This window comes from Choloepus didactylus, chromosome 13, assembly GCF_015220235.1.
Source record: "Choloepus didactylus isolate mChoDid1 chromosome 13, mChoDid1.pri, whole genome shotgun sequence".
Lineage (NCBI taxonomy): Eukaryota > Metazoa > Chordata > Mammalia > Pilosa > Megalonychidae > Choloepus > Choloepus didactylus.
The window spans coordinates 97,905,185-97,977,273 of record NC_051319.1 but is presented as its reverse complement, the minus strand read 5'-3'; the positions used below and the strand labels follow the sequence as shown (position 1 = coordinate 97,977,273).

The following is a 72,089-nucleotide window of genomic DNA, read 5'->3' as shown; positions in this document are numbered from 1 at the left end:
CACAAAACTTCTCAGATCAGTCCCTTTGAGCAACAACCTTGTCATTAGCATTCGCAAAGTTAGGCAGACTGTAACAAGGATGAGCTGCACACACGTTTGGTGAATTTTCACCCATCTGGGGAGTTGGTTCCTCTTTGGTGCTCTAAGAGCGTAAATAGAGACCTGACTCTGAAGATTAGTGGTTTGGAATAAGCCAGGGAAGGCTTTCATCCCACTTGGCTTACATAGGAATTTGCCCTTGAACAGCTGAGGGGTCACCGGTTTCTCTCTCTCTCTCAACCCATTTGGTTTCCTGCATCTAACCTGAATTTGACTTGGACTCATAGTTGGGGAGACGTTTTCTACCTACACAAAGCAAAGGTGCCTATTAGGTAAGAATTATGTGCTTAACTGAGACCCCTTTCTCTGGATCAAACAAAGCCATGCTCTCCCAACCCCTTCTCCAGAATTCTTCCATTTTCCATAGTATTTCTTCTACCTTGTTTGTTTTACCCTAAAACCTTAGATTTGGTGGGAAAAATGATATAAAATGATAAGATCGGACCCACCCTATGCCTGGAATTTAATTCTTTGACCTGCCAAAGATTATAAACTTGCCTTCAAGTAGCAAAGCTCTGTTTGGCTCCAAATCTATCACTTGGCAGACCCTATTATATGCCCTTTTTACCTAGATTGCCCCTTTTATTCCTTAAATTGACTCCATGAGGAAGACATGATAATGCCTATTTAACAGAGCAAGAAACAGAAGCTCAGGAAGGGAAAGTGATTTGTCCATGGCCAACTGCCAGTACCATTCATCACACCTTGATAAGTATGACCTTGTAATCTTTTTCTAGTTGCAGCTACAGGTATGCTTTGTCTCTCCTAATCAGTACTATTAGCTCCCCCAGGGATACAAAAATGCATTTAAATTTTGTGCCCCTCCCCAAACCTAGGGCAAAGTTGAATTCACTGTCGAGTTCATAAAGCTCAATCTGGAATTTGTCACCCACTTACTCAGAAGCTGTGTTTCCCATTTCTTACCAAAGAAAATCCCCAGTTCCTTGGCTTGATACCAAAGGACCTCTGCAACTGGGCTTAATATGTCTTCCAACATTTTCTCTCAGCATTCTCTCAAACAAAACCTTCACTCAAGCCAAAGTGGTGTGTTCAGGCTTGCCTCGTGCCTTCCCACCCCAGTGCCTTTGCACATGCAGAACCCACAGTCTGGGCAATCCTCTTCTCTTTCGCTCCCTGCCTCCACTCCTCACCTGCTGACCTCCTCATTTGGGAAACAAAGGCATAATCTAATTATGACATCAGATTATGGGGCTGGAAAGCACATGTCTGTGCCATTCATTGGTGGAAAAAGAAACATAAAAATAATGCTCCAGCATCCCACCACCTTCTCTATGCATCCCATAGTCTGACCACAGTCACGTGCTATACACTTCTTCCACTAGCATCTTTTCCAACATAGGTCTTAATAATAGGTTTTTCAGTAAATATTGACTTTAAAAGTCATATAAAGAACCACTTTTGAGAACATGCTTGGGAAGAGTATGTGTTTCAGTCCCCTCCGCTCCCCTTCTTGCCAGTTTGGATGTATTATGTCCCCCAAAACACCATGTTCTTTGATGTAATCTTGTGGGGGCAGACATATTAGTGTTGATTAGGTTGGAACCTATTGACTAAGTATTTCCATGGAGATGTGACTCAATCAACTGTGAGGGAAATATTTGAATGGATAATTTCCATGGAGGTGTTACCCTGCCCATTCAGGTTGTGTCTTAATTAAATCACTGGAGCCGTATAAAAGAGCTGACAAACAGAAGGAACTTAGTGTGCGGCAGCTAAGACAGACATTTTGAAGATGGCCATTGAAAGCTGACACTGACGTTTTGGAGAACACCATTTTGAAACGCAACCTGGGAACAAGCAGATGCCAGCCACTTGCCTTCTGAGCTAACAGAGGTTTTCTGAGTGCCAATGGCCTTTCTCCAGTGAAGGTACCCTATTGTTGATGCCTTACCATGGACACTTTGTGGCCTTAAGACTGTAACTTTGTAACCAAATAAACCCCCTTCATAAAAGCCAATCCATTTCTGGTATTTTGCATCCCAGCAGCATTAGCAAACCAGAACACCTTCTAAGCTGTTAGAAGACAACTTCTGCTGAGCAGTTTTTTCTGTTTCCCCATCACCAAGCCAGGTGCACTTGTGTTCTCATGGCCCTGCACACCCCTCAATCCAGAAATTTACCACCCTGAATTGTAATTGTATATTGTGATATTTCATCTTTTCAACTAGATCATGAGTTCTGAAAGGGCAGGGGTTGTGAATATCCATCTCTGTATCTCCCATAACCTGCAGAGTGCCTGGCATAAGTGGGTATCAGGAAATATTTAATGAACTCCTAATTAGCCAGATTGATATTTAACACGAGATTCTCCCAATTGCTGAAGCTCTCACATCTCCTTTCCTGGATGGACAACAGCCTCTTGGGAGAGCTTCACAGTTTCAAACCCGTCAAAGACCACTACTTGGGATACTGTGAAGTCTGTGCTGCGTTTGCCAGAACAGATGACATACATGCAAATATCGTGTGTAATGTACACACAGGCTCTCTCCAGTGAAACACGATCGTGCTGTCTGGCTGCCACCGCTGACTCGTGTTTTGTATCACATCTTGAGAAGAGGTGTCTTGATTTGCCAGCTGCCTTGTTTGCTTGAGTCTTTGCCCCTCTCTGGGGTGGGCTTGAAGTGGGACAGCCAGAAAGGAGCTCTTTTCACCCAAATAGCTGTCGAGTTACTGATGACTTCAGATGCCAAGAGGCTTTGATCAAGATTTCTGCACCAGGCCTTGAATAACCACAAACACTTCAACCTGACTGCTTTCCATTATTATGTGAGCTCAACACAGGCTGCTCTGATTTTGTTTTTCTTAATCATCTAGCTGGTAATGGCTTGCAAAGAAAGCAATGGCTCGTTTAACTCTGCTTCTTTTCCAGTGTTCTAAGTGGGAAGCAAATCTGGGCTGGGGAAATGGATTTTGATATATTTCATGTTCTCTTGAAGCTTCTGCAGTGGACCGTGATGTCCCAGACTGTTTTGCATCTCTTAGGAAACCCATGTGGGGTTTTGATGGTCAAACTTTGATTGGGTGCTAGTGTTGGAGTTGATGAAGTAGGAGCAAAACATGGCCAACCCTTTCTCCTAACAGCCAGCCTCTAACAAGCTGGCATTTATTAGAAGACATTTCACACGACAACTGCTAGAAATTGTAATGGCCTTTAATAAAGTGTTATGGGCAATCCATCAAGCACAGAGCAGGTTCTTGCTCAATGTGGGCAACTTTGATTCTCTGCAAAGGATCTCTTCTCCCCCTACCAAAAAAAAAATAATAAATAATAATAATGGTGAAATTCTGTGAGCCTCTGGAATGAGTGAACGAGCTGGCTCCAGATCACCATCTCGAAGAAAGAGAGTTCAGGAGCTTCTGGAAGTTATGTTGAATTTTTCCAATGGCATGCCTAGATTTTAGATGATTCTGGCAAGTAATGGATCATGAGATTTAATGCAAATCACATGCTCTGTCTGGGCCTCAACTTTACAAACTGTCAATTAAAGGAGAAAGGTGATAAAAGGATGGATGTCTGTGTAATCCCCAATTCTGTGACTCTTAGCCCCTCTTCCTGGTGGAATCTGTGCTGATTAGTTGGAGAAGGCCCTGAGTGGGGATTGGGTAGCCTGGGTTTAGTGCCCACTCTGCTGGATCCTACTGATGTGAGGGTAGTGGCTTGAATGGTGACACCCCCAAAAAATGTACATCCATGCCCTAATCCTCTAATCCAGTGGATGTCACCTTACTTGGAAAAAGGGTCTTTGCAGATGTGATTAAGTTAAAGACCTTGAGATGAGGAAATCATCCTGTGTTGTTACAAGCGGGAGGAGGAGGGAGATTTGATATAGTCAGAAGGCTGGAGTGGGTGGTGGCAATGTGCCCACAGAGGCAGACCCTGGAGTGACATAGCTGCAAGCCAAGGAATGCTGCCAGCCACCGGAAGCTGGAAACAAAATCTCTTAGGAAACCCACATGGGGTTTTGATGGCAGGGAACAAAATCTCCCCTAGAGCCTCTGGAGTTAGCATGGCCAGCTGACACTTTATTTAGACTTCTGGCCTCCACGACTGCAACAGAAGACATTTCAGTTGCTTTATAGCCACCAAGTTGTGGAAATTTGTTACAGCAGCCACACGGTACTAATGCAACGAATGTGAGCAAAAATTTAACCATTCTGAGCTTCCATTTCCTCTCTGTGAATGGCATGTGAATAGCTCTGACCTCCCAAAGCTGTTGTTAAGGTCAAATTCCTTATAAGAAAATGTCCAGCTCATCGTAGGTGGGCAGCACCTGTAGTTGAAAGGAGAAAGAAGCATTTGCACTTACTGGGATGTATACTAGTCAGGCCTGCTGGGCTGCAAAGGACAGAGCCACACAGTGAGCTAGATTAGTTTGGTTTGAGAAATTGTTGGAAAGTTCCTGTAACTGCCGAAAGTTAAGTATATAACTGAGTCCCAGAGGAAATAAAACCAGAGACTCCAAAACCTCTGCAACTCTCCCCTGCCTCTCCCTGAGGGTGGAAGGTTTTATCTCCTGCTGCAGACTGGCATTCTCAACCCAGCAAGGGCACAGCTTCAGGCTCACATTTTTATCAGAGCAGTGCTGCCTTCTCCCCTTGGCATCAGCTCAGCATCGCCCAGGGCAAGATTCTGATTGGTCAGGTCCCTGCTCCACCCATGCTGGGAGGTGATGAAGCAGAAGTTGTCATGGGAAACCTTCACTAACTGTAGAAGGAGCAAGTCCCTGAATTGCCAGGCTGTGCTTACCCTAGAAGAGACAAGGCGGCAAGTCAAGCAATAGCTGCCTGCCTCCTTCCATCTGGCAATGTTTAAGGATGCAGAATATAAATAGTTCTTTCGTCAACCATCTTCCAATCCCAGTAGGATATAATGGAAATGCTCAAAGCTGAGGAAGTTCCAGCTTCTACAGTATTTGGCATCTTTAAAATACAGCAACCAATCGGGCAACCCAGTAAGGATTTTGACTCCCTTTCAACAGACCCTCCTCCAGGATGCATGTGTTTCCAGTACACAGAGAGGAGAGGGAAGGGGGCAGGAAGACTGTGAGTTAAAGGGCTGAGGTCACTGAGCTGGGCACCCAAGTTCTGGCTTTGCCACCAGCTCTCTGGGCTCCAGTTTCCTCCTCCATAAAATGAGGGCTGGGATTACCCTTGTCCTTTTCAGCTGAGACTCCCCCAGATCCCTAAGGATCCTCAAAGACGTTGACAGAAGGCTCACTTTCATATTTCAATGGAAGCTGCACATGTTTCCAGGGTCAAGAAATCATTAGGAGTCTCTATTATGGGCTGCATTTAACTCAGGGTGGTTGCTCTGGTTACTTTATCCTTAAAATCAACTGCAAAGATCTCTGCCTAAAAATATTGGGGGAAAATTAATTATTCCATACTAAATGCATGATGCTGTTTTATGTTTAAAAGCAGTTATTCATTTTTTTTGTTTTTTTAAATTCAGTTTTATTGAGATTAATACCAGACCATGTAATATGCCATATAATCACATACCGTATAATCTTCTACAGTGTTCAATCAGTTGTTCACAGTACCATCATATAGTTGTGCATTCATCACCACAATCAATTTCTAAACATTTTCACTGTTCCAAAAAAAGATAAAAATAAGAACAAAAATCAAAGTATAAAAGAACACCTACAACATTCCATCCCCCCCACCCCACCCTACTTTTCATTTATTTTTGTATCCGTTTTTCTACTTGTCTGTCCATACATTGGATTGGATAAAGGAAGTGTGAGCCACAAGGTTTTCACAATCACACAGTCACACCATGTAAGCTACATAGCTATATGATCGTCTTCAAGAATCAAGGTCACTGGGTTGCAGTTCGACAGTTTCAGATATTTCCTTCTACCTATTACAATACACTAAAGACAAAAAAGGACTATCTAAATAGCGCATAAGAATACTCCCCAGAGTGAACTTTCAACTCCATTTGAAATTTCTCAGCCATTCTCAGCCATTTCTCTTCCCCCTTTTGGTTGGCATGATGCTTTTTTAACAGAAGCATCTTTTAAGACATGGGGAAAGAGACAGGTGTGGGGAGAAGGGGATGGAGAGGGGGAAAATCTGAGCCTCAGGGAGGTGAAGAGATTTGCCCAGCATTACTCCGTTACTAAGGGGTGCCCCGCCACCCAGATGTGAGCCAAGCCCCCTTCCCTTAGGACATGGGCTCGAGTAGCATGAGGTCCAAGAGCCTCTGTCTTTCCTTCTCTGCCTGTCCCGTGCAGGGTCGGCACACTTGGACCCAAGTCACTCTCCAGGGACCTGATGGAGGAGAGCCCTGGGGTAGCATGACTAAGTCGGAAGGCACTGCCAGGTAATTAACATCAAGGACTTTTCTAATTAACAAAGATGGAGAGTGTAGAATGCAAAGACTCTTCACCAACACTGGAGGATGGAGGGCCAGGTGTGAGTTGGGTGGGTACCGAGAGACCCCACCTCCCCGCCTTGGCCCTGCCCTGTAAGGGACAGGATGGGTGGCAGAATCTTGGGGTACCTCCGAACCCAAACTTCTACTGGATCTTCAGGGTCCAGATCTAAAACATGACCTTTTTTTGGTCATCTTCCTTTTCTTTCCTGGTCATGGGCCTCTCTCTTGAAAGCATTCCCAGGGCTCCTTGTTTTTCTCCATTCCTATTATGTTATATCACAATCATTTTACTTTTCTGTCTCCATTAGACTGAACTTCCAGCTTCTATGGGGCCAGGTAGGCACTCAGGAAAGCTTTATTAATTGAACAAATGAGTGAATGTTTGTGCAAAGTAATGGAAAAATAGACCTATTTTCCCTTATCCTTTTTCTTCTTTGCCTGGGTGCTAAAGTGACAAGACATCAGACTTCTTTAATGACTGTAGTTTTCTGGTTGCTAAAACAAAGGCTACTTAATGGGTTAGAGTAACAACAGGAATTTATTAGCTCACAGTTTCAAAGGCTAGAAGGCTGGCCTCCTCTTGGGGTCTGTATCTACTGGCTGACTGGCAATCTTTGGGGGTCCTTGACTTTCCATCACATGGCAATGCACCTAGCGGTGTCTTCTCCTTTCTCTTCTGTGTTCTGTTGACTTCTAGTTTTTGCTGCTCCCTGTGGCTTCTCATGGCTTTCTTTGATTGTAAGGACTTCAGCCCTATTGGAGTAAGGCCCACCCTCGCTGAGTTAGGGCACACCTTAGCTATTAACATCTTCAAAAGTCCTATTTCAAATGGGTTCATACCCACAGGGCCAGGGGTTAGGATCTGAACATGTCTTTTGTGGAGGGCATGATTCAATCTTCAACAGACCCTAACCTACTAAACAAACCTACCCCCATCTGCTGGTGGCAAGCCCAAACTCTAATTGTTTTACTCATACCCTGGGAAAGACTTTATCATTAAGAGTCCTGTAACTGTCTTCATAAGATACCTCCTCTGGGTCTTTTGGTTGTCCATGATCTTACTCAAAGCTATTCTAGAGTCATTAAAAAAGCCTCCCAGATCTTGAAGGGAAGTGGGAAATGGTCTCTGTCCTTCAGCTGACTGCTCCATGAGAGGGAGGCCACATCTGCCTTTTTTGTTGCTGTAACCCTGGGCTTAGCTGAGAGCCTGGCACACAGGAGTGCCCTAAAAATATTTCCAGCTCTGCAGAGCTGGCTCAGGTCATGGCAGGAGGGAAGGAAAAAGATGGGGACTGAACATAGGGTCCCAGGCCCCTAACTCCTGCCTCAGCCAGAGAATTTCTATTTCTATCTGTTTGATGTACTGGACATCTGAAGATGAGTGTTTATGAGTTATTGTCAAAATTAGTTTGACAATCAATCATTGGACTAGGTAATGCCTCAGCTTCCTTCCAGCTCTAACAGTCCATAAATTAACACCTGGTCTCATTGCTAGAGGTGAAGGATCCACCAAGGATGAGTTCATGATGATTTCTTATTTGCATCCCCTTGAGATGTTCATCTCCAACTCTCAAGTAATCCTCACAAGTTAGAAAAAACTAAATGTATTTGGTTTTCAATCTTCTCTCGAGCTTCTAAACTTGGAACCTGTGTGATTGCAGTAGTAGAGAAGTCTTCAAACAGCATCCCGTGTGGGCTGGGCTGATGTGTTTCATTCCAACCAAGAGGCTGCAAGGGTAGAGGGCAGCCATAGCTGGTGACATCTAACTCTTGCTTTCTCTAACACAAGTGTTCAGGCAGTACAAAAACTCTCCATCCATCTCTCTGTGATGAGATAGAAAAATAATGTTCTATTCCTAGCATTTGACATCAGAATTCTTCTAAGGGAGGGAATTGCCACAGTTTAGAATTTTCGAGAAACTCCCCTGGTCCACCATTCTCATCCTGACTTTGTATTTGTATGAGATTTCTTTTTGAGGAACACAAAGTTTCAGATTGAAAGGATATTGAAAGGAGGTGAAAACCCAAGGAATGGAATGCCTAGGAGGTAAAGGTGAAGAGATGAGGACAGAAGCCCCTAGAGTCAAAGCTTAAGAGAGCTTTAGACTTCAGCTTCCAGAAGGAGAGAAACTGGAACAAAATCTACCTGGTTTTCAGGAAGCAAGGATATCTAGCTGAATTCTAAGCTGTCTATCCTCAAAACACCTCATTAGCTTCAGTGGTATAGGAATGAGCTATCAGGTAGGAGAAATATGAGGGACTTATCATAAAGCCACATCTGCATAGCAAACACATTCTTCTCCTTAGATCCTGTGCTTCTTTGGGATGGCTGGGAGGGGCTGACCAAGGTCAGGAGTAGAGTCACCCATCCAACCCCCCAGGCCAACCCTTGGTGATTCCAGCCAGTAACTCCTGCAGACCCAGGCAAGAGGGTGCCCTGCCCTAGGTCCTGCACTTTGGAAAACCCTGCCTGTCAAAACCACAGCCATACCCCTAAATACCCACTTTCATTACTAACACCAGTCCAGCCTCTGGAAAAGCCTTCTCCACATCTTTTGCTCTGTGTCCTTGGAAAACAAAACAAAACAAAACAAACAAACAAAACACAACCGGTACCAAATGCTGGGAAAGTATGTGTGTATCGTTACCCATGTTGGAGCTATGGCTGCTTTGGAGAGTGGAACATACGTAAGTTATAGGAGAGCTTGGGTGAGAGAAAGACAAATTCTCATTAACGCACCAAATCTTTCTTCTCAGATCGTCTGAATATATGGTTTCCCTGAAGTGTCAAGTTTCCCATTTTATTACCTCATTTGACATCCAAAGCATGAACTGGCACTGCACAAGGAACCTGACCACCGCTTTGCAACTTTGAGCAATTGCTTTTATCTTCATATTTGCACATATGTATGTCTCGATGTCACACAGGTGAAGCATAATTCTGATACTTTATGTTAGCAGCTAGATGGTCAGTGAAGCATTTTTGAAAATGCTTAATTCTTAAAATATTTAAAGTGTTTTCAAATGTTTAAAAATTCTACTTTTTACAATAATTTCTATTAAATGTTTGATCTTCGTTAGTTATTGGTATTTTATTTTTAGTAGATAATTTAGAATGTTTTAGAAGAAAATATTTTTTTCAGAAAACATATAAGAAATAATGTCATACGTGAATCGCCTTGTTTTTAGGAAAAATACATGGAAATACTGTTTGAGGAGCGTGATTTATATAGCCTACTCTAAAATGTTTAGAAAATGATAGATAAATGGATAGATAGAATGACATGACAAATGTGGGAAAATGTTAAAATTGGTGTAGATAGGTATCAGGGGAGGGGTGTATGTTGGAGTTCTCCGTATGAAATTTGTATTATTTTTGCAATTGCCTTGTAAGTTTGAAATTTTTTTCAAAATCAAAAGTTGAGTTACAAAAAGAAATAATGTCAACCGTTTATTTTAACTTTTTGATAAAATATGTTCACATTGTGTACACTTGGGATAGAAACATTTTATTTAATAGTCTGTTAGCTTGATTAATAACTTTTAAACATTTAGACATGCTATTAGCTGCCCTCTGTTTGTCTTGTGTTCCAGATCCTGCAAACATAAAGACCTTTCACTGGCCTGATGGTGGATCTTCTCTGAGTATCTTGCTGCTTCCCAACACCTTGGTGCTTTTATTTGCTCTCACTGCTCACCCCACCTGGAAGGCAACTTCTGTTCCTTCTCCACCTCTCGAACTCCTAACCATACCTCAAAGCCCAGCTCAAAGGATGCCTCCTCCAGGAAGCCCTCTCAGTCATCTCAGGCCAAATAATATTCCCCCGTCTATTTTACCATATCCACATGACCTCTGCTCTAGGACCACACACATCTCAATGCATTATGGTTCTCTATTTTTTCATCTGTTTTCCAGTCCAGGCTATAAGCTCCTTGAAGGCAGGAATTTTACTTACATCTTTACTTCTCAGTCATCTTTAATTCCCAGTGAAGATGTTCAACAAGTGACTGTTGGATGAATTCATATTTTCTTGGTAATGTCAAGTCATTATTTTAAATATGAGGAGCACTTATATTTTCCTCCACACTAAGAGTTCTCTCTCAACTCTGATTTGGGTACAATACACCCCTATAAAGTCATGTGTTGCTTTTAGCTGCCTGGGCTCAGCAACTCACGTCACCTGTCTGATTTGCTGCTTGAGAAAACTAAGAACAAATAGGTTTGAGGAACTCTGTGATGGTGTGTGGACTTTAGTGTGTGAACTTTGGAACACCAGCTCCCTACAGGCCTCTTTCTCTTTATTGCCGCTGTGAGAAGACGACAGATACGTATCGCAACCAATGTCCTTGTTTGCCACACCTAGTCCAGCTTTATACCCTATTGTTCCCAAAATGAATACTAATATTGCCCAAGTTCCCTCTCAAAAGTGCTCCGGTGTGGACAAAAAGTTATATGGTCACTGCTATGGGTCAAACTATGTCCCCCCAAAAGAAGTCATACACCCTCTGGAACCTCCCGAGGTGCCCTTATTTGATAAGGTTGTTGCAGATGGGACTAGTCAAGATGAGGTCACACTGGAGTATGGTGGACCCTAAACCCAACGATGGCTGTCCTTATAGGAAGAGACGGAGTACAGACACAGAAAGAAGACAGCCAGGTGACCACGAAGGCAGAGCCTGGGGTGATGCGGCCTCAAGCCGACAGCCACCTGGGGCCACCTGGAGCTGGACGAGGCCAGGGAGGATCCTCTCCTAAACCCTTCAGAGAGAGGGCAACCATGCTGACATGGGTGATTTCAGACTTCCAGCCTGCAGATGGTGAAAGGATACATTTCTGTTGTTTGTGGTTCTTTATCACAGCAGCCACGGGGAACTGGGACAGTCACCTACAGGTGAGTAACCTCTGAAATACTGTGAAGCCACATTAACAATTCTAGGGCATGTCACCACCAAAAAAAAAAAAATTTGGAAAAATGGAAATATGTTCTAACCTTCTGTCACAGCGGCACCGGAAAACTAAGGCAGTTTTAATGCCGCACAATGGGTTGGCTTAAACAGCAAGAGTTTATTGTTTTGCGTGTTTGGAGGCTAGAAGTTCAAGATCAAGGTACTGGCAGAGCTGGCTTTTTTCCAGTCTGCAGTGTTCCAGCCATCCTCCGTCACTTGGTGCTCTCTGTCTCCTTGTATCTGCTCCTCTGATTTCTGCTGGCTTCTGGCTTCTTCCATGTCCAATTTCCTTTGCTTCTAAGGGCTCCGGCGTCAGGGATTAAAGCCCACCCTCCCTGATTCTATTTGAGCTCTTCTAAAGATCCTATCACAAACAAGTTGACACCTTAACTAAGAATAACATCTACAAAGGTCCTAGTCCAAAAGGGCTCACACCCACAGGCACACAGATTAAGATTCAAATGGGTCTTTTGTGGGGTCAGGAGTCCATCCCCTTCACCTTCTACATTCTGAATGGGGAGTGGTTCTTTCCCACTGTTTCAGCTCAATCCAGCACATAATCGTGAAAAACCTGGATGGATTGAGCTTCCCAAATAACCCCTTCCCTTCCCCCACCCCCCACTCTCCATTTCCCCCTCCCCCCTTCCCCCCACCTCCACCTACATAACTGTTTGTGAAGCTCAGGAAATAAGATATGTGCAAGTTACTAGATTGCAGGCTCTTCAAGGGCAAGTGGCATCCTCATCACCTTGGCCAAGAAAAGATTGCGCAGAATAGACGTGGGTCCGGAAAACAGACTCAGTTTGTAACCTAAACAGACAGATTGCTGTTCATAATCTTTTGCTGCATTATATGCAAAATGCATTACCCACAAGTCGTACGGGGTTAAAAAATAAAACTCGTCCCCCGGGGTCTTCCCAGTGTTCCCCTTGGTGAATTCTTTCTGCGAACCTCTCTGGAAAAAGGAGTCCTGCCCTTCATCTTATTTCTTTCCTCACCTCTTTGCAATGGCCGATGGACTCTGGTCTGAATGACACTCAATTTTTTTTTTATTCTTCTGTCCCTTTAAGGCATAGGGAGGAGGGACCGTGGAGGAAAATACCAATTCCTACTGTACTTTTGCAAAACAACAACAAAAAAAAAGAAGATAGAAAGAGGGAGTGATAATTACTCTCTGCCCCCAGGTCCTGACAGAGTGGTGAGTCTCCCAGACACTTTAAGTAGGCGCCACCAATTGTGTAAGTGCTGACCGGTTGGCTGGCTGCCCGGTTCACATGACAGCGATATCTGATGGTTATGGTTTTGGCAAGTCGAGGTGGAGTGGAAAGGTGCCTGGGACCCAGGAGACAAAGAACAGGGGGAAGGGAAGGGATGACGGGAGGCTTGAAAATGAGGGGGAAAAAAGGGCAAAGGGATATTGATTCCAAAGGCATCCTTTTATGCTATGGTTTCGGGACATCCTCCACGAAGGGTGAGCCCACGTCACCCTTTGCCCATGACCCTAGTTCAGAGGTGCAGCCTTGGGGCTCAGCTAGCCGAGAACTATCAAGTGCCCCCTCTCACTTCCTATCAGGGTGGCTACCTCTACCTTCCTCAGCTCAAACCCCTGCACTGGGATTTTCAAGATCCCTGCTGGTCTCACGCTAGCTTCCCAACTCCTGTGCACCAGGTCCTGCCTGGCTGGGTACTGTCATGTTTTGTTGTTGTTGTTGTTGTTCATGCCATCCTTACCATAGCCAGAGAAATAACTATTTCTATTCTTGTTTTGGAGAGAAAGACAGAACATGAAATGGCTAGTCCCGCTTTGCCAGTGAGTAGCAGGGCTGGGATTTGAACCCAAGGATTTCTGGCTCTCTCCAGAGGGCCTGGTGCCTGTGTGACTCCAGGTGCACAGGGCACTATCTACCAACGACTGTCCCCACCCTGGATTTTTGTTCTGCTCTCACTTCCAGGCCTGGGTTTATGGGGTCCCCTCTGCCCTCTCTATGCCCCCTTTTCTGTCTGTTGATTTCTAAGTCATACTTCCAGGTCCGGGGCAGATGTCTTGTTCTCTGACCACTACCCAACCTCAAAGTTGGGAGAATTTTCTCTCTATTCCCTCAGCCTCTTGCATGTGCATTATAAAATACAGTACATTTCTTTTCAATGCTGATAAACATTGTTTTCATGTTTTATCCTCTCTGAAATAGGGATATGAGTGAGTTGTATAGTAATTTTTTTCCCATAAAATGTTGCTATTAAATCAATGGCACTTGATACAATTACTAAATCAAAGAATTGAGGACAAACAGCCCTGCATTCTGGCGGGTGTGAAAATGAACATTTTTGGTGAGCTTTTGGGGGTCAGAGCCAGGGTTGGTCCTCTTTGTGCCCCATCCTGTGCCCTCGACCAGGTATCTGGAGCCTCTCGGTGAGTACACTTGAAAAGTAAAAATGCTTTAGGATTTCCCTGTTAATAAAAGGAGGGTCTTATTTGATTCCAGGAAAATATATTATTATCCCCACTTCGCAGCTGAGAGACCGACGAATCACACAAAGCTATGGGTCCTGTTGGGGGAACTGCCTGAATTTAAACCCAGATGTGTCCACCTCCAAAACCCACATTTTAAACTGCATTCCCACCTCTTTCTGCTGAGCAGCAAATCATCCCATGGATTATAGGAAATAACCCCTCATAGAAGTGCTTACCAACATAAATGACTTACTTTCTGGGGCATAAGTACTCTTAAGTTGTATTCTTTATGCCCAAGGTATCCCTGAAGGCCAGGGGATCTGTCTCTCAGGTAAGTGGCTCATTCCTTCGACAAACATGTGATCACCTCTACTGGTGGAAAAGCCCTGAGGGGTCCAGAAAGGTAAAACCCAGATGTGGTCCATGCCTCAAGAAATTAAAAGTCTACAATGGAAATCAATTTAATTTCAGTTTTTTGTTGTTGTTGTTATATCCTTCCTTTGTTTTTGTTTTTGTTTTGCTTTTCTACAAACACTTCCTCTTTCCCCCTCTGTTGATTTTTCATAGCCTCCAATCTGCTCTCTATCTCTGCAAATTCACTATTTTTAGTCATCTCTTATGGGTGATAGCATATAATTTTCATCCTTAGGAGACTTGCTTGTTTCACCAGCATACTGTTTGCAAGGTAATTCCTTGAAATGTTGCAGCATATCTCAGAATTCCATTCTTTCTTATGGCCAAATAATATTCTACTGTGTTTATGTATCGCACATCATTGACCCATTCATTTGTTGAAGGACACTGCGTAATGTTTTCAAGGCACTTCCATGTTGCAGCATGTCTCAGAATTCCATTCTTTCTTATGGCCTCATAATGTTCCACTGTGTTTATGTACCACATATCACTGACCCATTCATTTTTTGAAGGACACTGGGGTTATTTCCAGCTTTGGGCTATTGTAGCTAATGCCACTGCAAACACTAGCATTCATGTATCTATTTGCAACCCATTATTACTCTCTTTGGGAATATATCTAGAAGGGGAATTGCCAGGTCTTAGGGTAAAGCTGAGGAACTAATTTCAGATATTTGTTGAGCACCTACTTGTTACAGGGCCCTCTACCAGAATTTGGGGAAAGGAAGATGAATCAGCCATAGCCCCTGCCTTTTGGAGCTCATTATAATGGCAAACAAAGCACACTGGGACAATCAAACCAATGAAATTATTTCTGCCCCACTCTCAGTTAGCCCAGGTGTACAACCATGACAGCTGGCTGCACCCTAGTTCCCACACAGCTGCTTCAAGCTTGGACTCCTCTCTTTTCTTTTGGAGCCCTCAGGAGCAAAAAATTTAGATATTTCACCTGTTTCTTCCCAGTATAGTAGTAATGATAATAATCTAGGCACTTTATTAAATTATTTAATCCTTACATTGGCCTTACTGGGGTCATTACTATCCTCATTTTGCCAATGAGGACATGAGGCCCAGAGAGGTTAAGTAATTTGCCCCAGGCCACACAGCAAGGAAGTGATGAAGCCCATTTGAATGTAGGTAGTCTGGGTACGTAGGTGCTTGGAAGCAAACTCTACATGATACAAAAAAGGGAAGAGGTGATTATTCTCCAAATAAATCTAAACTACCACCCAAGACATGGGGGTGAATTTCTTAGCTCTTTGGTTATGTCTTCCATTGTCTGCACAGATGACGCTGATCAGTCAGTCTGCTGCATCTCACTAGACAAAATGAAGGGAGAATTGGAGACTGGATCATGAGAGAAAACGATTTCCTCAACCCCTCCATGTCATCCCTCCTCCAAAACTTGGCATGGCTCAGCCTGGAACCAGGCCCTTCGTGCAAATGCAAAATTTCATTTAGAATTGATGGTTCATTGGTTTAAAACTGTACCAGGTGCTGCTTAATACTGTATATACATATATTTAAATTTCTTGGTGTTCTTTGGCACCATACCATTTCACCCAGGGGACTTGGCCACACTTCCAAATGATCCAATAAGGCTTGTGCAAGGGGCAGGGCACCATGCTGGGTAGAACCCCAGTTCTTTACATCTGATCCTTTCCATATGCCCAGAGCCGTGTGTTGCAGAACAGGTGTTTGGAGGTTTCTGCCTCTCAGGACAATGAAAATGAGGATACCAATGCACAACCTAGGACCTGCTATGGAGGTGGAGCACCTGCTGACCATGGCAATGAATGAATGAATTAATGAAATCTGTAGTTCTGCCAGTGCTATATAGACCAATCACAGGCTATACCAAGAATAAGGTTATGCCCATGTTTAGACTTCAGAAGAAGAATCTAGCCCAGTGGGTAAGTGCACTGGAGTCTAGCGTCAGATCAACCCGAATCTGAAGACTGGATCTGATTCTTCTGGGAAGAACTTGGGCAAGTTCGTTAAATCTTGAAAACCTCAATTGTCTGTCTCTGTAAAGGAGATGACACTCATGGTAACTGCTTCCAAAATTTATCATGAAGACTAATGTGAGTCCAAAGCACTTAACCCAGTTCATAGAGAACCTCAGTAAACAGGAACCATTACTGCATCTCATTTTCTTGTTTTTTATTACCCCATGGGTTTATAATTGTTTGATAAACTGTAGTTTTAGAAAGAAAAGTACCATTATTGACTTGTTTCATTGAGTCATGTTGTTTCCTGGGTCTAATGGACATAGGGTCAGTTTGGGGGCTGTGACTGCTTCCCACTCTTGCCAAATACCTTTTACAGACCCCAAGGACAGCACTCATCAGTTTACATCATGACAATCTGTTTTCACATTTGTCTGCCCTGCTTTAAGTGAGCTCCTTGAGTATATGTCCATCCCCAGCACCTGGCAGATAGCACGGTACCCAGCAGGTACAAAGGAGTATTTTTAAAATTCAGTTTTATTGAGATATATTCATATACCCTACAGTCATCCACAGTGTACAATCAGTTGTTCACAGTACCATCATACAGATGTGCATTCATCACCACAATCAATTTTTGAACATTTTAATACTCCAAAAAAAAAAAAAAGAATAAAAACACAAGTAAAAAAGAGCACCCAAAACATCACATCACCCATCCCACCTATTATTCATTTACTTGTTGCCCTCATTTTTCTACTCATCTGTCTGTACACTGAATAAAGGGAGTGTGAGCCACCAGGTTTTCACAATTGCACAGTCACACCATGTAAGCTACATAGTTATACAATCATCTTCAAGAATCAAGAATACTGGATTGCAGTTCAACAGTTTCAGGTATTTCCTTCTAGCTATTTCAATACACCAAAAACTAAAAAGGGATATCTATGTAATGCATAAGAATAGCCTCCAGAGTTACCTCCAAGGCATATTTTTAAACCAAACTGAAAGTACCAAACATACCACCCTTTACTGGATTTGGGCCCAGAGTATTGACTTGGGTTTAGGAAAAACGAGTCAAAGAAAGCAACATGCGGCCTGCAGAGCCAGTCACTCTCTGTCCTGAGTGCCCTCTGTACATTTTACCGTCTCTGTTACAGCCCTATGTTGTTCTGATAGATGAGAGTGTGAGCTCATGTCTCTACCACTAGGATGCGAGCACTCCAAGGGGCAGAGAATCCTCTCCTTGCCCTCAGGGGTGACAAAAGGCCTGGCCCAGAGCAAGCTGGTGAATGGAAGTGGATGGGCAGGACCCCGACGGGACCCTGTGTTTCTTGAACCTGCACCCATACCTCTGCCCAGCCAAAGACCCAGAAAAAGTATTCCTGGTCAGAGCACGGCAAGTTCCCAAGGCTCCCTTTACCATTAGACATTAATCAAAGTGGGATGTAACTCCAACTTCACCCCTGAGGGCTGGATTGGATTCATCACAGCTCCATGACGGGGCTGAGGTCAGAGTTTAGGGTGGAGAGCAGATGTCAGCAAAGCCTTTCTGGATCTCCTCTTTCATTCACTGCCAGGATAGCTGGGCATGAAATGAACTGAAATGAGCAAGCCAGAGGGCATCGGGATGAGAATTTTGTCCTGCATGCCCTGAGAATCCAGGCCAGGGCTTTCCTTCACCTCCCAGGGAATTTAAAAAAAAAAAATTTTTTTTTTTTTTAAACCAAGCTGATTACAAGGGGTGACAGTGTGATTGTGAAAACCTTGTGGATCACACTTCCTTTATCCAGTGTGTGGATGGATGAGTAGAAAAATGGGGACAAAACTTAAATGAAAACTAGGGTGGGATGGGGGGGATGATTTGGGTGTTCTTTTTTATTTTTATTTTTTATTCTTATTTTTACTTATTCTGGTATAAGGAAAATGTGCAAAAAATAGATTGAGGTGATGAATGCACAACTATATGATGGTACTGTGAACAGTTGATTGTACACACGGATTGTTTAATATGTGAATATATCTCAATAAAACTGAATTAAAAAAACAACAAAAAACAAGCTGAATAACCATTTTTTCTCCTCCTTCAATAATATAAAGTAAAACGGAATGGGATGGAATGGAATAGAATAGGATGGGATGGAATAGAACAGAGTAGAATAGAATAGAATAGAATAGGATTTAAATAAAATGTTAAAATAAACAATGCCAACTTTTCTTTTCCTACTGGAAAACCTGGCTTTTCATGGTAGCAAAAATTCTCCCAGAGAAAGACGCCAAATCCCATTTAGGAAAAAAGCTGATGAGAAATTGGTTGTTATCCATATATTCACTAGTATTTTATGGTCATTCCTGCATTTAAGTCCTCTCAACAGTCCTTGGAGGAAATGATAAGGAACACAGTTCTTTCCATTTTAGAGGTAGGAGGGTGTTGGCCACTGGGAGCCCAGTTTGCTGTCCCTTAGTAAACAGAATTAGAGAAAAGAGCAGAGTGTCCTGTGGCAAAGCCGAGGACAAGGAACACCAAGCTCCTGTCCCCTTACACCCAGTCCCTAATGCCCAGTGTTTTCCACAATTTACTCCCAGCACATTTTCAATTAGACGTCCTGCTCCACATTTGATTTATTGTTCAGTTGACATGAAACTCAACAATAGTGTAATTAGAAGGTTCAAATGAGGGTGCCCAAGAGGGAGGGTAATTATTGGCCAAGTGATGAATTGCGATAAGATAAAGGAGCAGTGCAAGTGTAATTTTCTCATTGTGCAGAGAGCCTGCTCTCCATAACTTGTTGATGCCAAAAATAGAAAGGGAGATTTTCTCTGATGATGGCATTTTTTTGTTATTCCTTAGAAGATGCAATGTACCCTTTCTCTGCTTGACAGTTCATTTACCTGGGGCCTGTCTGACTCCTTTCCCACCCCAGTTCTGCAGAGAGAGCTGGAAGTGAGCCTTTCAGGGCCAGAACTTGTTGAGGAGGCTGAAGTTAGATGGCCCTGTGACTCCACCTTTCCTTCCTCCTGGGATAGAAATCTGCGTCCAGGACGGTACCACCCCACCCAGTGGACCTGGACTTGGGACTAGATCCAGCGGTAGGGAGCATTTCTGTGCTCTGGGGGTAAGCTCCAACATGGATTTGGAAAAGTTGGAATGAAGGCAATTGATATTTATTGAACACTTCCTCCATCCCAAGTACTTGCCGGAGCCTCTTCCTGGACTAACCCATTTCATCCTCATGGTATATAATGATGTAGGGATTAGAATCCCCATTTTACAGATAAGGAAATAGAAACTCTGAGAAGTGAGGGAACCCGTCCACAACAACACAGTCAGTGGGTGGAAAAGCCAGGATTTGAACTCAGGTCTGTCTGGGGCTCAACCTCCTGCTCTTTGCTCTGCTTCAATCTGCCTCCCCCAAATGGTGGAGGAGCCCCCCAGAGGGTCCCAGGGGGAAGATCAGACTGCTAGTCAGGATCCCAGCCCTGGTGGGGCCTCCTCTCCTCGTCCTTGGTTAAACCCTGGTTAAAACATTGTTGATTTTGCAATTCCGATGGTTTGTCCTGGCCGGGACTAGTGGTTTGTGTTGACTTTACAGAGTGCTCTGTCCTAGGTCATGGTGACCTGCTGCTCCCCTGTTCCCTCTGATGAAAAAGGCCAAGCCATGGAATTGAGGCATGTCACCTAGTGGGCCAGGGCCTTAGGCCAGACAGACCATGTGACCCTCTCTCTGTTGCCCTGAAGTAAAGGGACCCAGATAGCTAAGCTTGGTCCCGTGTGGGCTTTGTGAAAGCCACAGTTCCCTGCCTCTCCTGCCTTTGTTAGTGACCTTCTTGAATCCTCACATCTGCCCTCTGAGGTGGAGATTAGCATCTCCATTTTACAGAAGAGGAAACTGAGGCTCGGAAAATCCAAGAGACTGCTTGTGTATCATAGTGGAAAGAGATTTGGAGTAAGGAAGACCTAGTTTTGAATGCCAGATCTGTTACTTTATGGCTTTGTGCCTTTGAGCATGACTTTAACTCTGTGAATTGCAATTTCCTCGTCTGTAAAGCAAGGTAAAGAAGAGAATGTTCTCCTAAGATGGTTGGGAGAACTAAATAGGGTATTTACTAAAATCTCTGGCATATAGTGGTATCCAATGGGTACAGGAATGGTAACCTTTGTTTACTTTCCCACATCAGTTCTGATTGCTGCCAAGAGAGTCAGATTGAGCCCATATCTGGACTTAGTAGAGAAAGAATTCTGATATTGACTGGTCCCATGTCTGCCTTGGCATAGGAGAGGAAGTAGCTGTTTATGTATCATGTTTTTTCCAGGTTTATGTTAACATTACTGTCCAAGGTTTTACCAGCTGGGATTTGATTCTAGGTCTACTTTTATCCAAAGAAACACCCCACTCTTTCTAGTATGTCCACTTTACTCTTTCCTAGTAATAATTTCCAGAGCGTATTAGTCTCCCATAGCTGCTATAACAAATTAGCCCAAACTAGGTAACTTAAAATAACAGAAATTTATTCTCACACAGTTCTTGAGGCCAGAAGTACAAAATCAGCAATACTGGGCTGAAATCAAAACTTCAACAGGAGCATATGACTTCCGGGGATGAACCTGGACCCAGCATCGTGGGATTGAGAACACTGTCTTGACCAAAAGGGGGAAGAGAAATAAACAAAATAAAGTTTCAATGGCTGAGAGATTTCAGATGGAGTCGAGAGGTCACTCTGGTAGGCATTCTGATGCACTATCTAGATATTTCTTTCTAGGTTTTAGTGAATTGGAATAGCTAGAAGTAAATACCTGAAACTATCAAACTCCAACCCAGTAGCCTTGACTCTTGAAGACAATTGTACAACTATATAGCTTACAAGAGGTGACAGCGTGATGGTGAAAACCTTGTGGATCACACTCCCTTTACCCAATGTATGGATGGATGAGTAGAAAAATAGGGACAGGGACTAAATGAAGATTGCGGTGGGATGGCGGGGATGATTTGGGTGTTCTTTTTCACTTTTGTTTTTTATTTTTATTTTTATTCTTTCTAGTATAAAGAAAATGTTCAAAAATGGATTGGGGTGATGAAGGCACAACTACATGATGGTACTGTCAACAGCTGATCGTACACCATGGATGATTGTATGGTATGTGAATATACCTCAAGAAAACTGAATTAAAAAAAAAAAAAATTCAGCAGGGTTGCATTCTCTCCAGAGGCTCTAGGGGAGAATCCATTCCTTGCCTCTTCCAAGGATGCTGGCTTTCCTTGGCTTGTGGCCTCGTCGCTCTACTCTCTGCTCATGTGGTTGTACTGCCTTCTCTAACTGTGTAAAATCTCCCTGTGCCTCTCCCTAATAAGGACATTTGTGATTGCATATAGCAACCACCTGGATAATCTAGAATAATCTCCTCAATTTAAATACTCAGTCATGTCTCTGCAAAGACCCTTGTCTTTATAAGGTGGTAATACAGGTTCCAAGGATTAAGACCTGATACCTTCAGGGTGGAGGTTATTTTTCAGCCTCCCACACGAGGCTTTATATCCTTACACTCCTCAAGCTTTTCAGTTGAGCAACTTAATAGCTACCTAAGGTCTTGTTCTATCCTAGAAAGGTAAATTAAGAGAAATCCTCAAATAAGGAGTCGCTTTGGCCTCTGCCCTTGCTCAGATTTTAGACCACAGGCTCAGTCACTGGACTTTGACATTTCCTCTAAAGAAACCAAGCCCCTACCAGGGAGACTGCACATTTGGAGCCTGCATTTCTGACTCCCCATCTTCAAACACCCTCCTAACTTCCTACTGCATCCAGTGTGGAGTGGAAGCTCCTAATCCTGGTTTCAAGGTTCTACGTGGTCTGACTCCTTGTATAGTTAGGGCAGGCTAAGCTACTATAAGTAGAACCTCATCACTGTAGAAGTTTTCTTGTTTTCATAACTGTCCATTGGATGTCCCTGCCTAGGACTTTGAATTTTAAGGGAGTGACCCAAAGCCACTGGATCATTTAAGATCAATTCTGGCAGCATCAGCAGCACCACCCAGTGGTCTTAATCAGAATCTAAAAACCTTGGAGTCCTGACGCCAATGGTTTCCCTTGGCTCATTCATTTTCTTGGTCAGGTTCTCCAGGCTGGCTGTTGGTATTGTGAGCTCCCAAGAACCCTCTGTTTCCTCATCTGTTTGAGTTCACAAGGGTTGGTTTCTGGTACCTGAGCCAAGAACACTGATGGAAACACCTATCTGACAGAGCTCACAGGTGGATGAAATCAAATGAGAGGAAGAAGGGCTTTGTGCACTTAAAAGATATGTCAGGGCAAAGGAGTTAAAAGTAATCACATCTCCCAAGATCCAGCAATTGCACTATTAGGTATTCATTCAAGTGATTTGAAAACTTATGCTCACACTGAACCCTATACATATGTTTATAGCGGCTCAATTCATAACCACCAAAAACTGTAAGCAGTCAAGGTGTCCTTCAAAACGTGAATGAATAAATAAACTGTGGTACAATGGAATACTATTCAACAATAAAAGAATTGCTCTACTACTGACTGTGCAGAAAACAGGTGGATGACAGTGGATTATTCTAAACTTAACCAGGTGATGGCTCCAATTGCCACTGCTGTTTCAGATGTGGTTTCATCGGTTGAGCAAGTTAACACATTCTCCAGTACCTGGCATGAAAAGTCATGCAAAGACATCGTTGAATCTGAAATGCACATTGATAAGTGAAAGAAGCCAGTGTGAAAAGGCTACATGCTGTACGATTCCATTCATATGACACTCTGGAAAAGGTTAACTATAGAGACGGTACACAGACCAGTGGTTCTCAGGGGTTCTCGCTTGGGAGGGAGTTGAAGAGGTGAAGAAAAGGGTATTTTTAGGGAAATGAAACCATTTTGTATAATACAGCAATGGATACTTGCCTACATTGAAACCTACAAAACTTTATAGCAGCAGATGTGGCCCTCTCTCTCTAGCTAAGCCAACTTGGCAGGTGAAATCACTGCCCTGTCCCCTACGTGGGATCTGACACCCAGGGATGTAAATCTCCCTGGCAACGTGGAATATGACTCCCGGGGATGAATCTGGACCGGGCATCATGGGACTAAGAATATCTTCTAGACCAAAAGGGGGATGCGAAATGAAACGAAATAAAGTTTCAGTGGCTGAGAGATTCCAAAAGGAGCCAAGAGGTCACTCTGGTGGGCACTCTTACGCACAATATAGACAACCCTTTTCCGGTTCCAGTGAATTGGAAAAGCTAGCAGTAAATACCTGAAACTATCAAAACTACAACCCAGCATCCTTGAATCTTGAAGATGATTGTATAAAAATGTAGCTTGTGAGAGGTGACAATGTGATTGGGAAAGCCATATGGACCACGCTCCCCTTTGTCCAGTGTATACATGGATGAGTAGAAAAATGGGGGATGAGGGTAGGCATCCAGTGTTCTTTTTTATTTTAATTGTTCTCTTTCACTTTAATCTTCATTCTTATTATTTTTGTGTGTGTGGTAATGAAAATGTTCAAAAATTAATTTTGGTGATGAATGCACAACTATATAATGGTACTGTGAACAATTGAATGTACGCTTTGTATGACTGCATTGTATGTGAATATATATCAATCAAATTGACAAAAAAACTTTATAGCAGAATGAATCTTAATTGTGCAAATTTTTAAAAATCATTTAGGAAGTTGGGAGATCCCAGGATGGGATATAGATTATGACAAAATAATCTAACTATTACAAATGTATGAAACAACTTCACTGAAGGGGAACCACTATGCACATACCCTGGAACTGAACTATTAAGTAAGTGGGTAGCAAACATTACAGACAAGGCTACAGACAAGCAAGGGAAGAAGTCCAGAATGATCCATGGGATAATGGATTAGAGTTGAAGACATCAGTGTGAGCTCATGCTCACCTTAATATAGATACAGATGGATATACAGAGAAATATTTACAGATTTGTGAATATACATGATTTAGTACACACACACATATTTCCTTGCTCTGCCAGCTGGTAGAACTAGATTCAATGACACCCCATAGCAACAAGCACACCTAGCGCTCAGATTTCAGTTTCCAATACCACTCATGAATAACAGGTACGAGAAAAGCCTGATGCTAGGGCTGGAACAGGTATAAGATGAGCTTGTAACATCTTGTAGTACCAGAAAGTAGAGACGTTTTCAAACAAAAACACAATGATGGGACACAGAAACCAATTGAAAGACCTCCCAATGGCCCAAACTGGAATACGTGTGAGAAACAAAATAAAGTCATATTGGATTACACTCCAAAATATAAAATAAATATCCATGAATCCATATGGATATAAATAAATTATTTAAGAAATAAATCATTTAAGAAATAAATCATTTAAGAAATAAATCAATGGTGGAAAAGAGCCAAAATGCCCATACAGAAGAATTCCAAGTATTTCAAAGTCTAACTTGAATCACAAATATGGAGAGTCATGGTCCCTCAATCAATTCCACAACTTGAGACAGACTTAGCAGGCAAGGTCAGCAATATTATCTTCACTGCCCTACCTCAGAGATATATCAACTCTCCAACCTCGTGTCATAATCAAGTCTGCAGGAAACTTGATTGCCTTTTCCTTCCACAAAACAGCACACTGGTCTATTACATTGATGACATTAAGATGAATGGACCTAGTGAGCAAGAAGTGGTAACTACGAGATTTTTTGGTGAGACATTTGTGTGTCAGAAGGTGAGAGATAATCTAACAAAAATTCAGGGGACTTCCACCTCAGTGAAGTTTCTAGGCATTCAATGGTGTAGCATATGTTGATATGAGAAAGAAGCTGTTGCACCTGGCCCCTTCTACAACCAAAAAAGAGGTTCAACATCTAGTTGACTTTTTGGATTTGGGAGGCAATATATTGCTAATTCAGGTGTACTACTCTTGCCTATTTGCTCGGTGACCCAGAAAGCTGCTAGTTTTGAGTGAGGGCTGGGACAAGAAGAGGCTCTACAAGCTGCTCTGCCTCTTGGGCCATATGATGCAGAAAATTCAATAGTGTTTGAAGTGTCAGTAGCAAATAACATTGCTATCTGAAGCCTTTGGCAGGCTCCTAAAGAAGAATCACAGTTCACAGTGCAGACCTTTAGGATTTCAGAGCAAAACCTTGCCATCCCCTGCAGACAGCTGTTCTCCCTTTGAAAAATCACATTTGGCCTGCTACTGGGCCTTAGTAGAGACTGAACATGTAACCATGGGCCACCAAGTTACCATGAGAGCTGAGCTGGCTATCATGAACTGGGTACTGTCTGACCTCCCAAGCCATAAAGTTGGGCATGCACAGCAGCACTGCATCATCAAATTGAAGTTGTATATGTAAGATCAGTCTTGAGCAGGCTCTGATGGCACAACTAAGTTACATGAGGCAGGCCCAAATGCCCATGGCTCCCACTCCTGCCACATTACTTTTTCTTTCTCAGCCCGTAGCTCTGGCCTCTTAAGGAATTTCCTATGATTAGCTGACCGAGGAAGAGAAAACTTGGGCCTGGTTTATGGGTGGTTCTGCATGATATGAAGGCACCACCTGAAAGTGGACAGCTGTAGCACTGCAGCCCCTTTCTGGGACATCCCTGAAGGACAGTGGTGAGGGCAAATCCTCCCAGTGGGCATGATTTTGAGCAGTGCACCTGGTTGTTCATTTTCCTTGGAAGGAGAAATGGCTGGAGGCGTATTTGTGTACCAATTCATGGCTGTGGGCAATAGTTTGGCTGGATGGTCAGGGACTTGGAAGAAACATGATTGGAAAACTGGTGACAAAGAGGTCTGGGGGAGAGGTTTGCAGGTAGACCTTTCTGAGTGGGAAAAGAAGGAAGGTATGTGTGTCCCATGTGAATACTCACCAGAGGAAAACCTTAGCAGAGGAGGATTTTAATAACCAAGGGGATAAGATGACCAGTTCTGTGGATACTAGTCAGACTCTTTCCTTGCCCAATGGTCTCATGAAAAAAGTGGCCATGGGGATAGAGATGGAGGTTACACACGGGCTCAGCAACATGGACTTCCACTCACCAAGTTCTGGCTACAGCCACTGCTGAGTGCCCAATCTGCCAGCAGCAGAGACAGAAACTCAGCCCCTAGTATGACACCATTCCTGAGGTCATCAGCCACCTTCTGGCAGTAGGTTGATTACATTGGACCACTTCTGTTTTAGTTTCCTGGGCAACTCAGACAAACACCATGAAATGGGTTAGGTTAAACCATGGGAATTTTTTTTTTTTTTGCTCACAGTTTGAAGCTGGGAAAATTTCAAACCAAGGTGTCATCAAGGCATTCTGGCATCTGAGCCTGGCTACTTGTGATCCTTGGCTCATCTCTCACATGGCAAGGCATGTGGCTGCATCTTCTGGTGTCTCCCTCCTCTTCTGAGTTCTATTGAAGCCCAGCCTTTCTTCCTGTGGCTTTCACTCTTTGTCGGAATTTTATTCTCTAATAAAGGACTCCAGTGATAGGATTAAGACCCATTCTGAATGAGGTGGGCCACATTTTAACTCAAGTAACCTCATCCAAAGGTCCTCCTTTCAATGGGTTCATACCCACAAAAATGGGTAAAATTTAAGAACATGTTTTTCTGGGGTACATACAGCTTCAAACCAATATGACTTCCATCACGGCAGGGCCAGTATTTTGTCCTTACTGGAATAAACCCTTACCTGGGGTATGATTTGTCCTCCCTGCATGCAATTCTTCTGTCAAAACCACCATCTGTGGACTTACAGAATGCCTTAGCCACTGTCATGGTGTTCCACCACAAGAACTAGTATCTAAAATTGACATGTTGCCTCCGTTGTGTCAAGGTAAAGATTTGAACCCTAGTGTACAGATGAGAAAACTGAGGTTTGAAGAGAGGCAGTAGATTGCAATGCCACATAGCTAGTAAGGAGCAGACCTGGTATTTGAAGCCAGTTATGGCAGCCTTTGGTTCCCTACTCCCAGCAGCACTCCACCTGCCTACTGGCTGGCCGCCTTGTTTGTACAGGCAGCACTCTTCTTTGGCCTCAGCCACAGCCAACCTTGCAAATCACTTTCAAACAGCCTCAGACCTCAGGATTTGCATTGGCTTCCCTTCCTTTCCCAGTATGCCTCCTTCTTACTACTTGCCAGGCTGGGGTACAGTTTCCCAGCCAGATCCCAGGGATCCTGGGTGGGCTGTAAAGATACCCTTGAAGCCTCTGTCTACACTGGGACTCCTTTCTGCCCCTGGCTGACTTTGAACCTGAATTGATGAGAAGAGGTGGTAGGAAGGAAAAGAATGGAGGAGGGGCTTGGACCTCTTAAAGGAAGTTCTCTCATCTATAAGTTATTCAAGGGCATTCATTCAATTATACAGTAGTCAATAAGTCATATAAATAGTATGCACTTGTTTTAATTTCCTGGTTGCTAAAACAAACACCATGCAATGGGTTGGTTTAAACAATGGAAATTTATTGGCTTGTGTTTTTTGAGGCAAAGAAAAGTCCAAAGTCTAGGTATCAGCCAAGTGGTGCTTTCTCCCTGAAGACTGTGGCGTTCTGAGGCTGGCTGCCAGTGAACCTTGGTCCTTGGCTTTTCTGTCACATGACAATGCATATGGCGGCCTCTCCTGGCTTCTTTCATCATTTTTCTTTCACTCTGCCTATAAAGGACTCCAGTAATCTGGATTAAAGCCCAACCTGATTCAGTGCGGCCACACCTTACCTGAAGTCATAACTGCAAGAAATCGTATTTGCAAAGGGGTCCACACCCATCAGAATGCAGACCAAAACCAAGAACATGTCCAAACTGGGGTACACAGCTCAATCCACCACAGTTCCCTCAATATGATGTGATGAGAATGGCACTTTACCTCTGTGCTCTTCCTCTAAAAAAAAAATGCATTACCCCAGTCTATTCATGAGAAAAACATCAGCTATATCCCAGTTGAGGGACACTGTGCAAAACACCTGATCACCCCTCCTCAAAACTGTCAGCTGTCATCTAAAAACAAGGCAAGTCTAATGGTTACTGACTACCTTCTGTATGCTGTGAGACTGTTTTGTTTAAGCCATAGCCATGAGGAGTTCAGGAATGACTGAGCAGCAAGCTGTGTTTTGGTCAGGTCTGGGTGGGTAGGCCAGTGAGTTCTGGGGAAAGTAGCTATTAAGGGAATTCCTCTCAGTTCTTGGGGGATAGGTCCTTCACGCTCCTTTCCATGTTAGTTGGAATTGTGGTTCCACCATCTTAGCCCCAGGTTGTTGAATGTTATCCCTGAGCTCTGGAGAAGTTATTACAAAGAGAGGTGTTGACCACCAGGGACTGATGGTATCGTACAACATTTGGTGTCTGGCCCAAACCTGAGCACAGTGGAAAGGCCATATAGTTGCCAATGCCTTTCTGGAAATTTCTGAACAATTTGCAAATGGCCCTTACCATATTACTCTTCCATTTCTACTTTTGTGGAGACAAAATATAGCCAGAGAGCTCTATGACAGGGTGATGTGCTAAATCCAAAGCTAACATTAACACCACCATTTATCAAGTATCTACCATATGTCAGGCACTGCCTAGTGTGCTTTCTTGGGTATAGCTTCATTTCGTTTCATCCACACAAGAAGGTGTTGTTGGGCTTGAAAATTCAGAGTCAAGGCATGTGTGCTGGTTTGAATGTATTATGTCCCCCAAAATGCCATGTTCTTTGGTGCAAGTTTGTGGGGGCAGACATATTAGTGTTGATTAGGTTGGAATCCTTTGATAGAGTGTTTTCATGAAAATGTGAAGAAGGCCATTGAAAGCAGAGTTTTGCTGATACTTTGGAGGTACTTGCCCTGAAAAGCTGACACGGAGACATTTTGGAGAATGCCATTTTGAAATGTAACCTAGGAGCAAGCAGATGCCAGCCACATGTCTTCCCAGCTAACAGAGGTTTTCCAGATGCCAGTGGCCTTTCTCCAGTGAAGGTGCCCTATTATTGATGCCTTACCTTGGACACTTTATGGCCTTAAGAGTGTAACCTTGTAACCAAATAAACTCCCTTTGTAAAAGCCAATCCATTTCTGGTATTTTGCATTCTGGCAGCATTAGCAAACCGGAACAGCATGTGACTTTGAATTGGACACAAGGCCCAAAAGCTAATTGTGCGTGCTCCTGACCTACTCCCCCTATTTCTGCCCTGATGTAGAGAAGGAGGTAATTAAGAGGGAATATCAAAACAACCAGGTCTGAGTGAACACTCAGAGGGGGTAATTTTGAGAAGAGGAGTCAAGGAGGGCACCCCGAAGAAGTTGCTAGAATCAAAGCTGCAGAAGCACAGAGTCTTGGCACCAATTTGGGGCTTTCTCTTGCATTGGTACCAGCAGAATGGACTTACTGTATGACAACACCAGCCAGGGCTGGGCTCCTTGCAGAGGCAACAGCAAGGCCAAGAAAGCCTGCCGAGGAGGAACCTTCAGACAAGAAGGAACACACATATTGCTCAGGTGGGAAATGGGGCTTGGAAGTTTACATACTGCCCTTTCAGTCAGGACTTAGTCTGCCCATATGCTGCATCTCTTACCCGGCATCTCTTAAAACGTCAAAACTCTTCAACCAAGGACAATTTAGGACCTCAGCATTTTATTCACTCTATCCTTTTTATATGGATAAGAAATGAAAAAACAAAACACAACAAAACATAAAGCCAACCTGACCCTCAATCAGTAGGACACACATTTGAGATTGGTTTTCCAAAAGAAATGATGTGATGGGAAGTTGGGAGGCCGGCCTCTGATTTGCTCGGGCATACTTATTTAGCACAGCATCTTCCCCTGGACTTTCTTTTCTTGCATCAAGATGGTCAGGGTGTGATCGTTTTGAAGAGCCTCGGTTTTGTGCTTGCTGAGAGTCACTCCCCTTATGTACAGGTCCCCTCACTCTCCTCAAAGACCTTGAGAGATAAATATGAACCGGGCTCATTGTGTCACCCTGAGCCAAGCCACCTTGTGCCTGGATTATCTGTGCTGTCTGCTCTTCCAGCTCCCACCCATTCTCCACCTTGCAGCCAGAGAATCTTATACTGTCTGTCTGGTGGCAGCTTGCCTTTGCAGAAAACCTCCAGTGACCTTCCCCTCTCACTCAGAGCAAAAACCAAAGCACTGCCAAGACACTGTGGCATCAGGCTCTCTCCTCCATCCCTCTGCTCCAGACACTTGAGCCTCAAGCCCAACCACGTTCTCCCCAGCCAGGGCCTTTGCACGTGCTGCTCTCTGCCAGAAACACTCTTTCCCAAGATAGCCTCTGGTTCCCTTCTTTGGTTCCTTCTGATAGCTGTTCAGATAGCATCTTATCAATGCTTTCCTGACTATCTTAGATAAAACTGCAATCCTCCTCCCTGCTGAGATCTCCCCTGTCTCTTATCCTGCTTTGTTTTAACCCCACCATCTATCGCCCTGAGCCAGGCCATACATTTTCTTGTTCATTTGATTTGTATCTGTCTCCACCTCCTAGAATGTAAGTTGTGTGAGGGCTCGACTTTGCTTTGATAGCTGTTGTGTTTTCAGTGTATAGGACACTGGAGGAGGTCAATAAACATTTATTGAATGAATTGACAAATGAATGAATGGATGGATGGATTAGATGACTTACCAAAATCACACTGAGCCAGGATCCAAAACCAGCTCTTCTAGATGGGGGTTACCAACGAGAGTCATACAATATGAGGAGTGACACTTCCATCTCCTTGTCACAAAAGCTGTGCAGACAACAGGTGGGAATGAAGGAGCAGAAGTAACCACAGAAGAACAGAAAGAGAATGGGTCCATGTTACTTATAATCAACCCAAGGACGTGCCTATTACTTGGAAACTGAAACCTGTCAACAAGGGAGATTGATGGGACATTGAGGTAGCGAAAAAAGGGGCAGGACATAGAAGCATTGCCACCCTCCCTCCCATCACCCCCATCCTAAGTGTGTTAACCAATCCCATCTCTTTCACTTTTCTTCTCTCTGATGCCTTCGATTGATTTACTAGTCCCTGTGGCTGGAACGTCTTCATTTATTACTTGAGGCTGACATCTGGTGACCTCTAGGACACCCTACCAGGCAGCATACTTGAAGACTGCCATTGCATCGAGGAGCTTCCCCACAACAAGGTCTCAGCTCAAACATCACCTCTTCAGCGAGTCTTCCCCCAACCAATCTATCTCAAGAAGTCCTCCTCTTCTCCCCACCCAACTCAACTGTCCCATTGCCATGCTTTATTTTCATTACAACACCCGCTAGCGTCTTGTTGATCTATGCATGTCTTTGCTTATTTATTATCTGCCTAACTACCCCCAAGAACAAGAGGTTTGTCTTTCCACTGCTGGGTCCACAGAGCCCAGAACCAAGCCTGGCCCACGGAAGGTGCTCCATTTAGAAAGGCCGACTAAGTGAATTCATCAAGAATCATCCAAGCACCTCTGATGTGTCATATCTATGCTAGGTTTGGGGGTGCAACCATGAATAATCAACCCCAAGGACTTAGCATCTAGAGGCAGGTGAGAGATCCACAGCCATAAGTAGCCGATTCCATCACGGAGGGCAGTGGGGAGCCCCGAAGAAGACACATAAACCGCTGGCACCGGTAGTTTTCCCTCCCAGTGTGGCCCAGGGAAGTGGGAAGTCATTTCCTCCCTGCCATGAAACATGGAGCCACAGAGTCGGGATTCATGGCAAATTAGACTGCTGATTTGTACGTTAAACAAAGTTAATTCCATCCATTAGCCAAAGATGTTTTCAAAGCGCCTGGCACACGAGCGTGGTGCAATTAGTATCTTTGTATTAGTGGATGTGGGCGCCGGGCCAGGACGTTAAAGGGGAGGGGGATGAAATTCATACACTCTTTATGATATCATCAAAAGTAAATGAATTATGAAAACAAAAGTGCCAAGCTGAGGCTGCCAGCACTAATTACTGGGTAGGACAGAAAGTTCACAGCAAACGAGGAAAGGACGCGCGGAGAACAATGGGAGTGGGGAAACTTGCTGTGCACAGGTGTCTTTAGACAAGGTCATAATTTCCAAAACTCCACCTTTGGAATTCAGGGAAATTGCTCTGAGTCCACAATACATTAGGTGGGTGGATCGTGAGGGTGTTGGGAGTGATTTTATTTACTGCTGCATGTCTTTGTTTCTAGCTTTCTTTCTGAGCTCTAATGGTGCTGGACAAATTAATGCACTTGATTCTGACAGCAGCCTGTTCACCTTTTGAGAGAGTGAGCCAGCCCTGGAGTTGGCTGTTTTTGTAGAATGCGATGGTATGAACTGTCTCATCAACAAAGAGCTTGCCATATTTGGCCATCCTTTGGGGGATATGAGCTCATGCTGTCTGCAGATACAGTCTCAGGGGGGAGGTGGGGACAGTGCTGAAGTTAGAGGCAGTCAACTCATCCTGATTTTATGGGTGCCAGGATGTGGCATTAGAAGACCTTGAATTACCCAGGAGGAAACATCCTCTTTCAGTCTTCTTCCCACTCTTCTGATTAGATCAAGGGAAAGAATCCAGTTAGGTGTTCGTCTGCCTTTATCACCATTCAACACAATTGCTAACTGTCCTTTTCAACAGAAACCCAACAGACAACAGTACAAAGCTAGAATTTAATAACAACTTTTTATCTGCTTTAATGTATTTATTTGCACCATTACCGTCTGCTACTGAACAGTGATCATGGAGTTCCATCTATGGCAATGATATGAAGTTGTCTGTAAAATAGTGAGTTGTTTAAAAAAAAAACTATTGAGTTTATAATTTTATGAATGGTGTGATGATATAGCAGAAATTACAGAAGTGGTACTTGAATAACTGATGTCTGGAAAACAGTATGAAAGGGAAGGAATGCTGGCCAGTGGGATTAGGAGAATGGATTCATAGGCCCTGTTCCACTGCTTTGTGACCGCAGTCAAGTCCCATAACCTCTCTGTGCCTCAGTTTCCCCAAACACACAAGGTCAATAGGACACAAGACCAACAAGCCATAATATCATCCTTCTTATCCCTATAGTAGAGATGAGAGAGCCAAAGCTCAGAGAGGGCAAGAGGTACACAGGGGTGGTAAAAGGGCCATCCTTGGACCTGGAACTCCCTAAGGGACCAAAAAGCAGAACCCTTCCTCACTCCCTTCCTTCCTCCCTCCCCTCTCTCCTTCTCCTTTCCCTGCTGATCTTACCAGTCCCTGGAGAAATAACTCCAACCACATTACCCACCGACAGAAGATCTACAAACACTGTCAAGTGAAAAATAAAGGGCAAATTCAGTGAGACAACTAGATGTTTTGAAAAATATCTAATCTCTGTTACAGCTGACTTTTGGAAAGCAAGAGAGGTGTGTCACACACAGAAAACCTCTGTACACGTTACCACCAGATTTTATAAAAACATTTGATAGCAGTACCTGGTTGTTTTCAAAATAACTGGCTATGCTAGAGGCAGGGGAAAAAAGAAGTCAGGAGAAAAAATATATAACATACTGGAGACAATGGCAAGGAAGTTGGGGAGCTGGGCATTAAGGATGACATTCTATTCTTTCTGTTTACAAAAATGTAAATTTTTGTAGTGTTTCATTTTCATCATAGGTCCATGTTACTCTTTGTAATCTGTGGGGGGAAATAAAACAACAGAACAACGGTGACATATATTTAATATTCTGAAATCAGTTTGGGAGAGGTGCAGTATCTTTAACAGGGATTGTGAACAGAAGATGCTTACTCGGTCCAGATACAAAATGTCATGAATAAAGCATCAATATATGAAGCAGGCAGATAGAAACTGGGGGGAACTGAGTAGAGTAAGCCCCAAACAATTGTAACAATTGGAATGTGGGCACAGAGATGTCAGATCATCCAATCCTACAAAAAAATAGAAATCCAAATTTTAATGTGACAACTTCCAATCTTTATTAAGGTGGATCATTAAAAAAAAAACATTGTGTAAGTTTGAAAAAAAAAAGTGGCCCAAGGGCTGTTAATTTGAAGTATCTGCTCTCAAAACCTAGCAGTTCCAACCAGAGGCACCACTTCCTTAGGCCCCTGGGGAAATTAAGAAACAAGGAGCAATCATATTTCCAGTGACTGGAATGCTTCATGGATTTTTTTCTGCTCCATCAGATCATGGCAGACAGGGGAATCTCTAAGACTTCACTTCAGATGCCTCTTCTTCTGGACTCCTACAATCCAAAGTGCAGCAAGTTCCAGAATAGTCCCTGGCATCCTGGAATTAAAAGGCTGGCCTGCTCTCGGTTTCCCCTCCTGAGCCATGAGAGCCATGAAAGCTGGGTGGAGTCTTGGAGCATCCTCTCTGTTTCCCAGAGCCTGTACCAAGTGGGCACACAATAAAGTTTTTCCTGAGTACATGAGTAAATGAATAAATAAAATGAATAAGTTAGTTGTATATGGGAAACTTAACTGGACTTAGACTGATGCAGTGGATGAAGACAAGAAATTACAGAATTGTGGGTATGTCTCTTTCTATGGTTTGGCCATGGTCTTTAGAACTGAGAGAGCTAGTCCTTTTTTAACCTTTGGATGCCTCTAAACTAGCAATTCCCTAGAAGTGGTCTGGGGATGTTACATGGAAAATGGGACCCATGATCAAAGACATCTTGAAAATTTTGGGTTTAGTAACATTAAACATGCTGTTTTCAATTGCAGGATTTCTCAGAGCCTTTAAGTGTTAATGATTTCCCAAAATTGTTTCACATGTTTTTAACCTCAATTTTCTAAATTAGAGAAACTGTAGGTTCACAGAAAAATCATGCAGAAAGTACAGAGTATCCTTAAGTTTGTATCAAGCCAGGGATAAGACAGAGATTTCCTGAAGAGCCAGTAGTTAACAAAAACAAGCAAATGCAATAAACACCATTCACAGTCTTTGAAAACTGGCTCTGTATTAGCTGGTGCTCTCCTTCATAGTTAGCCTTCCTAGCAAGAAGATAAGTCTGAGGTGAAAGTGCAGGATCCCTTCCTCTTTTCTGAGTCTGTCTTGTCCTGGGCTTGCACTCCTGTCCTTAGGATTTCCTCCATGTGCAGGAATTCAAATGCCCCCTGTACTCCTTAGGAAATAGATTTTCAGAGAAGGGAGGTAAGGGATCTAGTTTACACAGCTTGTCAGGGCATTAGATCTGGGGTCTGGAAAGTGGTATATTGAATGGCTATGGTATAACTTGAAGCAGGTAATCTTTTGCCGCTTTGTAATTGTTTCTTACACAGCTCCAGCTGTGAGCAAACTGCTTCTGCCTCATGGCAAATTCTCAGAGACAAGGAAGGGATAGTGTCCTGGTTCAGTCTTTCAGGCTGCCACCCAATAGATTCGCACTGACTTACAAGCACCCCAGTATTTGCGTAGGTATTACTCTGCTCCCCTGGAACAAGGCCAAGGACCTACAATAAAAATGCAGGCTGGCACCAAACTGCATCAAGGATTGGGTGGGGAAGGGACCATGCACTGTGGGAGCCTGATTCCCCTAGGCTGAGACCCTACCACCTCCAGAAGCTCTTTATCATGATCTTCCATGGTGATAAGAGTCCATGAAAACTCAGCTGCAGAACACTAGTCTCCCTAAACAAGCAGGGATCTGGGGAGCCTACAGATGGCTGGAGTTGCCATGTGGCCAGGAGCTGGAAGCTGGCTTCCCTCTTTCTTTAGGAGGCATGGGGTGAAGGGTTCCATGTGTAAACTAGACCCCTTACCTCCCTTCTCTGAAACTTAGTTTTTCCTTTTAAAATAGGGTGATAATCCCCACCAGAGGGTTGCTGTTAACTATGTAAAAGGAAAATGATTTGGAAGCTGTTACTCCTGGCATAGATGTTGGTATTTGTGATTATTCTTCTTAAAAAAGACTGATGTGATGCTGGTCACTGGGCCAGCACACCTCCAGGCCCAAGGAGTTGCAAGGTGTAGTAACACAGATGGATAGGCTGCAACCTGTGTTTCTAGAGGCCACTGGGGAGATGCAGAAAGAGCATGAGCTTTATAGTCAAAACCCTGCTCTTCATCTAATCACAGTGCACGCACTATATTGAGAATTAATTCACGAGTGCTGGTATCTGGCACTTTCACCATCCCCATCTTCCAGATGAAGAAGCTGAGGCTTTGAGAAGGTGAGTAATGCCCCCAAACACACACAGGTGACACATGGCTCAGTAACAACTATGCCCAGGCCTTGTCTTGTGTTGCATGATCCTGGGAAGTCCCTTTACCTCTCTGTAACCTGGGATGTAGATAGGGGCCTTACAAAATTGTTGCAAAGGGCTTGTGAGGTGACATTAGCAGTGTGCTTGGCACAGGGCAGCCTCAATGATGATTATTTCCCAACCCTCTGGACCCCTATGTGACCACCCCTTCCACTACCATCTGCGATTTGAGCAGGAGATCATAAGCTGAACTGGAAGATGCTCCTGTGTTTCCCCACTCATGGAGAAGCCAAGGACTTTTGCAGAAAGAAGGGGTTCGATTCAGCACAACGCGGTTCTGAAAGACCCAAGCAGGGGGTAGGCAGAGGTGGGGCATCACTGTTACAACGTGGCACATGCTCCCTTCCACTTAGTGTTGTAGTTAACTCAATGTACACTTGCCTCCCGATTTGGCTGTGAGCACTGGGGTCCAAGAGCCTGATGTGGACTATCTTTTATCACCTCCACATTGCCAAGACCAATTGCATTCCTTCTTTCTTTCCATTCATTCATGTATATGATCAACTATCAGTGTTTACATGAGCCCTCCTGGGAGCACTAGAGATGCTTGCTGAGCAATGATGATGATGACACCGATGATAAGGAGGAGAAGAGAGATGAAAGGAAGAAGAGTAAAGAGGAGGGGGGATAGGAGAAATGAAAGACAAGGAGAAGAGGAGGAGGAGGAGGAAGATATAAGAATGGGAAGGAGCAGGAGAAGGGAGATGAAAGGAAGAAGAATAAAGAGAAGGAGGGGGAGGAGGAGATATGGAGGAGGAGGAGGAGGAGACAGAAAAAGAGGAGGGAAAGAAGGAGCTAACATTTACTGAGCACCTACTTAGTGCCAACCATTTGGCACATGTTTTCTCAGGCAATCTTCCTGGAATTCCATGACACGCATATTATTATCTCTACTGTACAGATGAGAAATCAAAGCTCAGAGAGGTCAAGTTTACACAATAAATAGCATCTGAGCCAAGATTTGAAGCCGGTTCTGTCTGTTTCTATAACATGCCCTTTCCACCCCAGGGCCCTAGAGACAGCAGTGGATAAAGACTGTAGTTGTGTGTGGAAAATGCAGTGCCTGGAATCCAGTAGTTGCTCAATAAATGCTTCTTGCATTGTTTTGGACTGAGTTGGTTTAAACATTAGCATCCAAGATTGCTGGGCCTGTGGGAACTGGGCTAAATTCTTTCCAACTCCCCTCTGGGAGCCCAAGGCATGAGGGGAGAGGGAAAGTTGGACCCCACAGACCCCTGACTGAGCAAGAGGGCAGTTCCCCGACGCACACCCGCTTGGACAGAGCACTCTTTGTGGATTGTGCCTCCACATCCTACCCAGTAATTAGCATTGGCAGCTTCATATGGAGCTTTTGTTTTCATAATTCATTTGCCTATGATGACATAATAAAAGGAATATTGATTCAATCCCAGCTCCTCTTGGCCAGAGGCCCATATCAGCCAATAAAAAAAGAATTGCTAATTGCAGAGAGCATAGCCCAGCAGAGGCAGTGGAGCAGGCCGTTTTGATAGCGGGTGGAGAGCAGGCAGCTCAGCCACTGACCCTCCCGGTTCCAGCTCCAGGTAGTGTCCCAGGCACGGGGCGCTGTCCTCCAAGAAGGCCAAATCCAGCTTCTCTGTCCTTCCAGGAAGAGAACCAAGCAAGCAGGGCCTCCAGGGTGGAGCCTCAGGAAGGAAAATCCTCCACAGGCTTGTTGACAGATGTGGTATCAAATGAATTGTTCTCTGCTTAGACACGACTTTGATATTTATTGGTTCAAATTGCTGGGCTGACTCACTCTTGCGTAAGTCTCCGTGGTCCGTTTTAATCTTGACATTTTGGGAAGCCACACCAAGGCCGGGTAATGACTGGGTTTACCTGGGATCAAAATGAAAAAGGAGAAGACAGGGGGTAGAGGTGGGGGGAGAGCTCTGGAATAATTATAGTCGAGCAATGTATATTTTTGTGTAATCTGGAAAGGCGATTTACGAGGCTGATAAAGATGATAATGTGCTCTGAACAGAGCCAAGATGGATTAGCTGCAACAGAGCTTTCTTTACAGGAAAGGAAGGGGGGAGCTGTTTGTTAGACAAATACTTGTTCAGAATTCATATTTTTTCACTTGTCTTCTGAAATTACAGAGATAAAGCACATGGGAATATAGATTGTGGTCTTCCTTCTGCTATTATTCATTAGGAAATCTCCATTTCCGGAGTGTAGGAAGCAGGGGGTGGTATCTGTGTAATTAAGACCAGAAAGGATGGTGGGGGGTACAGAGAAGGGAATCCCTCTCCATGCTTTGCCTGCTCTATCTTTAGGATCAAAGTGCAGCCCCAGCTGATTTGGTTAATCTTGGCCGGAACACAGAATCCTGGTTCCATAGAGAAGCTTATATAACTTCCTGAGTTCTCCTCCCAACGTGTCCATTTAACTGATCCAATGGTGAATGAATCAGAAACGTTTAGTATTTGTGGTTTATAATCTCGGAGGATGATAGCAGTGGAAAAAGCACCCACGTCTCTGCTGAACTCAGGATGGGGAATGTTGTGACAGAGGTTTGGTGGAAAGTCAATTTCTTCATCCTTCTTCCTGGAAGTGATCTCATCTCATCTCTAAGAGTGCCCACCAAGCCCAGGACCCTCCGTGACTCACCTCTGGACCAGGTGGGACACAGAACACCTGGGAAAATGGAATCAGTGGCCATGAAATCTAAGTGAGCCAGCATGATCCATGCATGAAACCTGTGCAATGAAGACATGATCTGACCCTTCCGTCTGGTTCCACCCTCATCTTAACTGTGGGACCTGAGATTGCCCTAGGACCCAGTCTCTCTGACCCACCACTTTTTCTGCTTTGCTCCTCTGGCTTTGACTAAGGAACATTCTCTCAAGAGCTGGCCCTCACTCCTCCCAGACTCTGAAGGGAGTTCAAACCGAGAGAGAAGTCCTTTCTCTAAAGGCATCAAGAAAGGTCCCCAAAAGGTGACCTCCTCAGAAAGTCAGGGAAAGTATATACTTAGTGCTTGCTTCCAGCCCTTCTTCTCTGCCTTGACAGAGATGGCACAGTCCTCCTTCCCCATGAGCCCAGATGTGGTCTCAGAAAACTTGGAGTATTCCGGGCAGACATCGTCAATCCACCAGAGTTGGCTGTTGTGGTGTATTCTCCTTCCCATCCCTGCCAGGAGCCAGGAGATGCACCAAAGCTCCCAAGCACCTGCCCCATCCCTGGCACAATGTTAAGACACTTGGAACCTGTTACTGCATGCAATCCCCATAGCACCCCTAAAGGTGAAGATGTACCCTGCTTTGGACATCAGGAACCTGAAGCCCACACAGGTCAAACGACTTGCTTAGGATCACACAGGCAGTAAATGGGAAGGATGGAACTCATGTGTCAATCTAATGTTGCTTTCAGTTCACAGATTCCAGCCTCCCTCCCCCAAGATGTCTTAGAAGGACCTGTGTGAGAGTGGGGTGCTTTGCAGTGATCGGTTTAACCTTCTGCATGGAAGGAATAAGAAGAAATGCTTTGAAAATTATGCTAATTGGGTTGCTAAAACATTCCTAGGATGAAATTAATTCATGTTTCATCATCTATATGATAATGAACTACTTCCAGATAGTCTTGTAACTTATCTAGCTGGGGAGAGTGGGAGTAAAATTGGGAGCCACTTGCACTGAATCAATCAACAGGGTACTGAGGCTTTATTCCACTGTTCTGAAGTTTTGACTGCTTCCTGGTAGGTTGCTGATAGGTATGTGGCATGGGATTCACAAAGATGCATTAGATCTGAGTTGCAGCACATCTCTCATCTCAAAAGGAAGAAATAAACAGTGGTGTGCGGTCGCGGTTACTGCTTCTGGGGGGAGTGGCGGCCGGTAGCGGAGCCCTCAGCTCTCGGGGCTGCTTAAAGGGTACCGGCGGCGGGGGCTCTTTCCCGGAGGCGAGGGCGAGGCGGAGGACTTGGCCAGGTCCTCGGCGGGAGGCGTACAAGGTGTGGAGGGCGGCGATAAGGACAAGACACTCTTCATCCAGTAGGAGTATGCGCCAAAAAAGATTTATTCAGGGGTGATCACAGGTTATATAGGCTGGTAAGAAGGGTAGGGCTGGAAAGGAGGTGAAGTAGCCTTAAATGGCAATACTGAAGGGAGAGGGGCTAGGATTGGTTCTGAGAGGACGCAGGAGCCGTTGCAGCGGGCGGGAGTTGTTCCGGCCACGGTGCATGCGCGCTGGCGGTGGCAGGAGTTGCCTTGGCACAGGGGAGTGTGCGGGCAAGATAAGGAAGTGGGGAAAGGGCGGTTGGGAGAAAGGCGGTTCCCTCCGGCAAGCCTCCCCTGCCCGTGACATTTTGGGTGAGGAAAAGGGAGCTGCCTTGACCTCGCTCCCCAGGCTCGGGGGGGCTGCAGAGGGCACTAAACGCCCGTACCCACTACCCTCCCCAGGGGGTGATATCAGGTCCCCTGGCCCAGGCCTGGTAAGCCGAGGTACAAGCTCAGTCACCCGCAGTGGTGGATGCATTCATGCTGGTTGTAAAAAAGCAATGGAACTATCAAAAATTTTTTCATATAATTTTCCATCCAACCACAAGGGAAGTATTGGTAGATGTGTTGGCCTTCTATAAAATGAAATGAAAAAGTCCTTGTTTCCTAGGGCCAAAACTGGTTTCTTTGCTTATTTTCATGTTGCAAATAAAAATGAGAGGGAGGACAGTGGACATACCTATGCATTGAGATGCTATATGGGAATGCCTTAGCTTTGAACCTGACACAGTGTAAATGCTGAATCAGTGTTAGGGTCAATCATTGCATGAAAGTTTATTGAGCATCTACTACATGCTAGGCACAGTGCTAGACTCTGCGTGGTGAGGGGGGCCACACAACAATCACAAGACCCAGTCCTTGTTCTCCAGGACAGGGAAGCGTTTTCAAGGCAAATAGAAGCATGTACACAAAGGCCCAGAGACAAGAGAGGGTAGGATTTCCACCTAGCAAGCTGGCATGCAACAGAGGGGCAAGTCCAGTTTAGGGCAACCTTTCAAACCATAATATGGAGTTTGAGCCTTTCCCAAAAGTGAAGGGAGCCCCTGAAGGGTTTTAAGCATGAAGGTGACATGCTTGGATCCTTCTGGCAGAAATGAGGAGACACATTGGAAAGGGATAAAAGTGGAGGTGGAAATAGCAGGAAGAAGCTATTGCAGGACCCAGATAAGAGACAAAGGTGGCTTGAACCCAGGGAAGGCAAGGAAGGGGAGGAAATAGCTATTTTAATAATCCCTTATATTGACATACTCCTTATCGGTGCACAGTGTGCATTCAAACATATTATCGTATTAATTTTTGTGTTAATGCTGTAAAGAAAGGATTATTATGCCTCATTTGCTAAAGAGGAAGTTTAAGCTCACGGGGGTGAAGATCCACCCAGGGCTCACAGCTGAGTCAGGCTTCAAATCTAGATTGCTTTATTCCAACTGTAGGGTCAGAAGATTGCATACTAAAGTAATTGTTGTATAACAAGTAGTAGGTCCTTTAATGATCTGCCTTTAAACAAACACACGAACAAAGATATCTTGGGCAAGTTACTTTAACAGCCACCCCACTTCTCACATCCATGCTTTCACCGGATCACAACAATTCCTTGAGGTCCTTTTCGGTTTGCTAAAGCCGCCAAAATGCAATACACCAGTAATGGATGGGCTTTTATAAAGGGGATTTATTAGGTTACAAATTTACAGTTTTAAGGCCATAAAAGTGTCCAGACTAGGGCATCAAAAAGAGGATACCTTCAACGAAGAACAGCCTACAGCGTCCGGAACACCTCTGTCAGCTGGAAAGGCACATGGCTGGTGTCTTCTGGTCCTTTGCTCCCAGGTTGCATGGCTTTCAGCTTTTGATTCCAGTGGCTTTTTCTTTAAGAGCCTGAGGATTCTCACTTAGCTTCTCTGGGCAAACTCTGGGCTTTCATCTCTTGGCTTAACATCTCCAAATATCCTTCTGTCTGCATCTCCAAGTGTCTGGGTCTGTGTTGGCTCTGAACTATCTCCCTGAGCGCTCTTAAGGACTCCAGGAAACTAATTAAGACCCACCTTGAATGGGTAGGGCCACATCTCCATAGAAACAATCTAATCAAAGGTCCCACCCACAATTAGGTGGGTCACATCTCCAAGGAAACGGCCTAATCTAAAGATCCCACCCACAATGGGTCTGCCCTTCACAAGAGTGAATTAAAAGAACATAGTCTTTTATAGGGTACATAACAGATTCAAATCAGCAAAAGATTTTATTGTCCCCATCCTGCATATGAGGAAAACGAGTTTCAGAGAGGGTAAATGGATTATCCAAGTTCATGGAGAGTGACGAAGAGTCAGAGCTGGAACCCAGGCGTAGTTCTATTTGACTCCAAGTTCAACTCCCTTCTTTATATTATTCCAGGATCTAAGAATTTGACAGCAAAGAAAGCAAAGAAATGGACACAAGCACAAAACTCCCATTTCCTTCACTAGCAGAAATCTGCCACAGTTAGGTTAGCAGAGATTTCTGGTGTGTGACTACACAGCACACATTTATCAGCTGCCAACAAAGTTCCAGACATTGTGTCAGATGCCAGGGACACAACACAGCCCCATCCAATCTCCCTTATGCATGGAATAAATGTCTATTATGCCAGGTTTACCATTTGCCAGCCGTGCCAGAATATCTTTTGAATTGATTCCTGGAAGGAGTGGGAGTTAGCTGGATGGAGGGGTATTCCAGGCAAAAGTCACAGTGTGCTCAGAGGCATGGCCTGGGTAAAGCAGTGGGAAGCTGCCCTTGGGTTTCGGGGAGCAGCTCAGGAGGTAGTCAAGGGTTCAGTTGGGGAGGGTGGGTTCATGAGGGAAGGTGGCCTACATTCCTTTGCCCCTGTTCACTCCTGAGGCTATTTTGTCTCCCTTCTTCTTTCTTTGTTATATGCCAAGACCCCCAAACCCAAATGCCTAGTCTTGTAATATTCAAAGTGAAACAGAGAAAAGGGTATGAGGGAACTTCCAGGGGAGATAAAAATGTTCTGTATCTTGTAGGGTTTGAGTTGATGGGCGTGTGCATTTGTCAACACTTGAATGGAACCCTTGAGATTTGTGCACATAAATCTTACCTCAAAAAAGAGAGAAGTAAATAAATATTGGACTCTAGTTAATGGTATGCATGCGGATGTGTTTAGGGGTGGAGTGTACCGATGTCTGCAACTTGTTTTGAAATGCGTCAAAAAGAGGATGGGCTAATGTAAGGATGGAGGGAGGGAGAGATGAGCAGATATGTGATAAAGTGAGTAAAATGTTAATGGTAGACCCCATGTGTTGTTTATACATGGATGTTCACTGTGCAATTCTTTCAACTTCTCCATACGTTTTAAAATATTCATAAGGTTAGGGGAAGAGGTGAAGTAGGAACCCTGGGGTGAGACAGCAGGGAGTAGTAGAGTCTATGATGAACTGGGGGAATGGGCTTCTCCCACTCAGCTCTACTTGGTTTTGCCATGTGTGATTATAGGCTCAGTGTTGCCAGATCTCCCATTTTTATGTCTTCTGATTTTTATGTGTCCGGAAACAATTCACACCAAACGATCAAGCCCAACATATTTGTCAACAATTCAGCATGTGGGCACCAGTGGTTCTGAGCATCTGCTTTGTGATCAGATCATCTTCAAGCCCTGGCACCCACTCCCTGGCAGTGAGGCTTTGAATAGTCACCTGGCCTCCCAGAACCTTTTCTTCCTTGTCTGTAAGATGGGCTTAAAAATAGAGCCCATCTCAGTAGCAGGGACCTTGACCCACTCCAGCCAAGGGAACCTGAGACTGCTTTAGCTCCTTTTCCAGAACCTTTCCAAAGAGCCAATGACAACAATGGTCACCATTTATTTAGTAGTCACCTGCTTGTCCTTTGAGCCACTTGCTGCCCTAGCTGAGCATTCTCTATGCATCTGGGAGGAGTGAGAGTCTGAGATGTTTGCTCTCCACCATCAAGTTCATGCTCAGCCATTGGAGACCTGGTTGAACCCCATGGAGTTAGACTTTATATCCAAAAGGCAGATGAGCAAGCTGAGGGCCCATATGTCACCAGGGAGTTCAGAGAAAGACCAGCACAATGACAGAACATTTAGGACTCACTCTGCAAAACTGTAAGTGTGGCTTTGAAGGCTTAAGTCTACAGAAGGTCTCTCTCTGCAAGACCCTGGCCAAGGACAGAGACTATAGGTATTGGAGGAAAACACCAAGTAACGCTATGGGGTGCTTCAGTTATCTCCAGCCCTCTCTGGCATCTCTCACATCTTCCACAAGCCATTCCTGATAGAAAGAAAATCTGGGTAAAATCAGTGTGTTTGCTTAACAAGCACAGGACCATTTCCCCAGGACCCATTTCCAATCAGCTGGTCAACTCTAAACCCACCTGAGTAGAAATTTTAAGTCCACCTCTGTGAAAAGACTCCTGATGGTTTTTGAGACCAGGATACACTGCCCCCCCGCAGAAAAAAAAAAAAACCCAAATATTTCCATGATCTGGCAGACGATATTAACGGGGAAGCTGATTGGTTATTAGTATAGTTTATTTCACATGCTCTTAAGTTGTAGTCTATACAGTTGCTTATTTCATTCATTCACTCATTCATTCATTCATTTCCACATGTTAAAATGTAGGGATATTCTTCATTAAAAAGATGCTCCTCAGATTTGTCTTTCAGTATGCAACCCTTTCACCATTGCATTTTGATAGGGAATGGATTCAAGAAACATTTCACTTCTCCCTTCATCATAAGAAAAAGATAACAGAAGCATGATGATTACATGGCAAATGACATGTGGTGGCAGCATTGGGGAACACTAAGGAGAAGTGAGGACTGTGGTAAACCAGAACTTGTGTGTCTTCTATAGAGGAACAGCTGCTACCCACACAGAGATGATTGGTGTTGCCAGAATATTCAGTCCAGGGGTGCTAGAGGTTCTGTTTTGTTTTTGGATTTTTTTCCCAGGAGAAACCAGAATAAGAGTTTTTATGTCAAACAGCCTTGTTTTCCAATTTGACAACTATTTTAAATTAAAAATTAAAAAGGAAAAGAAAACACTATAGAGGCCAAAATAAAAACAATATCCATTAGCCGGCAGGGTTTAGCCTATGGACAGCACTTTGCAATCCCAATTTGTAATTACATATCCATTGGATTGCTTGTTTATTGCTAGCACCCCCATTTGATTGTGAGGGAACACCACTCCTCATTCTAACCCATGTCTTGCCATTAGTTATTGTGGGGTCTAGGGCAGGTCCTTACTCCTCTCAGGGCCTCCAAGTCCCCATTTGTGAAGAAAGATTAGACTATGATGGTCTTTCCAAGCTCTCCTGATCAAAAGGATCAATGGTACAAATGTTTCTGAGATCCATGAAAGATGCTCAACCACACTCATCATGAAGGAATACGCAATAACCTGACATGGAGATATTTAAAAGGTGATGATGAGGAGGGTGTAGGGAAAACAACATTCTCATACATTGCTGGCAGAGAGCACTCAGGGCAGTGTGGCAACACCTACCAGTACAACAAAGACTTACACTTACGACCCAGTAAAGTCACTTCTAGGAGTGTTTCCTGATCTTCTATGTGTTTGAAATGATGTATGTACAAAGTTATTTTGCATTGGCAGATGATCAGAAACAACCTAAGTGTCCATCAACAGGGGATTGATTAAATAAACTATAGTTCATTCCTACACTAGATGCCTATGCAGCCACTGAAATGAAAAATAAGGGTGCACATTATCCAGTGGTATGCTGGCAAATGTATACCAACCAGTTCTCCAGCTCAGGGAAAAAAAACCCAAACCCCGATTGTAGCATTTGTCAATTTCCATGATGTAAACATTCCCACCATGGCCAATTTCAACCATCAACATGGGGCTCACTGAACTCGGAGCTGGGAAGAGATCTGCTCTTGCAAGCAGGTCCCGGTAGACCCTGACACACCAGTGACTTTATCAACAGATATGAAAAGATCTCCTGGATGCATTCAGTGAAAAATGCAAGAAGCAGAACTGAGGGTGTGGTATGCTATATGCTATCGATATGCGTAAAAAAAAAAAATAGAAGAGGATAAAGATTATAGGCATTTGCATACCGCAGATTTCTCTGGAAGGATACATATACACAGTCTCATAAACATACACACACTGACACACATGCAGAATCCTTAACTTTAGTTACAGTTGGGAGCAGGACCTTAGTGGTTGAGGAACACAGTGGAAGGAAAGTTTTCACTATTACTATTTATTTTTTTGTTCAAATATTTATTGGTCTCCTTCAGTGTGCCAGGCATGGTCCAAGGTGCTGGGATATAACAAAGAATAAGACAAAGTCCCACAGGAAGCTCACAGTCTAATGGCAAATGACTGAGTAAACTGAGGCACAGAATGGTAAATACGTGAATTCTCATTTCTACCAATGAGGTAGAAATGGCTAGATACCTGGAAATGTGGGAACAGAGCTGGAAAGAGGGCAGAGTACAACTCATTATAAGTAAAACCTCTTTGACTGAAGAGCAAGGTTGCTAGCCTCCAGAAATACATTGCAAAATCTGCTTGCAAAGAGCTTTAAAATAGTTTCCAATTTTCAACATCATTGAATTCATTTCTTGCAATGAGTCATTACCTAATTGAGTCATTACCTAATGGTGTTTCTGCACTTGGCTGTAAAACCTTGAGACATGCCACCAGTCTGGTAGAACAACAAAATTTGCAGGTAGTTTGAAATTAATAAGTATGACTCCAATTTTAGTATTGGGAATCATATTAAAATACTTTATTATATTCATGAGCTTTAAATGTGCAATGCATTTATGATACTTCTATAAGTAGAAATTTGAAAAGTTTCCCTTAACCCTCATTCAGAGGCTTTGAGTAAGTTACCAACACCGTGTAAATTAGAGTTTGTCGGTTACTTTCTACATATACATTATTTTGGCTGTAGAATGGTGAAGTTTCACATAGACATTTTTCATAAGTAATCTAAACATTATACAATTATACAAAGACATCACATTCCGATTCTTTGTCTACACCTATTCAATTTACAACAGTTACATGCAAACATGAATCAGAGTCAGGCAATTTCTTTTTATATACCACACATAATCCTTGAAGAAAAATTGTAGACTCCATGGAGAACTATCCATTTCAGGTCTGATTGTCTGTTTCAGTGACATTCTTCGCGATGAAGTTATTTCAGAAGGCAAGATGTCTATTTCACAGACAAAAAGCAGCAACTAATTATAAAGAGTTGCTCTCAAATGCATGAGCCATAATTATCCCATTAATCTAAGCATTAATCTGATTAGGAAAGAGACGCTACCTTTCTTAACAATGCTACTAACTGGGAACAAGACAACTTCAGAGATGATTTATTGCTCTGTGAATCAAATGTGATGCATTTAGGATGTCCCCCCAAAAAACTTAATACATGAATTCTCAAATCCTACAGGTAGTCGGTTGCTTACTTTGCTGAAGAGGATTTTCTTTTTCGTCAGGCTGTTTTGGAACTTGCTTTCAGATGAAGGGGCTCCTCCATCTTCAGGTGTTTTGTTTCTTGTGTCACCCTGTTCCACTTCACCTACCTAAACCTCACGGTGGTGCTCCTTCTATGCACTGTTATATAGAATGTTCTCTGGGAGCTGGAACATCCAATCTGGTTTCTGCAGGAGTTTTAACTGCACTAACAATCTGCTCAGGCAAGGCTTGAATGCTATGAATATCTTGATATATCACATATGTACTTTCATTTTTTTGGTCATCTGTTAATTCAAACAACTGCTGAGCACAATCCTTAATTAACTCATCCAAAGCATCTTCCATTGCAGATAAGTCAGAAAGTTCCTCCTGTAAGCTTCCTTTACTGGGGTATTGCTTCAAAATCACTGAGGTCATATCCTGATCCAACGAATATGGTTCTTAGAACTTTTTTTTCAACCAGGTCGAGTCCATCTAAGACATTGGAGATGTCATATACTCTTTGTTTTCACACTCCCAGTTTTGTTGCAACCTTAAGTCAAGAATATCTCCAGGTGAGGCTAAGCCTACTTATAATTGTGCCTAAGAATCACCCTAAGAGAACCTCTTTTATTGCTTGGATGTGGCCTCTCTAAGTCACCTCAGCAGGTAGACTTGCTGCCCTCCCCACTATGTGGGACATGACTCCTAGGGGTTTAAATCTCTGTGGCAACGTGGGACATGACTCTGGGGGATGAACCTGGACCCGGCATCATGAGCTTAGGAAAGACTTTCTGACCAAAAGGGGGAAGATAAATGAAACAAAATAAAGTTTCAGTGGCTGGGAGATTTCAAATGGAGTTGAGAGGTCATTCTGGAGGTTATTCTTATACATTATATAGATACCCCTTTTTAGTCTTTAATGTATAGAATAGCTAAAAAGAAATACCTGAAACTGTTGAACTACAACCCAGTAGCCTTGATTCTTGAAGACAATTATATAACTATATAGCTTATATGGTGTGACCATGTGATTGTGAAAACCTTGTGACTCACACTCCCTGTATCCAGTGTACGGACAGATTAGTAGAAAGATGAGGACAAAAATTAAATGAGTAATAGTGGAGGAAAGAGGGGAATGGGATGCTTTGGGGTGTCCTTCTTACTTTTATTTTTGTTTTTATTCTTTTTTTTTTTTTTAAATAATGAATGAATTCAAGGGCTGATTCTGGTGATGAATGCACAACTATATGATGGTACTGTGGGGAACTGATTGTACACTGTGGATGATTGTATGGTATGTGAATATATCTCAATAAAAAAAAATACCTCCAGGATCAGATCTGACAAGATCCCTACTTTTTTGAGTTAAATAAACCAGTGATACATCAAAAGGAGGTCTCTTCACTTTTAGAGCTTGCCTCATGGACATATTGAAACTTGTCTTCTAAATTAATCCTTATTTTTGATGGCCAGAAGTTACTGGGGCGGCAGGGGGAGAGGAAGGCCCAGAGCTCCTCAGGCTGCCAGAGCCGCCATCTGCCACATGCATATTACTAATTATACTGAAACAATGATCAACAATGAGAATGTCTCACCTATGCAAAAAGAAATTAAGGTTAAAAAAAGTAACGGATTACCTGGGAAAGTAACTCAATACTAATTCCCAGGCCACTCCCAGGGGAGATTCTGATTTAACAATGTTGGTGTAGGCATAGGGGGGAATCTGTTTTTTTACAAGTTTCCTGGAGGGCTCTTAAGATTAGGCTAATTTGGGTGGCACCACCCTAACCCAACCTTCCCCTTTTCCAAGGAGTAGCAAGAAAGGCCCAGCGAGGGGAAGTTTCCGTCTCCAGAGCACCCAATGTGTCAGGGGCAGCGTGAGTCCAGAGCCCAGGCATGGACTGGAAATGGGGACAGAGACCCAGGAAAAGATGGGAGCCAGCTGCGCCCACAGCACGGCAAAGGAGAATTCTCCCACCCAACGGATCCCACTGCCCCGCCCACCCCAGGGCTTCTCCACGCTGCTTTGCCTCCTTGGTCTCCACCCCAACATCCTCAGCCCCTGGGCTCAAACCCCCCAGCCACCATCAGCTAAGACCTTAATCTTAATTAATTAAGACTTTATTCTCAGCTGATGGCTGGCTCACAGGCACCCCCGGCAGTCACCCCAGATAACATGGGACGGGACAGAAGATCCCGTTTTTTTGTTAGTTCTGGTATGAAAAGTCTCATCTATTACTTTTTGCTTCATCACAGGCTGCAGTTTCACGGAGAAGAGGTGAGGGTGGGAAGGTGGGGGTTCAGGCGAGAGGGTGAAGGGAAAGAAAGAAAAGCAATTTCTCCCCTGGTGCTTTGCCGTTGACATCGGATAAGTTTGGCTGCAATTAACTTCCTTGGTGTCTCCTGTGTCACCGAACCTGCCTTTTACACACATAATTAACTGTGTGTTTTCGGAATGGCAAATCATGTCCCCTGTCTGAAAAAACCAACGCAGTCCCCAGACAAATTGAACCAAGTTCTCAGGGAGTTTTTCACTTCGATGAAAGTGAAGACTGGCATATATCAGAGGTGCAAATCTCCTTAACTCGTGTGACCACAGACGGGGATGCGGCAGACTCTACACCTCGAATTATGTCTTTAAGTGCTCGTTGGAGACACTCGTAATCAGGTTTTATTACTGGTCTCTCCCCCAGCATAATGAACTTTGATGAAATAATGAAACAGCCCTGGCGCCTGAGCAGTCGGGCCGGCGTCCTTGCCAGCCAAGACCTCCCATGACTACAATAGCTGGAGCTGGGAGCCTGGCTCCAAGCGCAGCGGGGGGTGGGGGTGGGGGGAGCCTGGCACCCCGCCCTTTGTGCCCCACCTCCCAGCTCCATGCCCCGCCCCTGTGCTCCAGAAATGCCAGGGCCAATCAGAAACCGGGAACAGGCCAGGAAGCCAGGCTCACGGAATCACATAACAGCAACACTGGGCAGGAGGTGGGCGGACTGGGCTGGAATGGATGGATCCTATTGCAAACACCCCTCTCTCCTTGGCCCATGGGGGAAACTGAGGCCCAGAGAGGGAAGAATGACTCATCCAAGGTCACACAGTGGCAGAGAGGGGTTAAACCCAGGTTCCTGTCTCCCTTTCTAATTTGTTTCCTTGGCTTCTGTGTAGCTGTCTCAGCCAGTGATTCCCAACACTGTGGAAGTTGGAAAATTCAGATTCCTCAGCCCTACCCCTGAGATACTCAGTCCCTCAGTGCTAGGGATCTGTGCTTCCCTAATAATTCTGATGATCACCCAGATGTGGGGAAGCGCCCATGGGTGAAATCAGAGGTGGCAGAAGTTTTAAAGTCCTTGCTGGAGGTTGATTGCTGTTTCTCCTCAAAGCATGGGCATGGGCTTGGCAGCAGCTGCCAGGCCTGGGACCTGCTGAATCGGAATCTGCATTGTAGCACAATCCCCAGTTTGAGAAGCGCTGCAGGATCCACTCAGTGTAGCTCCAAGTATGTGTCTGAGGATATACTTGGCTCCTTCTGCCATAAGCCAACTTCCATGGGGGTGCTGTGCCCTGCAAAGAGGTGAGATTATCCCCCATTTCACCACTGGGGAAACTGAGGCTGGAGAAATGACTAGAAAATTCAAATCAAGGCCTCCCAAATCCCCTTCCCTCTTGCACGTGTATATATAGTAGATGCTCAAGTGAAATCTCAGCTGTAAATTGTGTTTTCCAGCTGATTTGTTGTGAGGACTTTCAAGGAGCATCCCAATTCCCTTGGATATCAGAATTGAATTAATCTGTTCTTCCAAAAGCAAAACTAGGTCGATGGAGGGATTTCAAACACCTTGGGAAAGAAGCCTTCATTTCCTTGTGTTATATTGTCCATAATTTATTTTTAAATGCACTATAAACAGTGTGATGAGTATATATGTGAGTTGATTTTTTTTATTATTTTTTAAATAGCTTTATCAGGCATGTTTTCCATATCCCATAATCTGCTCATTTCAAGGGTACATTTCAATGATGTTTTAGTAAACCTACAAAGTTTTGCACCACCATCACCATAAATTAATTTTAGAGCATTTTGATTATCCCAGTAAGATCCCTCAGGGCCATTTACTATTAGTTGCTGCCCCCCCACTACCACCAAGCAACCACAAATTTGTTTCTTTCCTGATAGATTTGCCTCTTCCGGACATTGCATATAAATGCAGTGGTTTCTTGCGTCTGATTTCTTTCACTGCACGTGTTTTTTTGAAGTTCATCCATGTCGTAGCATATACTGATGACTTAATCCTTTTTACTGCTGAATAGGATTTCTTTCATGGCTATTTAGCATTTTGTCTGTCTGAGATAGGTCTATACCCAGGGGGAGATAGTTACTATTTGAAAGACTTTAATCAGGAATCCATGCTGTAGGGGTGCTTCAAATATTCTTATCTAAATCTGCACCAGATGGTTTGCTATTTAGAATAAGGGATGTTGGGGATACATTTTCCTTTGATGAAGTGAGTGCTGCTCAGAAAACATGGAGAGCTAGAGGCTGCACAGGCTCTGAGGTTCCCTTTGGTCTCGTGCCCCCACCTGGTAAGCATGGACTCTGCTATCTGATTCAAACAGGAGTGTATGGAAGCATCTGCCTTGGAATGAACCTTGCCTGAAAAGACAGAGAGCTAGGACTTCAATTCTTTTATAGGAACTGGCTATCTGTTTTTGCTTGTTTGCCGTTAGGTGACTCCCCCCCCCCCCCCCCCCCATCTGCTAACGAATGATGGGCATGTGACAAAACCCACTCTGACTTGCTTTCTTTATACTATACCACCCAGGAGTGAAGTTGTGGCAAAGGGTGAATACAGCTCCCACCTCCATAGTCCCTTCCCCACCAGCCCCAACCAGTGTTAATAAAAGAAGCTATCTGATGACTAGTTGTAAGACCTTAAAAAGTCATTTACCAAGTGCAAATTCCTGGATCCTGGACATAAGGGTGTGGTCGATGTGATTATCACCAGCACTTGAAATCTGGCATGGGCACATGACTGGTTCTGGCCAATAAAATGCCAGCAGGAGTGCCATGTGTCACTTCTAGTCCACGCATTTCATGGCCAGGGCTTGACTCTCCAGCCCTGTCCTTCCCTGCCATGGTGAGGCCGAAGCCATGTGTTGAGAAGCCACATAAGATGAAGGTAAATCTGTCAGCCTGGGTCCCTGACTGATTACACTGGGGAGAACCCCCTGCCAATCTGTGATGAACATACATGGGCAAGAAACATACCCTCATGGCTTGAAGTCACCAGGATCTGGGGATTGGTTGTTATTGCAGCGTCGCCCAGCCTAATCCTGACTGACTAAAAAGATCAGTAAACTCAAACCTGGTTGCTAGACACATGGAATGGGTCATCCAATGGGGAAGTCAGATATCAGTGAGACTATTCAAAAAAAAAAAAAAAAATGGGGAGCTACAAACCGTGATAAGCGCATGGTGTCTTCAGAGAGTACAAGAGAGGCTCCTGTGCTGGTCTTGAGGAATCAAGAAAGGCTTCTCTAAAGAAATAAAATTTGAGCGAAAACTCCCAAAGGAGATGGGGGGTTCTCCTGTGGAGGCAATACCAGAGTTCTAAGTGCCTTTCACCATGGAGCTTGGAGTCCTTCCCAAGTGTACCCACACATCTCTGGCCCCCCTGCCCCCTAGAGAGAGGAAACAGGGGAGCACAAGGCACTGCATCTAGCCTGTGGCTCAAGGAGACAGATGTCCTGTACCTGGGCCCTGGACGCTCCACTCCTCTCGTGGCCTGAGTCCCTTCACCCCTGGCTCCTGTGCCTTCAAGTTTTTACTGAGGGAAGTGAAGGATCAACCTGCCACTTTCATATTTTTAACGACAATGGAAAGTTGTCATACACACATATGATAATAATAGTGTTTTGTCTTTGCGCTCTAGAGTTGACAAAACACTTTCACCCACATTAAAATGCTTCACATATATTAAAAATCCTCCAATGGCTTCCTGGCTCGTTTAGAATAAAAGGCAATTCCTCAGCAGGACAGATGAGGCTTCTAGGAGGCAGGCTCCATTCACCTCTCCAACACCTCCTCCTTCCCCCCATCTCCTTCTTCCCCCAACTCTTCTCTTTCCCTATCTCCTCCCTCCCCACCTTCTTCCTCCCCTCCCCCACCTCTCTCCCCCACCTCCTTCCACCCTCACCTTTCTCCCCTCATCTCCTTCCTCTCCCCAATTCCTTCTTTCCCCCAATTCTTTCCTCTCCCCCTTCCCCCCACCTCCTTCCCCCCCACCTCCTTCCTCCCTCTTCCTCCACCTCTTTCCTCCCCCTCCTCCTCCCTCCCCCACCTCCTCCCTCCTCCCCCCAGCACGCTGCTACCCCACACTGGCAGCCTTGCAGTTTCTCTCACCAGCCCCATGTGCACCTCAGGGCCTTCGTCCATGCAATTCCTTCTGCCTAAAACGCTCATTCCATCCATGTTTGTTTCTTCCAAGAGAAGTTTCCTTGCCCCTGAATTAAGTTGCTTTTCCTCTCCCCGTGAGTATTTATTATCTTTATTGCATGCACCAGTATTTACTGTTAATTATTTATTTTTGGATTGTCCCCCTTCCCAACCAAACTGTGAGATGAGAGACTTATTTGTCTTGTAAATCCAAAGCCTAGAATATCTCATTAGATTGTCCCCCTTTGAGGGATGCATTATCCCTATTCCCACTTGTGAAGAAAGAGTAGTGAAATGGCTCACCCATGATCCTGGGGCTAACAGTAAAACAAGAAGGACACACGTGAGCTTCTGGCTCCTAAGCCTGTGGCCTTTTCCAACCAACAAAGCCAAGCCTCCCTGTCCAGTATCTTGTACCCTGGGCTTCTGTTTCATGGAGAACTTTTCAACTAACAATCACATTGCAACAGAGCTGATGGACAAATTTGCACTAAAAGGTGATTGACTAACAGGTGACCACTTTTCTGTAGCCCTTCCCAGGAGTCCTTGCATTTTAGCAAATAGTGAGAGCAACACAGGCCTCAGTACAAGCCAATGATCCCCTTGCTTCACTACTCACTGTTAAGTCTAGTCTGAATGAAGCCGACTCCAAAGAGGTCATTATTACCCAGAAGCCACTGCACAGAAGGTTTGCTCCGTCCAAGCCCGTGGCTGGGGCAGTGAAGGCCAGGCCTGGGTGGCCTTTAGTTCCAGGCTGCTCATGCACTGAGGGCCTCAAATTTAGACTCATCAGCAAACAAGGTACCACCCTGTCCCTAAACCTGGTGGGACAGTGCTCACTACACTGCTTCAAACTTCTGGTCCATTTCTGGATCACCCAATATTTCTTAAATCCACCCATCATCTTATGAACAACACACATTACACTGTAACATCCTTGATTGTTCAAGGGAAATGAACATCACAATACTTGTAACCCAGATTTGACATTTTCTCCACATTTTAAGATCAAAAAATTGTGTATGACCTGAGCCTTGCTCCATTTCTGAGAGACCCAAAAAGAAAAGGGCAGCGCAGACTGTGAAGTCATTCGGGGTGCCAGCTTCTGGCGTTGGAAACAAGGATCCATTTTTTAGAGGGAAAACAGAGCCCCAAATGGGAAATGGCTCATCCTGGGTCACAGGGCTGAACAAGGTCCAAGACTGGAACCCGACCTCCTTTCGATCATTCCTAGGACCCTGAGGTCGTTTTCTTACAGTTCCAAGAACCCGGATGGGGAAGAGCCCAAAGCCTCGGCTGAGCACCTCGCCCCGCCCCCGCCCCTCGCCCCGCCCCCGCCCCCTGCGGGCAGGATCCGTGCTCTCTCCAGTTGAACTACCGGGAGCTGCAGAACAATCTGGGGTTGTTGTCTGTAGCTGGAAGAGAACGCTGATAAGGAGATTAGGTGACTAATTCTGCTCTCTGGCCTTACACAATGCCAGCAGGTAACTCATTTGAAGCTTAATGGCTGGATGTAATCATGAAGGAGACCTGCAAAGTAGTTGAAGTCAGGCTAGGAGAGATTGAAGGCCGATCAGGGTTTTCAATGGGTGGGTGGAAAAAAAATTCAGTGACATGTAGAAATATGTCTTTATGTACCAATACTACAGATCATGTACAGTCACATGCCTGTGAGAGGGAAGATCCAAAGAACACAAGAATCAAAAAAGATCTTGGAGTTCATCTAGTATTACCCACCTTGTTTTACAGATGGGGAAACTGAGGCCGAAACAAAGGACAGGACTTGCCCAAGATCTGGCTTCCATTAAGACCTGTTCTCTAGTCTTAGAAGGAGTTTTTCTGGCATCATTCACTTGCCACACTTAATGTACAGTCATGGCAAAATTTCTCTCTCCCTGTGGATTTGTTTGTCCATCAGGGCCAGCCATGGCTGCTGAGAAATGAAATATTTCCCCACATAGGGATGGGGGTTACAAGTCAGCAGCAGGGGCCAGGCAGGTGGAATGCACTGGTGAAGCAGAGAAGCCAGCAGGGTGTGGTGCATTTGGGAGTGACAGGGACTGTGGTTTGATTGCAAGAACATACTGGGTCTCAAGGGAACAGCTGTCACTTGCACCAGGCAGACGTGGGAAAGGAGCTTTAAGAAAATCCAGAAACCTAAATGTTCTAGGCAAAATCTCTACATTTTTTCATGTAAGCCACTATTTAAAAAAAAATTTTCAATGCTGTGATCCTATACCTTCCAGTTTGTGACTGCTGATCATTTCATAGATGGGAACACAGAGATCCAGAGAGAAGAAAAAGAACTCAAGTCTCATGTTTCCTGTACAGTGTATTTTTTTTCCATTACACCACTGTGTGTATGTGTGTGTGCACATGCAGGTGGGTACAATCCAATAAAGAACCAGAGCTCTACATACTGATATTTATAGCCATGCATTGTAGAGAGTAATCTCTATCCACATTATCAGTACAGCTGCAGCTGGCTATAAATATTTCCATGCGTTTGCTCACTTTTCACCCCAGATTCCACATGCATCCACTGCACCAGGCTCCTTTACATGTATTTTCTCATTTGTATCCTTAACCCTGGAACAGGGGAAACTTATGTAATATTATTGTCCCCATTGGACAGAAGAGGAGACTGAGGCTCAGAGTGGTGCACTGACTAGTCCAAGTTCACATGGAAATGAGAGGTAAATTCAAACTCCAGATTCTCAGTCCAGTGTTCTTTTTCCCATGCCACTCTGTTTTGCATTTTTCCACTTCATGGCATGTAGGGCTTGCTTCTTCTCAGTCCTGTTTTTGGCCCCTTGGGGTAGCCTGAGCAGATGAGCATGGGCTCCTCCTCAAACCAAGACAGAACCCCCCCTCCCCCCCGGAGAGACTAGAAGGCAGCAGGGCTTGGAAGGGAGTTGAGAGAAAATCCACGCCTTTTCTATCTCATGACCTTGAAGCACAGTTTCATTATTCTCCAGAATTCTCCCTTAAGATATGGATCTGTTTAATAAGAAATGATCATCATTTTAACCTGTTAATGCCTCCTTACTTCTCTATGGGACTGAAGCTGTAGTTGCAATCTTCAGTACAAATTATCCACAAATTTCTAGATATTTTCAGAATCTGGGCAAAATCTCAACATAAACTCCTAAGGAAGGTGCTTGGTCCAGCTTTTTCCTAATGTATTCTTAGAACCTGGTACAAAGCCTTTGTTGCTTCCCCTGTATAAGGGAGGAGGAAGGAAGGAAGAAAGTGAGGGAGGGAGGAAAGGAAAAAGGGAAGGAAGTATGAAGAGAAATTTACAAGTGTGTTTGCCCAATCCTTAGAATTAAACCCTTAAACATTAGGGCAGCAACTGGGTATCTGCAAGGATCTAAAACATTGTGGATAATTCATTTCAAAGAATTCTAGCTTCAGTTACACTCCATAGAGAAGTGGGGAGAGGAAGAAATAAAGGGTTAAATTGTTATTACCTCTGAGTTTAACTGTGCCATTCCTTGGACAAGCTATTTGATCTTTCTGAATTTTGATTTGTAGAAATGGAATATGTATAAAACCACCTGCTTTATATGATCACTGGGAACGGGGAAAATGCATGTTGTACACGAGGCATAGAGTAGGAACGTTACAAATAGGATTTATTGACAGACCTCACGATTATGCATCTTGCCCAGGCTTGTGGGCCATACACTTCCAAAATGTGTTTTTCGTACTGACAAAAAAAATTGAAAAAAAAATTGAACCCCTCCCTCCCACACACATCTCACTACCTGAGAGTAACTCAGTTTACTGTTACCTACTCCCTTCTAGTCCTCACCCCAAAACAGATATATTTTACCTAGCTGCAACTGCATCTTACATGCATTGTCATCAAAATTGCTGTGTTCCCCTCTTCTCATGGTCCTGTCATTCTTATTCAACGATGTTACACTTCCATGCTGTTAAAACAAAGTGTCATTTGCAAAGTATTCTTCATTTTTGGTCACGATGTACTACAATTTCCTTGGCCAGCCCCTCAAATTGTTTGGCAAAGGCTTCTCTAAGGAGGGGAACTCCTAGCAGAAAGGGAACCGTGCAAACCTGCAGAAATGGATTGTCTTCTATAGCCACATGGAGTCGGGAATTTCACTTCCCCACGAGGTTTGCACGTGACTAAAGGATCTGGAAACAGCCAGGCCCACAGTGGTCAATGGAGGTATCCAGAAGCCCTGGTGCCCACTGAGACCCACTTCTCAGCCTGCTAGCTCATCCAGCCCCCACCCCCAAACCTTGCCTAATTCCAGCAACGCGCGGCAGGAGCACAGCAGAGATATCCAGTGGGAAACTTTTTTTAAAACAAATTTTGTTTAACCTCCTCTGTGACCCAGAGAGTAAATCCATTCCTAAAATACACTCAATTTCTGTTTATTTAAAGAATGTTTGCTTATTTGGTGCCTGCTTGAGTGGAACTGCTGTTCTTAATTCACTTCATTGTAAGTGTTAACTTGACAGGATTTGCTTGGCATCTTTAATTCTTGAAGTTTTTTTTTTTTTTTTTGCCTCCCCCCTTTTCTTTTTTCTATTTTTTTGAGGGCGGCAGCAAATACCAATATAAGGGCCTGCCCCAGCTCCATGCTGGTCATTAAAGGTCTTATACTGCCCTGTACAATATGGGAGCCACTAGCCAGCCACATGTGGCTATTGAGCATTTGAATGAGGCTAGTCCAAATAGAGGTGTGCTGTAAGCATGCCAGACTTTGAAGACTTAGTACCAAAAAAAGTAAAATAGCTCATATATCAATTTCTGTATTGATGACATGTTGAAATGATATTTAGATACTTTCAATTAAATTAAAATATATTATTACAATTAATTTCATCTGTTTCTTTTTACTTTCTTAGCATAGCTAATGAAGAAATTAAAATTGCACATGGAGCTTGCATTCTGTTTCTATTGGACAGCACCGCTTTGCCTCTCTGGACTGGCCATCAGTCATCACAGCTTCTTCCATCAGATTTGCGGGAAAGCCAAGCCTCAGGCAGCAGCTTCCGCCTGAACAGGCTGCAGTCAGAGCTGTGGGAGAGGAAGAGAAAGATCATTTGCCAATGAGATCCTTTTTCCTTCCCCATATATCCCTCCCTTTTTAATTTGGGTTTGCACCTCCTCCCCCAAGCCAAGAAGCCCATTTTCAACCCACTGTTTCCCCCTACTGCACATGCAGTGCCTGCCAATTAGGCTCTCCTTATTTTTGTCTCACGCCCTCGCAGACACCAACTCAGGCTAACCTTCCAAAGGTGTCAGGAGAGGTGGACGGGAAGCCGAAGGCCTGTGCTGGTGTTTGTGGGATGTCAGACATCTGTGCTGCTGGAAAATTTTGAAACAACTCTGATTTCTTTCTCTTCTCAGCATCCGTCCAGCTGTTTGGCATTGGGTACTGGCTGCCTCTGCTTACTTGAGAGTGTGTGATAGAAGCTATGTTTACACAACTGGAAAACACGAGACGGTAAGTAATTGGAGGCATGTTCTTAGAGACCCCGGTGGCTCACCATCTTCGACAAGCTGTTGCGTTAGGATGAGCAGGCAGAAATGAGTCGCTGGAGGGAACATAGCAAAAGGGTTTCAACTGAAACTAGGCTGCTACCAGCCTCTGAAGGTCCTTCTATCAATTTCAGGATTTGCCCTGGCTTGTCATGTATTCAAATCCTATTGGCAGACATCGTCTTTATCTGTCATCCTGACTCAGAGTGCGGTTCACAGATCAGCAGAACTCACATCTCCTAGGAACTTGTAGGACATTCAGAATCTTGGAACCCATCCACCCGCCACGACCTTACTGAATCAGAATCTGCAGATCCCCAGGAAATAGGCAAACACATTATAGTCTGAAAAGCACTTCCTTTAAGGTTTCTCCAGGATATCTCTGATAATCCTCCTCTGGATATATCGGATCCCCTTCCCAGGCCCCCAACTACCTACTACCTACCCTATGTCCCAAAGTTGGAACAGACCTCGTGGGGGAAGGACAGCAGCGACGTGCCCAACAGAGCACACTGTGGGAGATACACAGTACAATGCATTATGATTTGACCCAGAGAAAACTGTAGACCCAGAAGCAATGAGCACTTGCTTGTGAGCTCTCTCAACCTTCCCACATGAAGATCAGGTCCAGAGGCAAACACCACACCTGTTTCATTTTCCTCTTTACCCTGACTTCTAGCCTAAGGTCTGACACACAATAAGAATACAATAGACTGTATGGAATGAGTCAATCACCTAAGCCTCAGTTTCCTATCAGTAATGTGTAGATTCTCGCCTGATGGTTCGCAGTGAGCCAATGAGAAACAGGCGAAAGTCAAGAAATCTGAGCCGGACACATGGCGGGCGCATGGGAAGTTGTTTCTGAGCATGTTCATTGCATGCCCACTGAGTGAGTAAATGAGGTCCTGCTTCAGCATGCAAACACTCAGGGTAAGCAAGAATCCTGTTCTTGGAGCTTTTGTTACAGAGTCCTCTGGGCCTTCTCATAGGCTTGGTAACAGCCACCAGCTGTCTGGGGCTCTTGGCTCCCACAGAGTGCTTCCCAGTGCTCATTGCAAACCCATAACAACCCTGGAAGATACCATTACTTTACTATTATTATTATTATTATTTTATAGATGAAGATTAATCGAGACTCAAAACATTCAGTGCCTTGCCTATCTGAAGAACACCCAGCTAATAAAAGGATGGAGCCCACTCTGGACATTTTTTTCCTCACTTCAATGTCTTCTACCATCCCTGGGTGTGTGCACATGTGTGTGTGAACACATGGGTGTGTGTATGCATGCACCACGCACACGCAGGGATGGAAGGGTGGGAGGATGTGCTGGCAGAGCTCTTGGGTGTCCCTCGAAGTCAAACTTCTTTCCAGGTCATCAAAGTTTACACTTGAGTAATAGCACACGCATAATTAACTGAACAAATATAATGAATCTATCTACAGTGACATGATAGTTGGTGCCGAATCCTATTAAAGCACATTTAATTAAAAATGCATTAAACCTTCAAGCTTCTGAACACGCCCTGCCCTTCTTCAAAGCCTCCCCCTCCATTAAAGTCTTCCACAGTATTAACTGTGAGTCAGCCTGTGACCCTGTGGGCATGACCTGGTGAAGCCAAGTGGCTCTTAAATGCCTGCACCAGTATATCACAAGCACTAATGGATTTAAATCAGGGAGAGTAATTCCATTCATTTGACTTCTCATTTCAGAAACAACTGTCATGCTCAGCTTAATTGCTGGTGATGGCTGATGGTTCTAGGAGGTTGGAGCCTCCTGAAGCTGGTTGGTGGCCAGTCATCAATTATTTGGGCTACTGTGCAATGGGGATATGAGGATGATTCAAGTCTACAGACAACAAAATGGTCCCTGTTTACCATGAGTTTCTGTCTTCTCGGTCAGCCAAGCTGCTCCAGACGCTGGAGACAGCGAGATGCGAGATGCGTGGGAAGCTGGCCGGCTGCAGATCCTGGCTCCATTCCCTGCTGTGAGCAAACACTGTTTCACCTGTTGGAGTGCCTTTCCCCTCACTCTTTGCCTAGTTCATTCTACCTGCTCTCCAGATACTGACTGAATGAATGGATAAATAAGTACATGCGAGGAAATGGCCAAGAGTCTCCAAGGGGGGAAATCGAACACCTTTACAACTGGGAAGCACTGACGCTTTTGCAAAAGGGTTTGCAGGCATATGGTGACCCTGATTGGCTTCTTACCATCCATTCTCCCTTCACAGACATTTTTCCAAATGAGGGATCTGAGGCTCAGAAAAGGAATGGCCTGACATTATTAAGAGCAAAGTCAGGATTTGAACCCCCAAATTTCTTGCCACAATATCATGCTGCCGTTGGATGAGCACATTACTTAGTCAGTGGCTGATTCATTAGGACTAGCATCTGCCCAGGCAGAGAGAGAGAAACTCTGCCTTGGAGCAGCACACTGTGGGGAAAGAAGGGGGAGATGACCTGTAGGTACAATCTGATTGGACCTGCAAAAAGGGGGGCAGGGCAGCTGCTCCTGCCACTGGTACATGCTGAGCAGGGTCAACTTCACGAGGGTGCAACTTGTGTTTAGAAGGGTCCCGCACTTGGTTGGATGCTCTGCTGCCGCCATCTTGAAATTCTTAATTTTCAAACAAGGAAGCCACATTTTCATTTTGTACTGGGCCCCAGCAAATTACGTAGCCAGTCCTGGTGCTGAGGGCAGATCCTTGGGTATAAGTACTACCCAGCTCCCATCAGAGATGCCCCCAGAGTTGACCCCACTCTTCCCTGATTGACCAAATGCCTTACCAGGAAGGCTTGTTTTCCTTGGGAAAGGGCATTGTCATGTCTGTCTTCCCTGGCAAAGCAGCCAGCATAATAGGAGATACTCAATAAATGAGAGGAGGCAAAGGGTCCTAGTAGCCATGACAGCCTCCTGGTGCATCCCTGGAACCATTGCAGATTGCTGTAGCAGCTGTTGGAATTATCAGTCTTTTTAGCTCCGATCCCAACTGCATGATCAAGGACAGCATTTCCCAAACTTTGTTCTGCAGAACATTCTCCAACTAACAGAAAGTGTCCTGTGGTCACATTAGTTTAGGAAATGCCGCTCACTCTGTCCTCACTAGCAGTCACAGAGCACATTAGAGTTTTCAAGGCTCTGAGTTCTGCAACAAAGACATATTTTTACTTTGGTGAATCCAGCCTTTCTCAAACTTATGTGATGAAGGAACTCCTGTTTTGTTTTGTTTTGTTTTGTTTTTTCTTTTTTACTGATACACTTATTCACATCCCAAGGAACATTTAATTTAGTAGACAGTTGTCTGGTCCCAAAATAGTGGAGATGAATACATGGGCAGAGGAATCCAGTAGCCTTGATTCTTGAAGATGATCATATAACTATATAGCTTATACAGTGTGACCATGTGATTGTGAAAATCTTGTGGCTCACATTCCCTTTATCCAGTGTATGGACAGATGGGTAGGAAAATGGGGACAAAAAGTAAATGAATAATAGAGGGGAGGAGAGGTGTGTGGTGTTTTGGGTGTTCTTTTTTACTTTTATTTTTATTCTTATTTTTATTTTTTGGAGTAATGAAAATGTTCAAAAATCAATTGTGGTGATGAATGTACAACTATATGATGATATTGTGAACAACTGATTGTGCACTTTGGATGATTGTATGGTATGTGAATATATCTCAATAAAATTGCATTAAAAACAAAAAAAGAAGTAGGCAGAAAAACATGAGATAACAGCAAAGAGAGGAAGAGAGGAAGATTCTTGCAAAGTCAGATCTCCATGGACCTAAATCCATTTCAGTAACTACTAACTTGGACAGTTTTTCTTTTATTTTTGTCTGTCTTTTACCCTGGTTATGTTAAAAAATACAACAAGCCAGTGACTCAGTAAGATTATTTTAGACTTCCTGGGGATTACCCCAGCAACAGGGGATTTAGCTCTGTCTGTAGGGTTAGTAGACAACAGATTAGGATAGGAGATTTCAACAGGGCTGGAGATTTAACAAATACTCATGAACAAATGATATCACATCGAACAAAGTCATCAGACTATCAAGTGCATAAATCAGACTTGTGCTTAGACATACAGAGATCAGCTGCAAAGGGCAACCTAATCCTGCAGAACTTCAGCTAAAATGACTGATGTGAAACATGGACGGAAAAATGGAAGGAAGCCCGCCTTTGCGGAAACTCTTGAAACAGCTTTGACGCAGAATGAACTTGGCCGGCTATCCCAAGTCATCCATCTTCCCAGAGAAATGAAATCTTGAAGCTTACATAGCAGATGAGAGCTTTCTAGATGGGCCAGCTGAGGGTTGAGAGGTTTGAAGGGACTCACTTTACTTATAAGGGATAAAGCTAGATCTCAGGTCCCCATTTTTAAATTTAATTCCCTATGTTTGCATTAGTTGCTGTCAGTATCTCTCCCAAATCCCCTCGGCACTCAACAGCACCCAGAGATACCTTCTTCTTGCAAACACTGGTGACCCTCTTCCTTTGGGCTCCCTGGTTGCAGAAACTTGGTGCTCTGCTTGTAGAGTGGATCAGAGGTGCTGGGAGTGTAGACCTTAAGCTACAGGGATGGGAGATGGTGGATAAGCCTCTGAAGCAAGTTCTACACAGTCTCCCAGAGGTCCCCTGTGAGATTGTGCTCCAATTGCCCACCTCAGTCACCTGTTCATTTAGGCATCTGTGCCAGTTTGGATGTATTATGTACCCTAAAATGCCATGTTCTTTAATACGATCTTGTGGGGGCAGACGTATTAATGTTGATTAGGTTGGTATCTTTGGATTAGGCTATTTCCATGGAGATGTGACCCACCCAACTATGGATAATACCTTTGAATAGATTATTTCCTTAGAGGCGTGGCCCTGCCCATTCAGCGTGGGTCTTGATTGATTTGCTGGAGTACTTTAAAAGAGCCACGCAGGCCCAGGTGCTTGCTGCAGCTTAGAAAGGTATTGAGGAGACAGCCGTTGAAAGCAGACACTTTGCTCCAGAGAAACTAAGAGAGGACAAATACCCCAAGAGCAACGTTTTGAAGAATGCACAGGAGCTGAGAGAAGAGCTGGAACACAACCCGGGATCAGCAAATGCCAGCCACGTGCCTTCTCAGCTGACAGAGATGTTCTGGATGCCACTGGCCTTCTTTCAGCGAAGGTACCCTATTGTTGATGGCTAGCTTGGACACTTTTATGGCCTTAAGACTGTAACTTTGCAGCCAAATAAGCCCCCTTTATAAAAGCCAATCCATTTCTGGTATTCTGCACGACGGCAGCATTGGCAAAGCGGAACAGCATCCGTTCTGGATGTCTTCCCTTCTCCGACCCTCTTCTCCACTCCCAAACTGATGTCCTTTCTCATATAAGCTACTGGCACCCAAATCCTTTTCTCAGGGCGGGGAGTGGGGGTGGGGGTCCCACTGAAAGCAACTTTCCTTGTATTATACTAACATGATTGAAGGAGTCTTTGCTCTGAGGTTCTCACTCCCATGACAAGGAGATTAGAGGGATGCCATCTCAAGCAGGTGGCTCCTTTGAACAGATTAAAAATGGTGTTTCCATTTTGGTCCCGTGGTTACAACAGCTGACTGTGGCCAAGGCAAGGAGATGCCTTCTTCAATCCATGACATTCATTGAGCTTCTGTGCTGAGCCTGTCCCTGTGCTGGGCAGTGGACGTGCAGACTGAGTCAGAGCCTGCCGGGCTAGCAGCGGAGACAGGTGCATGGACAGACAACTGCAGCAATCATTCCTTCCTTCCTTCATTTTTTTCATGCAGCACATCTCTAGTGAGGGTCTAAGTCGTGTCCAACACTGCCGGGAGTCCATCCAGCAAAAGAAACGTGGAACGGGCAAATTCTGTTTAACAAATGCCATGTGGGAAGAAGCTCACCATGTCAGGAACCCCATGGGAGGCTCTACCCAGGTTTAAGGGGTCAGAGATGACAGTTGCCAGGAAAATCACAGTTGCAAACCATGACCTGGATGTTTATCCTATTACTTGCTTGAGACTAAGAACATAAACACTAGAGTGTGGCTGAAATTTCTCTGAAATTGCATTGAGCTGGGGGAACTAGGATCTTGTGTGGAAGTGGAAATCATACACAAAGTCACAAAAAAAAGTTCTGATTTACCAGCAATCTGAACTATCAGAAGAATCAGAAGGCAAACCTACCACACTGCTTCATTCCGGTAGCCAAATCGGGAGGGGGTGGCCCTTCACCGAGTACATCTGAGGTGCCAGGCACACCATGGGGTGCTTTACACATTATCTTGCTTGATCTGCAGGTGGAGACTAGCCCTATTTTAAGCAGGCAGCCTTCAATAATGGCCCTAATCACCCCTCTTCCCGGTATCCATGCCCCCTGCTAATCCTCTTCCCTTAAACATCGGCCAGATCTGGTGACTCGCTCCTGACAAATTAAACATGGCAAAAGTGATGGGACGTCAGTTGCAAGGTTAGGTTATAAAAGCCTGAGACTTCCATCTTACTCACACACCCTTTCTCTTTCTCCTGCCCTCTTGCATGCATGCTCTGAGGAAGCCAGCTGCCACGGAGTGGCCACGTGCTAAGGATCTCAGGGTGGTCTCCAGACAACAGCCAGCAAGAAACTGGGACCCTCTGGCCAACAACCCACTAGGAGCTAATCTGCCAACAGCCACAGAAGGGAAGCTGGAAGCAGATCCTTCCCCACTGGAGCCTCAAAGTGGCAACAGCTCTGATCAGCATCTTTTTTTAAAAAAATTCAGTTTTATTGAGATATATTCACATATCATACAATCATTTGTGGTATACAAGCAACTGTTCACAGCACCATCATATAGTTGTGCATTCATCACCCCAATCTATTTTTCGAACATTTTCCTTATACCAGAAAAAGTAAAAATAAGAATAAAAAATAAAGTAAAAAACAACACCCCAAACATCCTCTGACCACCACCTTGAATGCAGACAAGAGAGACAGAGACTGACCCTGAAGCAGAAGACACAGCTAAGCTGGGCTCAGATTCCCGACCCACAGAAATGTGAGATAATAAATGACAGTGCTTCAAGACACTATGTTTTGGGGCACTTTGTTACCCAGCAGTAGATAACTAACACAAGGATGCAGATGTTCAGAGAGTAAGCATGTAATGAATGAGTGATGATGGGTGAGCATGGAGTCAATGAATGAGAGTAAGGATGTAATGAATGAAGCATGTCCAACTCCAAAGTGCCCTTCCTACCCCACTCATGGTCTTCCCCCAAAATATCTTCCTGGGTGAATAAAGTGGTTGGTGGGGACTAAACCACAATTCACCATTTTCAGCTGGTGCAGCAATGCCTGCTGAGAACTCAACGATTCTTGATGCCCAACAAGCTGAAGTGTTTTCCTGATGATATACATAAGAAAATAAAAAGAAAAAAAAAGCATGACTATTTATAGCCCAATGCTAAAACCGTTTTATTTAATTCAAACAATTTGGAAACCATGGTCTCCATAGGGGAGACAAGGTCAGCCACAGATAACTAAAGTATTCTTTCATTTAACCAACTCATTCTGTCCTTCTGGAAACTGAAAACAAAGGAGAGATTACAATTAGTCAGAAAACCCGTAATGCCTTCTTGATTCTCAGGATGAGGTTCCCTGTTTAATAAAGCTGTAATCTACATACCTAAGAAAATCCTGCTATGCAAGCTTACCCTAAAAAATCTAGGTCCCCAAATAAAAGCAAAGACTGGGCCCTAAGGCCTTGCAGAGAGATCCAAAGACCCTGCTGATTTCCAGCACTGGTGCCAACCTACACGTTGTTCCCAGACACCCGTCAGTCTGCGTTGACAACAAAAGACAGGAGAGCCTTATCTGCGGGCTGAAAAATGATGCTATTAGTAATCATCATCACAGCTGCCTTGTTCAGAGCACCTTAGATGTGCCGGGCTTTATACTTGGATGTTTTCTAGTTTGTCCACCAATGCAGTGTCATGGTGCTAAGTAGGGGCCCAAGAGCCAGAGATCTCCAGCTGGAATCCAGGCCTGCCTTGCCCAGCTTTGTGGCTTTGGTTGGTTTGGGGGCCTCTCTTGGTATGTTTCCTCACCTGTAAAATGGGATTATGCTATTCACTATCTCATAAGGTCCTTAGGAGGATTGAAAAGCATAAAGCACATAAATCAAGCAGCCCAGTGTCTGGTACAGAACCAACAGTAAATAAATGTGAGGAATTATTATTGGTTATTGTTGACACCTTCGTTATCTCCCATAATCGGCACGATGATCATGCCCGTTAGGATTCAGGGATGGGGAAATGGAGGCTCAAAGGATGACGGGCCCTAGATGGGAGACCCGGGATCCACTGCCAGGTGTATCTGACCCCAAAACTGATGGTATTTCCACTATCCCAGGCCTGGATACTGACAGCTACCATTTCTCTTTTGGTTTACAAGAGCCCTTGGCCTCATTGCTTTCAGCTCTCACTTGAATTTTTTCAGTTCTGGAATCCTTCTGCCTGGGTGGCTTTGGGCAGAAGCCAGAAGAGAGCATGTGAAGAAGTAAAAGATTTTGGGAAACCTGGGTGAGTAGCTGCTTTCTCCTTTTGATAATTTTCAATATAAGAACAGCTAGCTTATGAATGCATTGCCTTTAAATAAAGTTCCCATATATGGATTTGTGTAATCTTTACAACACCCCAGTGAAATGTCTGTTTTAGGATTAATTTTTCTGGTTTGAGTGAATGAATGGATGAATAAATTTTTTTGAGGGTCAGAAAAGAATCAAGTCATTTTCCCAGACTCACTATTTGGATGTAGCAGAACAGGGACTTGGACCCTGCTTCTCTGACTCCAAGCCCAGTTATCTTTCCACTGTACCATAGCTGGGATGATTGGTAGTCCTAAAGACTAAAATGTATTGAACTTTTGTCATGTGTGGGTTACTATGCTCAGCATTTCATGTGCATTATCACCTCCAGTTCTCATAACTGCCCAATGAAGTAGTTATTATAATCATTGTCCATTTCACACATGGCGAAACTGAGGCTCAGAGAGGTGAAATGACTGGCTCAAGGCCACACAGCTGGACAGCGATAGAGTCAGAATTTGAATCCAGAATCATCTGGCTCCAAAGGCATTACCTTATGTACAACACCTAATGGAATTTTCCTGTTGAAGTGGAAGCTTTTTTTCCCTCCCACTTGAGGAATCATCTCTACCCAGCAACTTTCCAGAAGCCAGAGAGCTCCTCACCAGGGCAAAACCCCTTCGACTTTGCCCACCATGACGTGGCCATAGCCAATGCACTGTGATTTGGGGCTGTTTTGCTTTCTTTGCTTTTATCATCACTGTCTGAGGCAATTTATTTCTTTACATGTTTATTGTCTGCCTCTCCCTGCCCCCATCCCAAATGGAAGTTCTATGGAGGAGGGAAATATGTTTTGTTCTTCCCTATATCCCCAATGACCAAAACGGTTCCTGACACAGCTGTTCAATTCATTTTTGTTGAATGAATGAATGAAGGAAGGAAGGAAGGATGAATTTGTGTGAAACTTTATGTAAGAATGAAATGTTCCAATAGGGAAAGAAGGCCATGCCGGCTTTGTCCCTGAGATGGATTGTCTCAGTTTTGTTTCTCTGGCTGGATGGTGAGCTCTCCTCTGCCTCAGTGGGACCATGGAAACCTAGGCAAGCCACTCAACCTCTGAGGTACCTTTTTGCTCACAGGTACAGTAAAGAAGAAAGAAGAGGGTCATGTCTGATTTCCAGCTCTAAGGACAATGATCAGGATCAGATTATGACAAATAGAGACAGTAAAATCAAAGGTTAGACCCTCAGGGTGGGGAGAGGTTGGGGTGGACCAACCCGTCCCACCAGCTGAACCAGAGGCCCCATCTCTGATTTACCCTGCAGTTTTGGTTTTTTTTCAAATTCCCCTTGGGAAGACAGCCTATGCTTTAACCCAGACCAAAGCATAGGAGATGTCACATCCAGGATTCCAGCTTTCATTCATTTATTCTTCTATACCACAAATATGTATTGACTGCCTATCTATTATGTGTCAGGCACCAGGCATAGTTTAGTGAATAAAACATCCCTGTTGCTTCCCTTATAGAGCTCACTTTCTAGTGCAGTGGTTTTCAAAGCAGGTCCCCCTGACCCAGGACATCAGCCTTGCCTGAGACCATGTTAGAAAAGCAAATTCTCGGGCCCCTTCTTCAGGTTATAGAATCGGGAAGTCTGCAGGTGGGACCTGGCAATCTGCATTTTAATGAGCCTTCCAGATGCTTCTGAAGCACAATCCACTGGCCCAGTGGGAGACGTGGGCATTAGGCACTTAATTAAACATTGCAACACATTACTGAATTCATTGAAACAGTGATCAAGACAGGCAAGAGGTACAGGGTGCTGGCTGAGTCTGGGGAAGGTGATTGGAGCTGGAATTTGCAGACAGATGCCCCTTAGGAAATAAGAGTCCTGAAAAAGAAAGACCAGGCTCTGTGTGTACTGATAGCAAACAGCAGCCAAGATATATGGCCAAGAAGAGATTAAAAAGTAAGATACAGAAGAAGGTGTACATCATGTTCCTGTTTGTCGTTTCTAGTTTATGTTTATATGGGTACAGTCTTTGGAAGGATAAATAAGATATTGGTTAACAGGTCCTGTGTCTTGGACATAGATATGGGAGTAGAAGGGAAACTTACTTTTGCTTAAGTGCCATTTGAATTGCTTCTTACTGTGTGCATTCATTTCAGAACAACACAATCCTTTGGCTTAACGCTTGCCCTATCTTTAGCAGGCGGCAAGTCCTTAGCATCCCATCCCTTCTCATTCCTTCTTTCATCCAGTGGTTCCTGGCATCCAGTGTTGGCCAGATCCCTGCCCTGGGGGAGCTTCCAATTTGGTGAACAGCTTAGGATCAGAACAGCAGATAAAGCAGATAAAGGGGACTCTTCAGAGCTAGGCCCTGGGGCCAGAGTTTAGAGCAGAGGGTTGGGAGGGAGGCTTCCCAGAGGGAGCATTGTACTGAAGGATGATTAGGGGTTGTTCAGGCAGGGAAACAAGGTGCAAAATCTTGGAATCAGGCAATTTTAGAAACTGCAGGTGGTTTTTTTGGACTTGCTTTTAAAGACGTGGTGTGTGTGTTTGTGTGCGTGTGTATGGACAAGGCTGGGGAGAGGCTTTGTCCAGGACTGCTAGAGGCTGGGACTAGGGATAGGATTTTTTTTTAATTAAATTCAGTTTTATTGAAATAAATTCACATACCATACAATCAACCATGGTGTACAATCAGCTGTTCACAGTGCCATCATATAGTTGTGCATTCATCACCACAATCTATTTTTGAACATTTTCCTTACACCAGAAAGAATCAAAATAAGAATAAAAAATAAAAGTAAAAAAGGACACCCAAATCATTCCCCCACCCCACCCTATTTTTCATTTAGTTTTTGTCCCCATTTTTCTACTCATCCATCCATACACTGGATAAACGGAGAGTGAACCACAAGGTTTTCACAATCACACTGTCACCCCTTGTAAGCTACACTGTTATACAGTCGTCTTCAGGAGTCAAGGCTACTGGGTTGGAGTTTGATAGTTTCAGGCATTTATTTCTAGCTATTCCAATACGTTAAAACCTAAGATGTGTTATCTATATAGTGCATAAGAATGTCCACCAGAGTGACCTCTCGACTCCATTTGAAATCTCTCAGCCACCGAAGTTTTATTTCGTTTCACCTCACATCCCCCTTTTGGTCAAGAAGATGTTCTCAATCTCACGATGCTGGGTCCAGCTTCATCCCTGGGAGTCATATCCTGCATTGCCAGGAAGATTTACACCCCTGGGAGTCAAGTCCCACGTAGGGGGGGAGGGCTGAGTTGGCTTAGCTACAGAGAGAGAGAGAGGGCCACATCTGAGCAACAAAGAGGTACTCAGGGGAGACTCTTAGGCACAATTATATGCAAATTTAGCCTCTCCTTTGCAGTGATGAGCTTCATAAGGGCAAGTCCCATGATTGAGGGCTCGGCATATCAAACCACCAGTCCTCAATGTTTGTGACAGCATCAGCATCAGTCCAGGTGAGGAAATCCAACACTCCCTCATTTCAGGACAAGCTTGTCACCCTAGTGTAGGAGCAGCTGGTGTCCACGGGCAGGTTAAAGAGGCAGCGCAGGTGGTATTGGGCAGAGATGGTCAGGCTGAAAGGCTGGTGTGACCCT

General features: G+C 44.2%; 1 pseudogene; it reads right to left on the bottom strand.

Annotated features, from left to right (window-relative positions):
• Window positions 1–46,923: 46,923 nt before the first annotated feature.
• LOC119507797 lies at window positions 46,924–59,714 on the bottom strand (annotated as a pseudogene).
• Window positions 59,715–72,089: the final 12,375 nt, after the last annotated feature.